Source organism: Humulus lupulus, chromosome 1 (assembly GCF_963169125.1).
Source record: "Humulus lupulus chromosome 1, drHumLupu1.1, whole genome shotgun sequence".
NCBI classification, from domain to species: domain Eukaryota; kingdom Viridiplantae; phylum Streptophyta; class Magnoliopsida; order Rosales; family Cannabaceae; genus Humulus; species Humulus lupulus.
The window spans coordinates 23,838,864-23,910,952 of NC_084793.1; the positions used below are offsets into that span (position 1 = coordinate 23,838,864).

The 72,089-nt window shown below is 39.0% G+C and overlaps 3 protein-coding genes and 1 long non-coding RNA gene across 4 annotated transcripts; 1 reads left to right on the forward strand and 3 right to left on the reverse strand.

The window, feature by feature from the left end:
* Positions 1-8,105: 8,105 nt before the first annotated feature.
* LOC133818500 (uncharacterized) lies at positions 8,106-9,153 on the forward strand. Its single transcript, XR_009885923.1, has 2 exons — positions 8,106-8,775; positions 8,896-9,153. It is a non-coding gene; the product is annotated as an uncharacterized LOC133818500 (long non-coding RNA).
* An 8,669-nt stretch (positions 9,154-17,822) lies between these two features.
* Positions 17,823-19,484, reverse strand: LOC133799739 (uncharacterized). Its single transcript, XM_062237767.1, has one exon. It carries the CDS (start codon positions 19,482-19,484, stop codon positions 17,823-17,825), a length of 1,662 nt encoding a protein of 553 aa, XP_062093751.1.
* Positions 19,485-25,154: 5,670 nt separating this feature from the next.
* Positions 25,155-27,957, reverse strand: LOC133799814 (uncharacterized). Its single transcript, XM_062237825.1, has 2 exons — positions 27,946-27,957; positions 25,155-26,555 (listed from the first exon to the last, which is right to left on the reverse strand). Exons 1-2 carry the CDS (start codon positions 27,955-27,957, stop codon positions 25,155-25,157), a joined length of 1,413 nt encoding a protein of 470 aa, XP_062093809.1.
* Positions 27,958-37,621: 9,664 nt separating this feature from the next.
* Positions 37,622-38,104, reverse strand: LOC133799881 (protein FAR-RED ELONGATED HYPOCOTYL 3-like). The gene has a single exon (XM_062237893.1). It carries the CDS (start codon positions 38,102-38,104, stop codon positions 37,622-37,624), a length of 483 nt encoding a protein of 160 aa, XP_062093877.1.
* Positions 38,105-72,089: the final 33,985 nt, after the last annotated feature.

Consider the following 72,089-nt stretch of genomic DNA (forward strand, 5'->3'; position numbering starts at 1 on the left):
AGAACCTCAAGTGTTAAATCACTCATCTGATTAGGATTGACTTGATAGTCATCCAATCAGGAGGGCAGGATTTCTTATCCTAGATTCCCCAGCATTATTTGAATTTTTTTGCATGCTTGAATAGAGCTATGTTTGCTAGGCATGCCAAATATGATTTGATATCGTGATATGAGTGTTCATGAGCATATTGAGTTTTCTTGCCGGGCTTCGGCTCACGGGTTCTATGTGGTGCAGGTAAAGGCAAAAAAAAGCTGGACCATCCTTGAGTTGGAGAGCTTAGGTGACGATGTGTACATATGCGGCTGCTCGACCGCCACGGTCGAGGGTTGAAAGAGGAACTAGGGTTAAACCCTGTTTTGCCGCTTAGATCGGCTGGTTGTAAATATTTTCTTGTAATAGACCTTTAAATTATATTTTTGGGATCCCAATGTATACAGTAAACTTTCTAATGAAACGTTATATCCTAATCAAAATTTTTAATCCCTAAACTGCTAATCATACTTAGTTACACGTTTATGGCCAAATGACTCGATTAGCGAGTTTAGCATTGTTTATAATGTGCACCGTAACGGTCCCTGGAGTTGGGGCGTTACAGATATATCGCCCATGCTGGGCGTTACAGATATATCGCCAATTCTAGGTGATATATCGCCTGGGCTTATGTTCCTGAGGCTCGTCGAAGTGGTTGTGTGAAGTTACGTGTTTTTCGTATTCCCCGAGTGGCGATATATCGCCCCCTAGAGCTGCGATATATCGGCATACGCTGAAATATTATACACGTAATTGCACTTTTTCAGTCTAAGTTGAATTAAGTAAACAACTTTGATTGAGTCCTATAACGATTTCAAAGCTGCTGGCAGACTCTGGGATTTTCAAATATTACTCTTAATAAACTATTCCTCAAAAATACTTAATTTCTTAATAAACATGCACATGACAAGTGTCATAATCTTATTGGTTATCTAAACCTTATTGTATAATAAATATCATTTTCATAATCAACTATATTAATCAAACCTTATGTTATAATTAATATTCTTAAACTATAGGTTAAACTTATTAAATCTATAAGTGTTGGTACGAGTGTCCAACTAAGTCCCGGCTTGAACCAAAATCCACAGTAATAAACATACTATAACTACTACTAGCTATTACTATTACTAATACTATCTAACTAGCTAAGTAAAGTTCTTGGACTCTACAATTCTCCCCTACTAAAAAGAATTTCTTCCTCGAAATTTACTTATCAAACAATTCCGGATACCGGTCTCGCATGTCTTCCTCCAACTCCCACGTTGCCTCCTGATGGGTCCATTCATAAGTACAAAGCACGACTTGTGGCTAAAGGGTTTCACCAACAACATGTTTTTTATTATAATGAGACGTTTAACCCTGTGGTGAAGCCAGTTACAATTCGAATTCTCTTGACAATTGCTATCTCAAAAGGTTGGTGCATTTGTCAATTAGATGTTAACAATGCATTCCTCAATGGTGACTTGAAAGAGGAAGTGTACATGGTCCAACCTCCGGGGTTTGAAGATAGCTTACATCCTACAAAAGCTTATCGCCTTCACAAAGCCCTCTATGGTCTCAAACAAGCTCCAAAGACTTGGTTTGACAAGCTGTCTATTGCGTTGTTCAGCTACGAGTTTGTCTCTACTAAACCTAATTCTTCATTATTTATGTGTGTAACTTCAACTTATTACATCTATGCTCTTGTCTATGTGGATGATATTTTGATCATAGGCAACTCTACCCCAGTCACAGAAAAAATATATTTAGGACCTTATTTTTCGTGCCCGGATGCAAAGTGCCAAGCCTATTGGGACTCCTATAAATGCTGGTTTGAAACTCTCCAATTGATCATGTCTAAGATGCCACCCTATATCGATCTATTGTCAGAGCTCTACAATATGCCACTATCACTAGACCCGAGATTGCATACTCTGTCAACAAGGTAGCCCAATTTATGCATAATCATCTTGCTTCTCAGTGGGTTGCTGTCAAGAGGATTCTTCGTTACCTTACTGGCACTTTAGACCATGGCATTCATCTTCGTCGATCAGCTGCTTTAAACCTTGAAGCTTTTAGTGACGCTGACTGGGCTTTAGATCCTGTTGATTGCAGGTCCACAACAGGTTTCTGCATATACTTTGGTGGTAATCTCATTGCTTGGCAGTCCAAAAAGCAGAACACAATTTCATGTTCTTCCACTAAGGCTGATTTTCATATTTTAGCAACTGTTGTCACTAAGATCTCATGAATTCAGTCCTTGCTTCAGGAACTTTGTCTACCTCTTGGTGTGCCTCCAATAGTGTGGTGTGACAACCTCAGCTCTATTATGCTTGTTGCAAATCCTATCCTTCATACACGCACAAAACATATCGAGATTGATCTCTATTTTGTTCATGACAAAGTGTTGCAACATCAGCTTTGTGTCAAGCATGTCCCAGCTCTCGATCAAATTGCTGACTATCTCACCAAGCCTATTTCAAGCACTAGATTTTCTGATCTCAAGGACAAACTCGATGTGGTGTCATTATCCACACTGAGTTTAAGGGGGGCTGTTAAGGAGTTAGTTAGTTAGATAATACTTAAGGTTGTTAATTTGTTTCTTTGTTGTTACTTAACAGCTTTTTGTTTCTTTGCTGTTACTTAATAGCTTTGTCTATTTTGTTAGACTCTAACTAACTTAGTGTATATAAGGTGTTGGTTCCTCTTTAATCAATAGAGATCAATATACAGATTTTCTTCATTTGATATTCTTTAATTTCTCTGAAACCTAATACCCTGCGACATAAATGATACAAGGGTTAGAGAAACTGAAGAAATGACTTATTCATTCCACTGCATATAATGCAAGTGTTCTTACCATTATCTCTGTTTAATTCAATTATAAAAACATGTTCTAAGTTTTCTTATATTGATTTGTTTAATATATGATTTACATGAAAATAAATAAGATCATGTATAAGTATTCCCAATATATAAATGTTGTAATTTTTCTATTGAATATTTTGTTTGTACTTCCTTACTGGGATTTTAGCTCACCCCTTACTTTCTCCTTTCAGGTAGGCGTTAGGTTAGTGTAACATGCATGGTGAGCTGGGAGTTTTCATGGTCATAAGTATGTATGCTGCGAGAGGCCAGTGGATGGGGACGATCCAGAAACGCCATAGAATAATGTTTAATCTATTTTTATTTCATTCTCAATCTTAGTGGATTGTATTATTTTCTACAAAATTTCATAAAGACATTCTATTTTGTTTTTAAACATTTGGGCCCATACTACATTATTTTGATAAGGCCCACTGAAATTTTGGACTTTTATTGGAATTTTCCTACATAAGCATTAAAATGGTATTTTTGCAAAGTTAGACAAGATACGACGTTTTACATGTTCGCATGTGAGGTTCCTGCCGTCACTAGAAGCCTGATTGAACCTATTGGTGCGATCCTTTCTCCAGAAAATCCATAAATGGTTTGTTTGCGAGGTTCTAAGTCTTGTACAGATAAATTCATTCTCTCAAAGGATGACTTATATAATATGTTGACTGAACTTCTTGTGTCAACCGACACTCTCTTCACCATCATGTTGGCTATCTAAACATCTACAACTTGGGGGTCTATGTGGGGGAACCAAACATGTTGTGAGTCCCACTCAGAGAAATTTATACAGTCTTCCTCTACTCGAGCTTTTTTGGAAGTCCGCTCCTTGACTGTTAGCATTTCGATATCTTGTTCACGACGTAGGGTCCTAGCGTATCTCTCTCTCACCTTAGCACTATCACCTGCCAAGTGTGGTCCTCCACAGATAGTGAGTAGGGTGCCCAAGACAGTGACATGCTTTAATGGAGGCAAGCATTGACGTCCTCACATTTACTCGTTGCCTATAGCAGCTGTTTGTTGGGCGTCAGCCCCTGCTCATATATATCTCCTCAGATGTCCCTGTCGGATTAGGAATTCGATCTCATCCTTTAACTGGTTGCATTTTTTTGTGTCATGGCCATGGTCATTGTGGAAGCAAAAAAACTTTTTGTGTGTCTCTCTTAGAGATGTCCTTCCTAATGGGGGATGGTCGCCTAAAAGGCATAGTAGTGTGATTAGCTTGATACACTTCAGCTCGACTATCGACCAGCCCTGTATAGCTGGTGAATCTTGACTCATATTTTTTCTGCTTAGAACACTTGTTATCAAATGTAGCAGTGTCATTGCTCGCCTGTTTTCCCCGTTCTTGCCATTATTTTTCCCACCATTATTGTTTGGTTTACTCGAGCCACTAACAACTTTGGTCGGTTCTTTCTTATTACCCTGTTCCATATATTTGGAGCCTTTCCTGCGTTGGCTATGGCCTCTTCTAGCTTGATATATTTATCTGCTCTGTCCAAAAATTTCTGGGTAGTTTTAACGCCATTTTTTCGCAGCTATTTCATAGTGGGGATTGTCTTTGTACTCCTGTTGTTATGACCATCATTTTTCCCTCGCCCCCACATTTTTGGCCCGAGCAACTGCTCTCATGAACCTTTGGATGTATTCCTTCAAAGGTTCACCTTCTTTTTGCCTTATATCCATCATATGATTAGCTTCCGTGGGATGTATGCGAGCAACATAGAATTGCCTGTATAATTTTTTGACGAACATCTCCCAGGAGGTAATGGTGGCAGACTGAAATTTGAAGTATCACTCCTAAGCAGAATCAGATAAACTTGTTGGGAATATCCTGCATCGTGTATCTTCATATACTTTCTGAATATCCATTTGCATCTCAATCTTATTAACATGAGATACAAGGTCTTCTTTTCCAGTATAGCAGGGCAGAACATGCATCTTGAGCTTGCTTGGGACTTTTGCTAGTGTAATCTTGCTGAAGAACGGAGTGTCATTTCTTCAGTCATACTCAATATCTAAAGTTTTACTCCTGACCTGCTGTTATACGACAAGATTCAACACATCAATTTGAGCTTAAACAACGGTTGGAATTGCGGGAGCAGGAGCAGCTGCTGGAATGTGTTCATCGTGCCTTTCTCTTTGATCGTTCAACACATTCCTCAGATCTTCTTCTATGCGTCACTGGCTGACCCCTCCTAATCGATTGAACACATTAGGCTGCCTTGGTTGCCCTCTGCATTTTGGCTCTCTAGTCGATAGTTCATAAGCGGAGGCTCTTACTGTGCGTGCTTCTGCTCGTCTGCTCGACCATCATTTCTCCTTGGATTTTGATAATATTAGAGATTTCCTTCATTATAGTCCTGCCTGTCTCTAAATTATGATTGATGGGTCCGAGACCGGCTATTCATGCCATCTCCTTCTTTACGACCAAAGTCGTTAAGGTAAACAGGGGGTGGCCTGCACTGGTCGCTAGGTCCCGAAGCATTATTATGCTGTGGGGAACCTCTAAATGCATAGCTAATGTCGGGTTGCATCATATTTCCTGAAAAGACATTTCCTAGCCCCCTTCCAGGGAACTTGTTCATTAGTTACCAGGTGTCTTGGGCTTCGAGGACATTGTTCGTATCTATTTTTCCTTGGATTTTTCTCACTTACTAGAACATAACGTTGAGGTGGACGTTGCTTGTTAGGTTTGCCATAATTATGTGGCTAACCTTCTGGTTGAGCAGCTCGAGGTTGTTCTGGGTGATGAGGGTCCTGAGGTGGTGGAGGATTTTGAGGTTGCTCAGGTTGTTAAGGCATCTGTGTAGGTTAAAACCGCTGAGTTAGCTGAATATCAACATCCAAGGCAGTAGTAGCATCCCTTTGATAATGTTCCATTTTCGCCTGTCTGGTATTTTGCTCTCGTCGTTGCTTGTCAATCTCCATCTATTGCATGATCATTGTCCCAACCACATTCTCCTAGTTAGCCTTTAGAGTGGATACCTCATCTTGAAACATCCCCATGGCTGCTCGCAAGGTTTAGCATCTATTTCCTCGCTGTCTTCCTCTAATTCCACCTGAGGCTCCTCTTCAGTAACCCCTGGGGAGGAGGTGGATTTTGAGGGCCTTCTGATGTTTGACCTGCCTGTTGACCTTGAGTCTTCTTAGGCTTAGGAGGCATGGTTGCTTAGTTAATATCTGACAGTGGATCTCCTTGAGTTTAGCTCTCAATGAATGCACCAAAATGTTGATCACTGATCTGGCCAATGACATAAAGTCAATTAAACGACGTAAAATGAGAAATGAACTTTTATAATAATAAACGACACAAGAAGTTATAGTGGTTCGGCCCCAGAATATAATAACCTACATCAATGTTAGTACGCTTATTTATGTAGAATTCTCAAAACCCGCGATCAGATGAATTGGATCAACTGAGTTTCGCGAGTTTGAGAGAGTACAATAAACTGTGTATAAAAGCACTTAGAAACGTAGATTCTCTAGAAGTTTAAGACTTACAACGTAAGAAATAATGGTTCACTAAGATATTTATTTATAGGCTTAGGAACTTACATAAATAAGTCATGGGCCTTACACAATTTTTTGTAACAAATGTTTATAAAATAATACAAGGTAACTTAACATTACGTAAATATATTGTCTTAACCAATTCTGAAGATTATTCGCGTATTATCCGACCAGCTCTGGTCGTGTGCACCGACCAGCCTAGTTAGCAATTATTCAAAGTGCCTTTAAATCCAATTAGCAATAAAAACAATATTCATTTCTGGCCGAGGGTCGACGTGGTGTTTGTGGATTAGGTTGTCGTTTGACCATCACGTGTCATAATTTTGCACCACGTCATCATGCTAATTTTAGGTAAAACAATTAGTTTATTGCTTTTAGTGTTTTATTTTATGCTATTTCTATGATGTCATATTTGTTAGTGGGCTATATAAGCTTACGAGTGGAAATGTAATAAGATACTACTCATTATTGATAATTTGAAATAGAGTCTTGAGAGAGAGTATGTTCTCCAATTTTGGAGGTTTCTCCTTTTATTTTGCAATTTATTTGGCATGAGCTATGCTCACCATTCCATCAATACCTATTCGTACTTATATTACACTTCAATAATAGTTAAAGATAATATTGTAAAAATATATATTTTTTGCATCCACCATAAAAATAATTATCCTTTAGTGATCAAATTTTGTGACTAAATGTCACTTTTAATCATAACAAAAATTACTTGGGACTAAAAAAAATTATATTTAGACACAAATAGTGTCACTAATATAGTTTTAACCACAATTATTATATATAATGATAAAATTTATTGTGATTACTGAAACCACATTCAGTCACAATTATAAATTATGACTTTTGTGACTAATCATATTTTTGAATGACAATGTAGGTGTTACAAGTTTTTCACTATAGTTACAAATTTTGTTGTGACTAGATGTGAGATATTTTATAGTGATTGTATTAAATTTAATATTTGTTGTGTTTTTTTTTTCAAAAGATTAATATTGAACTAATATAATTGCTGCAAAAAAAAATATTGAAATAATATAATCGTAATTATATAAATACATAAATTGATATTCTGTTAATGAGGATAAAATATATGTCAGCACAACATAATCTGAAATGATAAAAGTCATCAATGTACTTCCTCGAAACTAAGATTATCGAAGATTTAGTTAGGCTGTATATGTAGTACTAATCCAAGTAATAATGATTTCATCATTTCTAGATGTAACTCTATGTATATAATTATAGTAAATTTAATAATATTATATATAATATAGCATATAACCAATCATTTTTTGTTGTTGGGAACATACATAACCAATCATTAAAGGGTCTTATTTGTCTTTATCAAAAAGTGTTATTTGTCTGTGTAAGAAACAAAAAGTGTTATTTGTCCCCCAAAAAAAAAATCATTAAATGCTGTTGGATCTACTTTGAATAAATTATACCTTAAATACACATGTAAGATTAGGGGTGCACATTTAACCCGCAAAACCCGAAAACCCGTAAAACCCGCCCGACCCGAACCCGGAGAATCCGTTTTTTTTTTCTTCGAAAAACCAACAAAATCGAGTTTAACCCGACTCGAACCCGAAAAAATTGGGTCGGATTCGGGTTTGCAATATATATACTGTCGGGTTCGGGTGTAACCCGAAACCCGACTGAATTTTTTTTAAAAATAAAAATAAATATAATCAAAATCTAAACTGAAACAATTGAATTTAACCCTAAACTTTACCCGACCCCCTTTTTTTTTTGTTCTTCTCCTTCGTTTCAGTCAAGCGGCAGCCCAGCCCCAGCCTCCCTCGTCGTCCTCCTTCGGTTCAAGCTTCAGCAGAGCAGCACCATCATCAACATCAAGCACGGGCCACGACAGCCTGAGCTGAGCCTCCCTCTTGGTTCAAGCTTCATCACGGCAGCAACAGCAAGGAGGAGAGAAGAAGAGAAGTCAAGTGCCAGCCACTGCCTTGCCTGCCGCCGACCCAACCCTTCGAGACGAGCCCGAAGCCTCCCTTAGCTCTCACGCGGCGGCACCACCGGCCACCACCAGCGGCGCAACACACCTCGCCTCGCCTCGGTCTGGTAAGCACAGTACATAATACATATTTACATTTAGTATATATATATGTATATATATAATATATATATATGTTAGGATAGGCAGTTTCGGTTAAGTTAGATGTTAGAATTTTATAATTCAGAATCAGATTTTATATATATATGTATATATATATATATAAGTAGGCAGACAGGTTTCGGGTCTTTCGAAGCCTTCTTTGCTCTTTGTTTTGGTTCTTTTTGTTGTTCTTGCTTCAGAGAAATCATTGGCTGTTCAAGCTAGGTTTCTTTCCACTACTCAACAAAGTAAGTAATTTCACAAACAACCATTTTTTATTTCTCTTTTCTGAATAGATTTTACATATATATATATATACATGTATTAAAATTTAATTTTGATAAAAATTATGAACTTTTTTTTCTTAGGATATGCGAATGTTTTTGCAACTTTGGGACTTGTTTGCAAGTGTTGTTGTGATGGCCCCAAGGGAGAATGCACAAGTAGCTGGACCAACTCTTGCTCTAAAATCCAATGCCTTCCTTGGAAACAAAATTATCAATGAAAATTTTCTCTTTTTGTTTTTGTGATGTTGTACATGTATATATATATATAATATCTATACGATAATATATATAAGTACCAGTATACTTACTGGGCAATTAAAGGTTATTATTACATAGAAACTTTAAGTAACTTAATTTTTATCTTCTTTTAGCAAATATCAGAAACAATCGCACATAGTACTACTGAAACTGCCAAAAAATGATATTTTTGAAAGAAAAAAAATGGTATTTTTGAAAAAAAAATGGCAATTTTGAAAAAAAAAATGGCATTTTTGCAAATCTGGGCTTTTCGGCCCAAAATCAGAAATGGCCCATCAAACCCGAAATTACACCCGAACCCGAACCTGAACCCGACTGAACCCGAACCCGAACCCGACTGAACCCGAAAAAATCCGAAAATTTCGGATCGGTTTCGGTACCATTTTTCGTAACTCGAAACCCGCAAACCCGAACCCGATGAACCCGAAACCCAAAAATCTGACCCGTGTGCACCTCTATGTAAGATTATTACATTCCATACTTATCCACAATTTAAAAAAAAAAAACATTTTATCATATTTGCGACAAATATTTATCAAATAATGATATTATATCTTAAATATTCACATAATTCATTTAGTTAACAAATAACAACATATTATTACGACATTATATTAGAAAAGTAGTGCAGTAATTAATTAGCAGCTCATCCTAAAAAATATATATATAAATACGAAATTAATTAACATTATTAAATTATATACCTATGAACAAATAAATAATTAAAATATGAATAATGCTAGACACACTTAAATTAATTGTACATATTTTTTTATATATATAATGATATATTAAATTTTAATCATAAATAATTTTAAGTGCGGACCACATCGTTTTTAATTGTATAGTTCAAATTAATTACATACCATTGTGTGTAAATAATATATCTTCTATTTAATAAGTGTGTAGATAACGAAAATTATTGGTTTTAACGGTTTTTTATTTTTTTCTATTAATTTTAACGGAATATTCATATATTTAACAGAATATTCTTATAATTAACGATAGTTTGTAAATACTTAAACTTAAATAAAATAAAATAAATAATTAAAAAAATTAAAATATGATATTTTTGAGATATTTTACAATGATAATTATTTAAAAATAATAAATAATTAAAAAATTAAAAAAATATTTTTTTGAGATATTTTACAATGATAATTATTTAAAAATAATAAATAATTAAACAAATTAAAATAGGAAAATTTTCAGATATTTTACAATGATAATTATTTTAAAATAATAAATAATTAAACAAATTAAAATATGATATTTTTGAGATATTTTACAATGATAATTATTTAAAAATAATACAATCATATGTTTATAACTTAAAAAAATTTAATTAAACTTAAACTCACTTATTAGAATAATATTATATTAAACATATAATATAATCTACAGTGAATTAGCAACAAATTGTGTTTCTTAAAAAAACTAGCAATAAACTTAAATTTAAAATCCACGTATAATATTTAATATTACATTAAACATATAATATATAATCTATTGTTGTCACTCTCAAATTCAAAAATAATAACAAACATAAACTTAAACAAAAATAAATAAATTATTTAATTAAAATAGGATATTTATTTGAAATTTATATGACATTAATATAAATTTAATAAAAATAATTAATAAATTCTATAAATAAAACTAAGTAAACGTGCATATTACACGTTGCTTGTATCTAGTATGTAATTTAGGTGTGTCGTGATCATTACTTTATTTAATGTGTTCTATTCAAGATTAATCACGTAGCTAAAAGAACCAGAGAAGATTTAATAAAAAGTATACATTTATATTAATATAATTTTTTTAGTTCCTTCATTGTTTGTATTAGGGATAATCGTTAGTACTTCTCAAATAACAAAATAATATATGACGATCATTAATAGTGTTGAAGATTCTAGTAATAAGTAATTAGTTATTCATAGACGAGTTTAAACCATATATATAAGGCAGTAATCTTTTAAATTTATGAATAATATGAATTGTTAATGCCATACATGTTGCTCTATTTGCGACAATTATTATCTTAAATAATTACGCACAATATAACTGATAGCCACCGGTATCTATTATTATTTATTTATTTTCAGTAATTAATATTTCATTAAAAATAATAATAAGAGTGTAATACATCAAGAGAACAAAAGAAAAGAACAATCATTTAGGTATACAAGTTTTTCATTCACACTAACAGTATGAACAGCTAATAGATATGTAAAACAAATATAGATTAAGGATACCTAGAAAAATTGAAGAACAAACTTATAACATTTTTTACTGAAGAACCTAATAACTCAGTTAAATACAAAAAACTCTTAGAGAATGTAGGAATTAAATAAACCTGTCATATTCGACATGAATTGAAGTTAATTTAAAGTCAAACTTAAAAACCATCTTGCTTGGATAACCAAAAAACAACCCACAAAAACAACAAAATAAATTTTTTGTGAGTAATAAACTTTTAAGAAGGAAATAACAATAATATAAACATGTTGTTTTATATAAAAAAAAAAACATACTAGTTTGAAAAAATGAAGACCTCATGCTAAAATAATAATAAAAATTAAAAATTTATTTGTGAAATTCAATCCTCCAACCGATCTTCTATTATTTCCAAATTTCTAATAACTCACATAAACAGTAACATAACACAACATAACAAAAACATTGAAAAACTGATTTTGGAGTTTCTCTCAGAGAATTCTCTCTCTGGAGCCATGGCAAGGAGAACTAAAGCTCAGCGACAAATCAAGAAATCGGGCAACAAGAAGAAGACCGGTCCGACTTCGTCGGATCCTGTGAAGAAGGTTAAAACGATTGATGAAATATTAGGGGTTCAGGCCGTTGTTTTTTCAGATGATGATGAGGAAATCGATAGCGGTGAGAAGGCGGCTCCTGGTTCACCTTCTACTCCGAACACGGCTAGGGCGACAAATCGCATGGCAGAGGTGACTGCAGATATTTCAGCTTATGAACGCCAAACGCAAATCTGTGAGCAAAACATAAAATCAGGTAAAGAAGTGATCTCTCCTCCCATACTCAATTCTTCTACTGTTAGAAATCTGAATGAAAAATTTGGGGAAGTATCTAATGGAAGAGCAGGGGGGGATCCTATCAAGATAGAGTTGGAAGATATTGAAGAAGAGATAGCATTTTGGAACTCTGCTATGGTTTGTTACGTATTGGGTGCCAATCCTCCACTAGGGGTCTTTGAGGGCTTTGTAAAGAGAATGTGGAAGGAACAGGTCGATAGGGTGGGGCTGATCAATCATGGCATTTTCATTGTTCGTTTTCACACAGTGGAGCAACGAGATGAGGTAATTTCAGGAGGATTCATGTTCTTTGATAAGAAGCCTATAATCATGAAACCGTGGGTTGCATCAGTAGATTTTAAAAAAGAGAATGTAGAGAAGGCACCAATTTGGATACAGCTGAAAGGTTTGGATCTAAAGTATTGGGGGGAGAAAGCTCTGTTCAAGATAATTAGCCAAATTGGAAATCCAGTGATGGTGGACCAGATTACCTTGAGGAAAGAACGCTTGAATTATCCGAGAATCTTGGTGGAGGTACACTTGAAACAGGATTTTCCTGAGCTCATTTACTTCATAAATGAAAGAGATGAGGAGATATCTGTATTTGTTGAATATGAATGGAAACCGACTCTATGTAGGAATTGCCAAGGTTTGGGGCATGAGACAGGCATATGCAGGAAACAGCCAACTCAGAAGCAAGCTTGGGTTGTTAAACAGAACCCAGAGAAAGATCCAAAGGAGAATCCAAAGAAGGTACAGGACGAAGAAGGATTTCAAGCAGTTCAAAAAGGGTGCAGAGTTCGGATTCAAGAGGAAAACCCTATTATTATTGGGAACAACTTCCAGCTCTTGGGAAAACAGGGGAATGCGGATGGAATTACAGATAAGAATGCGGATAGAAATAAAGATAAGAGTGGAGGTGGGGGAGAGCCACCTCTCTTTAATGGATAGAATTATGGCATGGAATGTCCGAGGGCTCAACAATCCAAACAAGAAAAATGAGATTAGATATCTAATCTCAACAAAGAAGATAGGATTGGTTGGGCTCTTGGAAACAAGGGTGAAAACCCAGAAGCTTGGCGAAGTTTATACAAGAATGTTTGCAGGATGGTGTTTTTCTTCGAATAATGCGTGGCACAAGGGTGGTCGAATAATAATTAGCTGGAATCCAGCTATGTTTCAGGTGGATATTAGACAGTGTTCAAGTCAGATGATGCATTTGGAGGTTAAGACCGGGAACAGAAACGAAGGTTTTTTGATTACATTTGTTTATGCCTTCAATGATGCAAATGGGAGGATGTTACTGTGGAGGGATCTCAAAGACCTTTCAAACAGTATAAGAAAACCATGGGTGGTTCTAGGAGATTTTAATGATATACTTAACTCAGAGGAAAGAGTAGGGAACAGATCACAGGGAGCTGGGACTGCAGATTTCAAGGAGTGCATTGAAGATTGTAAGCTTGAAGATGTCAAATACTTGGGATGTTTTTTCACATGGAACAATAAGCAAGATAAAAACAGCAGAGTATATTCTAAGCTAGACCGAGTAATGGCCAATCAAGAGTGGTTCACCAAATATGAATTGGCAGAAGTCATATTCTTACCTGAAGGAAATCTGGATCACTCCCCAGCTGTCCTGACAGTTTACCCAGAAGTTAGAGGAGGGAAACGACCATTCAAGTATTTCCGAATGTGGCAACAAGCTCCAGAGTTCAAACAAAAAGTACAGGAGAGTTGGAGTCAGCCCTGTCATGGAACGGCTATGTTCAGATTGGTACAGAAACTAAAAAGACTTAAATTGGTTCTCAGGGGTATAAATAAGAAGGACTTTGGGGATATTTCAGTTGCGGATTCATTAGCCTCCCAAGATTTACTCAGGAAGCAACAGAGTTTACAGGAGGATCCTTTTAATGTTCAACTGATAAGACAAGAAGAAGAGGCAAGGCAGATGTATTCACAAATTCATCACAACTATATCTCTTTTCTGCACCAGAAATCAAGAATGGAATGGATTAACAAAGGAGATGAAAACACACAGCTGTTTCATGCAAGCATAAGAGCAAGGAGAGTCAGAAATAGAGTGTATACAATACAAAACATGGCTGGGAATTGGGTAGATAACCCTGAGGAGGTAACATCAGTTTTTTTACAATATTTTCAGCAACTATTGGGATCTTGCATGGCAGACAGACGGAAAGTGAGATCTAATATAATTGAAGCTGGGAGTGTGATAACAGAGGAAGATAGGAAATTTCTGGAGTCTGAATATACAAATGAAGCAGTCAAAAAAGCCATATTTGATATACCAAGTATAAAAGCTCCTGGACCCGACGGTTACCCAAGCTGTTTCTTTCAAGATAATTGGGAGATAGTAGGGGAGGATGTGAGTGCAGCTGTACTGAACTTCCTTCATTCTGGGCAGTTGCTAAAAGAGGTGAACACTACTAGCTTAACCTTGATCCCGAAAACAAAGTGTCCCACTGGAGTTGCAGATTTTAGACCTATTGCATGTTGCAATGTGGTCTATAAAGTTGCTGCAAAATTGATTTGTTCAAGGCTACGAACTATTCTACCTGGTTTGATAGCTGAGAATCATGGAGGATTTATCAAAGGGAGATTCATAGCTTACAATATTATGATTTGTCAGGATTTAGTTAAGCATTATGGGAGAAAAAACTCAAGGCCTAGTTGCATGATAAAACTAGATCTTAGGAAGGCATATGATACGGTGGAGTGGGATTTTATAGAAGAGATGTTAAATGCACTAAGTTTCCCGGAACGTTGGGTTAAGCTTATCATGACTTGTATCCGCTCACCTAGATTTTCCATATTGTTAAATGGATCTCTACAGGGATATTTTCCAGCAAGCAGAGGTCTAAGACAGGGAGACCCCTTGTCTCCTCTGCTTTTTGTTTTAGGCATGGAGTATCTCACACGTGTCTTGAGGAAAGTGGGTAACAAAGCAGCGTTTCAGTTTCATGAAAGATGCTCTCAGCTCGGGCTAAATCACTTATGTTTCGCTGACGATGTACTGTTATTCTGCCATGGCAATTTCAAATCAGTATACATGTTACTACAAGGCCTCAAATTGTTCTCTCAGACATCCGGGTTACAACCAAATGGAACTAAATCGGCTTTCTACTGCTGCGGAATGAGCTCAACGGAAATACAAAGAATAAGGGATATATCTGGTTTTGAGGTAAGTAAGCTACCTTTTAGATATCTTGGCATTCCAATCAATTCAAAGAAACTATCAGCTGAAGAGTGTGAAGTGTTAGTAGAGAAAATGACTATTCAAATTCGAACTTGGAGCACTAGGAACCTCTCTTATGCAGGAAGAGTAACTTTGATTAATGCTGTATTACTTTCAATCCATACATACTGGTCCCAAATTATGATTCTGCCCAAAAGAGTTTTACAGAAGATCAATAGCATCTGCCGTGCATTTTTATGGAAAGCATCTTCTCAGTACTTGGGGCCGGGTTTGGTGGGTTGGGAAGCCCTCTGCAAATCCAAAAAAGAAGGTGGTTTAGGACTGAGAAATATCATAGAATGGAATAAGGCAGCCTTAGGAAAATACATTTGGGCAGTGGCAACAAAACAAGATAACCTCTGGATCAAGTGGGTTCACCATGTATATTTGGGCTCAGAGGATTGGTGGAGCTATAAGGCCCCATCAACCAGCAGCTGGTACTGGAAGCAAATTGTCATGATTAAGAATAACTTCAAGCAGATTGTGGATACCCAGAAATTTGAGGCTGAAACTTATATGATAAAACAGGGATATCGCCTACTAATGCCAGTTCAGCAGGAAGTTGCTTGGCATTATCTGGTGTGGGAGAGATTAGTCATTCCAAAACACAGGTTTATATTTTGGCTAATCATGCTGGGAAGACTACCAATTAGAGAAAGGTTACAGAAATTCCAAATATGTCAAGAGGTGGAGTGTGTAGTTTGTCTTGCTGATGTAGAGAGCATGAATCACTTATTTTTTGAGTGTATATTCAGCAGCAGAGTTGTACAGGCAATGAAGATTTGGCTTAATTGGAGGACACCAGCTTTGTTGATACATGGGCTGATGAGTAACTTACGGCATAGCAGACACAGTAGATTCAAAAAAAGTGTATTCATAGTCACATTGGCTGCAATGAGTTATCATATATGGCTAAATAGGAATGAAGTATTATGGCAACATAGCTGCAAACAGGTGAACAAAATTGTACAAAACATCAAATATGAGGTTAAATACAGGATCAAAGGAACTATATACAAAAGTCTAACATCTAGAAGAGACAAGATTTGGTTTGATCAACTGTAATTAGAATATTATATCAGACCTCTTGGGGTGCTGTAGGATGTAAATATGTTTGGTTTAATACACAATTATCTGATTTACCAAAAAAAAAAAAAAACATTGAAAAACACAAAAGATGAATTTCACTATCAATAATATAAAATAACTAGATAAAAAAAAAGGTGGGATAAAATTATGGAATTGGAAACATATACTTTTAAAACATACAAATAAATCAAAACCAAATCATATATATTTGAGATGAAAAAGGCCACAACAAAGCACTGTAAGATTAAAAACAAAACACTGTATTGATATCTATTATTAACAATACATTATGAAACCGTTAATATTATACATAATCATACAACTAAATCTATTATTAGCTCTTATATACTTGTTTTTTACAAAAGATATATACTATTGATATCTTCAAATTTCATGAGAAATTCTTCACTATATGATACATTTTTGTTATCCAAACAAAAGAAAAAGAAGAATGATCAATGAATATATATACAAACTCAAAAAAAAAAAAAAAGTGTACACAGATATAAATATATGATATACCTTATGAGACCCTAACCCTAGATATTATAGTGCTATAGCCGCCAGCCATATTTTAATGATGCTTCAGATAACTCCTTAAGATCAATATCCGCTCCAAAAGAAAAACCAGAAGAAAAGCTAGATCTGATAAAAAAGATATTAAAACATTATATTAGATATATATCCATTGCAGTGTTTTTTGAAGATAAATTATTAATTGATGAAATCTCTTGTAGATCTAAAAGAATTTTAAACCATAGCAGATGATGAAACTATATATACATCCAGTGCAATATCCACCAACCCCTCTTTTCTTGAATCATACAGGCCATGGAGATTATATGATCTGGGTGAGATGAATATAAAAATATATATATGACTTTTTAAAATAAATGGTGAGATCTAGAACATACCCCAGAATTCTTCATCATAAAACTCTATTTTTATAAGATCTATGTTGTTTGGAAATGAAAACCCAGAAACAGTAGATCTGATAAAGATATTGTAAACATTTGATGATGAACTAATTGTATAGATAATCTAATAAAAAAAAACAAAATTCTCATATATTGATTCATGATTACGAAACACATGATGACACGACTAATAATACCCCAAACCACTACTTTATTCTTATAACTATAAACCCGGCCCCAATCTCTTCTTAAAAATTACTAATAAGAACAACAAAACACAGACCATAACAATGGATAAATGACACTACTAAACAATACAAAACAACATGAAATAACGATCACACTAGATCTATAGCTAGATCACGATGAGCTAGGCAGGTTCTGTGTGGGTGGTTGGCACTTGAAGACTTTTGATCAACACATCTCAAGAGAGATGATTATCAATCAGAAAAAGCCATGGCCATATCCAACATTGTTGGACACATGATGAGTTCCCTGCGAATTAGGCTGCTGCAAAAGCAATTGGGAAGATGGTGGCAGAGACTGAGGTAGCATAGGCAACTGCATAGTAGGTCGCTGATGATTGACATGGTTGACAGTAACACCAGCAGAGGTATTGTTATTAGCCAATTGCATAGGAGACATATTGATATGGTTGACAATGCCAGAAGCAGAAGTAGTGTTTGGCTGCTGCATATGATGAGGCATAGGAGACATATTGAAATGGTTGTTGACACTGCCAGGCGCAGGAGAAGTGTTTGGCTGCTGCATATGATGAGGCATAGGAGACATATTGAAATGGTTGTTGACACTGCTAGGCACAGGAGAAGTGTTTGGTGGCTGCATCATTTGAGGCATAGCAGACATATTGATGTAGTTGGTATTAGCAGGTGCACTACTCTGCATATTTGGCACAGAAGAGAAACTCATATGAGGCTGCAGATTAACATGGTTGACATGGTTGAGAGTACCATTAGAAGCACTAACTTGCATATAAGGAGGCAAATTGACATGGTTGACAGAACCACCAGAAGCTAAAGCTTGCATTTGAGACTGCAAATTGACATGATTATTATTGACGATACCACCAGAATTCATAGCCTGCATTTGAGGCATATGAGGCATATTGACATGGTTGGCATTGCCACCGCCAGATGTTATAGACTGCAGATGAGGTGTATCAGTACTAGTACTACCAGTACTAGCAGCAGCAGAAGAAGAAGAAGAATTAGCCACACCACCATCAAAACCAACATCATTATCATTATAGTTATTTTCATTGTTGTTATTATAATAATGATAGTTACTATTAGGCTGCAACCCTCCTTGGTTGGGAAAAGAAGAAGCAGAACTAGGCAGCTGAGGCAGTCCTCCTCCTGACCCATTACCACCAGCACCACCTACAGTAGTCATAACACCATAAAAAGATGGTGCATTTATATTCATATTATTAAAGTTAGGTGGTAGGAGAGAGTCTGTGTTAGTAGTAGTCTGAATCAAGATCTGATCAGCCGTTTGAGAGGTATCCCTTCTCAACATCTCCATCGCTGACTTGAGATGCTCCAAATGCGCCAGATCATTCAAAGTCTCAACTGGAGCCTCCCACCAGTGGAGGGACACTCTAGCCTTACGAGCCTTATTTAGCTCATTGCTACGCTTCCTCTCCACGTCCAACTGATCCACAACATGGGTCAGTTGTTGGTTTAGCTCCCGAACATTCGCGCTTCGATGAGCCTCGATCAGCTGCAACGTCCCAGAGTTCACTTGGGGCGGTGTGATACGGTAATTCTGAGGGTTCAAATACCGGTCTATAATATACTGAACGCTCGAATGTCCGAACGAGAAAACCTTCTTTCCCGGTGAGAAAACTATTATGGCCAACTCTACACCACAGAGGGTGCAAAGCTCACTAGCTTTCTTGAAAAGCCCAGCGCGCCGCTTGGAGAAGGTGACTTGGAGATTGCTCTCGTTTGCCATCTTCATCATCGCCACCTTCTGCCTTCCCCTGCTGACCCTCCTATTTGGATTATTGTTGCTGTTGTCGTCGTCGTCGTTGTTGTTCTCGTTGTTGGTGATGTTGAGGTTGTTCATCATCTCCATGGCCATGGCTAAAACCAGCGGACAATAATGACAAAGAGGAATAATATATATATATATATATATAATTATAAGATATATTTTAGAGAGGCTTGTAGTTGTGGATATATGGGTGTGGTATAAGGTGGTCTTTATATATAGGAAGGGTTCGGCATTTTGTTTAACTATTTTGATTTATTTATTAATTATGTTTATTATTTTGATAAATATGAATTTATTTTGTGTTGTTATTACCAACTAGGTTTGGAATTTACAGATTTTCTTTAGTTTTCTTTCCTTTTTGTAATGGATTTTAATTTCAATTTTTAACATATATACGAAAGAATTTTTTTAGCCAAAATTAATTACTCCTGTCTGTATTTTAAGGTACAGCATTTTTCCAGTTCATTGTAGGACAGTATCTGTACAAGTGTATTTATTGTATTAGAAAATTCTCTTCTGCAACTTGCATATATATATATATATATATATGAAATATATCAGATAAAATAGTTTTTTTTGTTGAAATGATTATTACATTTTTAGGTCTGTAATGATTGAAATAAATTTTGCGTTATAATACATCATATAATTATATGTATGTATAATCACTTATTTAGAAGTTAAAAATCTACATTCTCTAGTCATTTATTTATAACATAAAAATATATATATATATATATAGATATAACAACACAAATTCTGACAATATTTATAATTTCATTCTAATTAATTAAATTAATGTAACAACACATTCATATAGAGTACTTTGTTTTTATTTGATAATAAGTCATGTTCTCGATGGGAAGTAAAAAAATAAACTAATATAACTTTATTTTCTCTAAATTAAAACTACAGTATATCGTATATCATTTACTGAAACAAACGTATATTTGTAAAAATGTCTCACCGGCCAGGGAACAAATTAAATTAAGTTAATTTGGTTTTTAAAGAATGTGCACAAATATTACTCTCACATAATATTTACTAGTGTTTTCGTAAATACCATACTAAATTACAACTGGTTTTTCTACAATTTATATTATTAAATTTGTTTCAGTTCCAATAATATTAAGTATTTCTTTTTGTAAACATATATATTGTAATGCTAATAGGAAACATATCATCATAGTACTACATCACCATTGATAAACTAATAAAGTGTACATCTTATTAAAAAAAAACAATCTTGAAAGGATATACATCTTATTAAATTGGTATACTATAAATATACATTTATATATATGTGCTATATATGATATGACTTTTTGTAAGGGAAAAATAATTTATCGGGCAACTAAAAAAATGTACGTTTATTTACAATGTTACATGTTCAAATTTATATGTGACTTAACATTTAAGTTCCTAGTGGTGTTATCGTTTTCTTATCAGATCTTTTTATTAGTTCGATAATGATTAGTTGATATATATATATGTGGTAAGAACTAACTATGAAAAGTTGAAGAAATTCAGAAGAAGAAATCGGTAGACACTACCCCCCAAAAAAAAATCTTTTAATCAAAATATAACTAATTAAGAATATTGTTGTGACTAAAATTATCATTATATATAAGATATGATTAAAATGTGTATGGGTAAAAAAAAAATTGTCATTGTGAATACAATTTGATGTAATTAATAAATAGATTAGATTTTTTTTTGGTTAAAATTTGATTAGAATATTGCTGTGTGACACAACATAAAACTATCCAAAACAGAAAAAACATAATAAAATTAATCCTTGAAATAGGTTTTTTTTTTTTTTTTGAGATAATCTTGAAATAGATTTTAAGTATCCGTTTCATAAAAAGGAAAAAAAAATATTCCAATTATGATTCATGGAATATTTTTTAAATATGGTAAACCATATATAATTTGAATACATAATTATTTAAAGAATATATTTATAAATAATGAATTTAAAAGTTATATATTATATACATGTGTTACATATCCCAAAATATATAATATTAGAGATGACATATTATATATAGACTCTTTCTAGTAGAATTTTTTTTCCCAGGGAATATATGACTCGATCCCTTGGTGTTAGTCTCAAAACACACATTTAAATGCATTTTTAATTGTAACAATATATCATAGTTTAAAAGACCAACTATAAGCATTTTTCAGCGATATATTAAATGATTTACTATATATATGTACATGTGTCACACACGTACATATATATATATATGTATATATATATATGTACTTAAAAAATAGATATACTGTATATATATGTGCTATATATGATATGACTTTTTTTTTTTTAAGGGAATTTGTTTTTACCAGGCAACTAATATTATATATGCACGTATACATTGTACATGTAGTCCAAATCAAGTTATATATATGACGAATAAAAAAGTTTTACATTTTAAGTTCCTATAGATGTTATCATCCTTTTAGTTTGATAATGATTAATGCTAAGAAAAATTGTTTGAAACTTTACGTATTAATTACTACGAACTAATTAACTACGTAGAATAATTGGAGAAATTCATCAAAAGAAGAAAATAGGTACACACTACCAAATTTTTTTTCTTGAATCACTATATAATTTGACACTAATTAAGAAGATTGTTTTTGTGACTAAAACTATATCAGAACCATATTGTAAATAATATTTGATTTGACTAATAGATTTTTTTTGTTGAAATGTAATAATATTGAACTTTGTGAGAATTATCCCGTGTTTGACTAACACAAAATAAAAATACGTATTAAAATGAATTTTAGGGTTTATATATTTTTGGACCCTGTGTTTTTTCTCATTATCTGTTTGGACTTTGTGTTTTGACAAATAATTTTTTGGACCCTATATTTTGTAAAATAGTTAAAATAGAACTCTAAACTCAATTTTGATAAAGAAAAAATGGAATATAACAACACAGCTTTTAAGCATAATGATTTTATTTTTGTTCTGAATTGTTAGTTTGGTAAATTATTTGTGATTTTAGTTGAGAAAACATTGACCAAAATCGGATTTAGGGTTCTATTTTAACCATTTTACAAAACATAGGGTCTAAAAAGTGTCAAAATACAGAGTTCAAACATATAATGAGAAAAAACACAATATTCAAAAATGTATAAACCTATTTTTAAAAGAGTTTAAAGTATGTACTTTTTATAATATATATATATATATATATAACTACGATTTAACACTAAAAATAAATTATGATACAATGAAGAAACTAGCAGATTGGGGTCGCCATGACTCCCTAATTTTTTTTCTATATCTCTGTACTATATACTTTCGAAAAAAAAAATTATAAATATATGTAAATGTATATTCGCCCACCCCCCACCCCCATAAAATTCAAGAAAAAGATTATACATATATATATATATATTTTGTATATATAAATATTTTGAAGGTGTGTTAAAAAGCAAATCTTCTTATTTATTAATATATGATAAGGATGTTTGGGTCAATTTAGTAAAATAATATTATATTTGGTAATAATCAAGAGAAAAGAGAATGGTGTGTTAGTAATTACACCCTATAATATATAACATATAACCAATGATGCTATTTGTCCCAAAAAGAAATTATTAAATATTGGTGTTGGATCTACTTCTTTCATCAACAAAAAAAATGGAGTTTTTTTCAAGGGAGAAAACATGGTGTTGGATCTACTTTTAAATAAATTATGCCTTATTTACACGTGTGATTACTACATTTTTATACTTATCCGCAATACAAATTAAAAAAAAAACATATTATCATATTTGTGACAAGTATTTATCAAATAATGGTATTATATCTAAAATATTCACATAATTCAATTTTATTGTAAAATATTATTACGATATTATGTTAGAAAAGTAATGTAGTAATGAATAGCTCGTCCAAAAAGTTATATAAATACGAAATTAATAATTATAATCAAAGTTTATATAACAATAAATATATAGTTAATGTATAATGTTGTCGAGATTAATCACGTAGCTAAGAGGACTAGCTAGTGGCGGTTCAATAAATGTATACCCCCAATATTAGTATACTTTTTATAACACTAATGGCCCTAGCTCTTACCTAAAATTTTTAGTTGTTTGTATTTATATTTAGAATAATCGCTAGTATTTCTCAAATAACAAAATAATCTGCAACGATTACTAATAGCGTCTCAAATATTAGCATATATATATGGAGCTACTTAGGTAATAAGGACATTATTTTTTGCTAGGAGAGTTTTTTATTTTCGGTACTTTGAGACATTATAACCTAATTTTTCTTGCAATGTACATTATAGTTATAATAGGCCTTATGGCCATTTTCAAAACTTTTTGTATAATTTATAGTGTCGAAATCAAAGTTCAAATAGTCTGTTTTCTACTCGTATAAAAAAATCAAGCACAAGTGTAACTGACTGTTTAAATTCTTATTTAGACACTGTAAATTATTCAGAATTTTCAAGAAATTGGCGGGAAGTCTGATATAACTATAATGTATATCATCATACAAAAAAAATTAAGTTATAATTTCTCTAAATACCAAAAATAGAAAACATCTCCAAAGTAAGAGAAAAAATGACGCCCGTTCCTAAAAAAAAATTCATATGTATTAAAAGTTATATTATGGTTAATAAAATTCATATGTATTAAAAGTTATATTATATATGGTTAATAAAGAATTAATTTTATACATGTTGCCCTATTTACGAAGACCGCTATTATTACACACAATAACTATTATTACTTCTAAAATAACGATACATGCAATAACTGTTAATATTATGTCAAATCACGCAACTGAAAATAGATCTTATATATTATTATTCATATCTTTAAATTTCATAAGAATTCTTGGCTACAGTATGCATTTTTTGTTATTAAAAAAATTGAATATCAAATCAATTTTTTTTTTTAAAAAAAAAAGGTGTGTATATATATGTGTGATATACTATATGAAACCCTAAGCCTAGCATATATACTAATACCACATCCGCCAGCCATATTCTAATTGATGCTTCAGATAACTCCTTAAGATCAATCAACTTCGAAATGAAAAACCAAAAGAAACGCTAGATCTGATAAAAGCTTCAAACATTATATTAGATATGATGAAGTATATCCATTGCAATGTTATCAAAAATAAATTAAGTAATTGATGAAATCTCTTGTATATTTAAAAAAAAAAATTACACATTAGATGATGATGAAACTATATATCGATCTATTGCAATATCCACCAACCCCACTTTTCTTGAATAATCATATATAAAGGCCATGGAGATTAATTATGATCAGTGGGGTGAGATCAATATAAAAATATATATATTGATGCATCGTTAAACTCTTTATCAAGATCTATTATATATTGTTCGGAAATGAAAACCCAGAAACACTAGATCTTATAAAAATTGCAAACATTTGATGACGAATTATTTGTGTAGATCTAATAAAAAATATTTATATATATATATGATTCTCATATATATCGATTCATTGTTACAAACCAGACACCAAGCCACTTTTCCTATAACTATAAACCTCCAATCTCTTCTGACAATAACTAATTAATAAGATTAAGAACAAAAAAACACAAACCAAACAATGGAGAAATGACACAACTGAACAATACAAAACAACATGAAATAACGACTACTCTAGATCTATGGTGAAATCATGATGAGGTAGAGGTTTCTGTGTGAGTGGCTGGTAACAATCTCCAGAGATGAATATCATCAATCAGAAAAAGCCATGGCCACATCCAACATTGTTGTTGAGCGCATGATGAGTCCCCTGAGGATTAGACTGCTGCGAAAGCAATTGGGAAGATGGTGGCAGAGACTGAGGTAGCATAGGCAATTGCATAGGAGGAAGTTGATTGACATGGTTGACAGTGCCAGGAGCAGGAGCACAAGTGTTTGGTTGCTGCATATGAGGCATAGGAGGCATATTGAAATGGTTGATGACAACACTGCTAGCAGCAGCAGGAGAAGACTTTGCCTGCATATGAGGCATAGCAGACATATTGATATGGTTGGTATTACCAGCGGGTGCACTATCCTGCTGCATAGGATGAGGCATAGGAGAGAAATTGATATGGTTGACACCACCACCACCACCAGAAGAATTATTAACCTGCATATGAGGAGGTAGATTGACATGGTTGACAGTACTACCACCACCAAAAGCTACCTGCATATGAGGCTGCAAATTGACATGATTATTGACAATACCACCAGAATTCATAGCCTGCATTTGAGGAATATGAGGCATATTGACATGGTTCACACTGCCAACACCAGAAGTTATAGCAGCTTGCAAATGAGGTATATCAGTACTAGTACCAGCAGAAGAAGAATTAGCCTCACCAACATTATTATCATTATTATTATTATTATTGTTATTGTTCTTATTATAATAACGATAGTTGTTATTAGGTTGCTGGAGCATTTTGACTACCCCTCCTTGGTTGGGAAAAGAAGCAGCCGAACTAGGGAGTCCTCTTTCTGATCCATTACCACCACCACCTACAGTAGTCACAGCACCATAAAAAGATGGTGTATTAACATTTATATTATTAAAGTTAGGTGGTAGAAGAGAGTTTGCATTAGCAGTAGTCTGAATCAAGATCTGATCAGCCTGTCGACTGGTAGCCTTTTTTAACGTCTCCATTGCTGACTTGAGATACTGCAAATGGGCCAAATCATTCAAAGCTTCAACTGGAGCCTCCCACCAGTACAAGGACACTCTAGCCTTACGAGCCTTCTTCAGCTCACTACTACGCTTCCTCTCCACGTCCAACTGCTCCATAACATGGCTCAGTTTCTGGTTAAGTTCTCGGACATTGGCGTTCCGATGAGCCTCCACCAGCTGCAACGTCGCAGAGTTCACTTGGGATGTCATACGGTAATTCTCAGGGTTCAAATATCGATCTATAACCAAGTTTACGCTCGAATGTCCAAACGAGAAAACCCTCCGTCCAGGCGAGAAAACTACTATGGCCAAGTCTACACCACAAAGGGTGCAAAGCTCACTAGCTTTCTTGAAAAGACCAGAGCGCCGCTTGGAGAAGGTGACTTGGAGATTGCTCTCATTCGCCATCTTCATCATTGCCACCACCTGCCTTCCCCTGCTAACCCTCTTATTTGGATTGTTGTTGTTGTTATCGTTCTCATTCTCATTCTCATTGTTGATGATGAGGTTGTCCATGGCCATGGCTAAAACCAGCTGAGAACAATAATGACAAAAATGAATGATATATATTACTATAGAAGCTTGCAGTTGTGGATATATATGAGTGTGGTATAGGGTGGTATTTATATAGGAAGGGTTTGGCGTTTTTCTCAAGTGTTTTTATTTATATATTTATTATTTTGATAAATATGAATTTATTTTGTGTAGTTATTACCTACTAGATTTGAAATTTACAGATTATATTTGGTTTCTTTTCCTTTCTTTAATGGATTTTCATTTTAGTTTTTAACATATATGAATGAATCATTTTTAGCCAAAATTAATTATTGACAGCTACAGAATTTTTCCAGTTCATTGTATACAAATATCTGAATATGTATTTATTGTATTAGAAAATTAAATTTTTTCCATTTACGTATATATTAAGTATATATTTTTGATAAAATGTTTTTTTTTGATGAAATGATTATTGCAATTTTAGACCTATAATGATTGAAATAGAATTTGTGTGATATTATATCATATAATTATATGTGTGTAACTTAAGACATTAGTCACTTATTAGGAGTTAAAAATCTGTATATCTCCAATCATTTATTTATAACAAAAAAAAAACATATATTTAACAAGATAAATTCGGATAATTTATAGTTTCGTTCTCTAATTAATTAAATTAATGTATGATTTAGATAATATATTCATAAGGTATTTTATTTTTATTTGATAATAAATCATGTTCACAACTGTTTTGATAACGTATATAAGTAGAAGTCTTCTAAATAAGAAGTAAAAAAATTAATATAACTGTATTTTTCTCTAAATTAAAACATAGTATATTGTATATTTAACACTGAATATATATATGTACAAATGTCATTATCGGGGAACAAATTTAAATTAAGTTAATTTGGTTTTAGAAGAATGTGCACAAATACGAAACAATACTGTCACATTTACTAGTGTTTTCGTAATAAATGTCATACTAAATTACAACTGGTTTTTCAACAATTTATTATTATAATTGTTTTTGTTTAAAAAATATTAAGTATTCTTATTGTAACAAATATTGTAATGCTAATAGGAAACATATCACTATGCGAGTACAACATCAACATTGATAAAACCAATAAAGTGTACATCTTAAATTGTTATTCTACAAATATAACAAAAAATTCTTATTGGTTTTACTTTAAGTTTTATCGGTGAGGTTCTTCAGTGTACTTGATTCGTGAATAATTATTCAAGGGTTTTACTTTAATGTTTTAACTTGATATAGCCGGTACAATATTAATTTTTAATGAAAAGTTGCTAGATAAAATTGCCAAAAGAAATACACCTCAGATGACATCAAAGGCCAGCGTGGAGCGTGATCGGTTCAGTATTTTTTTTTTTCTTTTAAAAAAAAGGGGACATCAGTCGTCGCCTATAAATGGAAGTGAACGTGTATATTTTTTTTTAGAGAATTTTTCTGCGTGATTTTTACTTTTAAGTTTTATTGGTGGGTTTTTACGATTCTCACCCTATGAACAAACATATTATAATATGATTTTTTTGTCACATTATATATTAGAGTTATTTAGAGTATTTTGTAAATTTTTAAAAAATTCTAAATATTGTACCGGCTATATCAAGTTTGTACAACCGGCTATAAATATAAAAGTATTATTTGATTGGATATTGTAAGAATTTCAAGCGTTTAATGAAGGTCACGTTGGTAATTACACCCACATTGTAGCAGGAAGACAAGTTAACTACTGGCGGGGCCCAATTAATGTAAGCAATAAGTTCAATTATTGGAGAAAATGACAGATTTTGGAACTAGCCTTTTAGTTTATGGATTAGTTGAACATCTGGTTTTGACTAAATTACATATATTACAGGTCTTGTTGAAAACACATGATATGGTACCAATGTTAATGTCCTACTAGGACGTACCCAGATTTTGTGCATGTCCATGCATTACGACTTGTTATTAATTTATTTATTTTATTTTTATGAAATAGCATATACGACACTTATTATTATTACATTCAGTTTGATGCTAGGAAAAATAAAATTTGTCACAGTCAATGGTACACAGATTATTGATATGAAAATAATACATGAATTTTTCAATGTGTTAAGTGTTTGTTAATCTAAAAATCAGTAAACATTAAATCTTGAACTAATTAGATGATAGACGCAACTTTAAAAAAATATGGGTTTTCCAAAACTTAAATTAGATTAGCAGATTCAATGTACACTAATATTAGTTGCATATATACATAGTGTAGAAAGTATTTAATGTACACAAATATTAGGTGCATTAATGTTCAACCGTAAAATAGGTGTTTAAGAAATATCGTGCCACCTACGTAGAGAGGAAAACAATTGTAGTCTAAGATATTAGTCTTGCATAACCATTAAAAAAAACTTAGATTATAGAGTACTACATAAAAGGGTCAAAGGAGTGCAAAGATTCATGTGTTGAATTATGAACAAAACTACCTGTGTTATCTCATGATTGAAGGATTGACTAGGAATGGACTGACTAGGACCAAAGAAGGAAGCAATTTGGCAAGATGATGCACCTTGTCAAATTGTGTTCAGTTTTGGTTTGTGAGGGCATTTACGATAATCATGTTCAACACTAGAACATATACGAAATTTCCAAAAAAAAAATTACGTGAAACGTTAAAGGAATTGGGATTCAATCCCTCACTTGGAGCTCCATGATGATTTTAATTTATTTTTCAAAACATTCTCTTGAGTTACCATCAATAACCAAAGTACATCTTCTGAGCTTCCGAGTGGCGCAACTTACTACAAGCCAAAACCACACAGTGGATGAATTCTCTAAGCGTATAACTAGCCAAGATTTTTTTTTTAAAAGATGCATTCATACACTCATTCCTTTGCGTTGTTCTCATTCCAGTGCCAAAATAACCCCTTAAAAAGGCTTCTCCCCATTGGAGTTTGGAATTGTAAGCTTTGGCATACCATTCTACCTTATGTATGGATCGAACTTATTGATTATGTCTTTCCATCTTCTCTCAAACTCTTCTGGGGACATGTACTTATACAATAGGTGAGTGAAGGCCTTTGTGAAGAAATGATTCTTTAAAAAAAATTGTGACGTTGTTGCTTAGATGCCATGCACATGTGCGATGAGTTGTGTTTGGCACACTACTACAAAAAAGGTTTTTAAGGACTAGCATTGCGAGTGCTAAAAAAGTTTTTAGGACTCGCGCCCCGCGAGTCTTCTATTTGAGAGCCTTAAAAACTAAGGTTTTTAGGACTCACGTTGCGAGTCCTAAAAGAATGTCCGCGAGTCCTAAAAGATCTTGCTGGGTGCCTTTAAGTAAGGTTTTTAGGACTCGCATTGCGAGTCCTAAAAAATGTCCGCAAGTCCTAAAAGATCTTGTTGAGTGCCTTTAAGTAAGGTTTTTAGGACTCGCAAAATGATGCTTTTAGGACTCGCACTGCGAGTCCTAAAAGATCTTGTTGAGTGCCTTTAAGTAAGGTTTTTAGGACTCGCACTGCGAGTCCTAAAAAAATGTCCGCGAGTCCTAAAAGATCTTGTTGAGTGCCTTTAAGTAAGATTTTTAGGACTCTCTTTGGGTGACCTTAAAAGTTATATTTTTAATTTTTAAAAAATTTATTTATTGTTATTTTAAATTAAAAATTATGATTTAAATGAAACATTTATATACAAATTAATCTAAAAATTTATAGATTAAAATAACAAAACTTATTAAAATTATAATCGTCTTGACCTTAAAAAATATATAACTAGATTTACAAAGTAAATAATTAACTATTCAAACAAAAATCATTTACTCTAATAAAAATTACAAATATAATAAAACACTAAATTCATTGTCAAACAACATATATTTCTTCTTCTTGTCCTTGTACTCACCCTCGTCACTGCCTTTCCAAAGTAAGGATTGGCTGCTATGAATTTCTTTCTAAAACCATCCCTGAAACATGAAAAATCACATTATAATACACCGAACATGAAAAATTATAACTAGATTTTTATTGTAGTATACATAAATAAGTTTATTCACAATTGCTACAATTTTCATTTTGATTTAAAAAATATATCCCTTTGAGTGTCCAAAATGTATTAAAATAAATTTGAAAAGAAAATACTAAAAAAACACCCAAAAAAAATTTGGACCCTATACTGCCATATTAAATACATAATAAAAAAAATAATATAGGTAAATAACATACATATATATATTTATATAAGATAAAGTATTTATTTATCAAAGAAATGAAAAAACATAGTGTAATTAAGTGATATTTTTATTTCACCCTTTTGAATCCCAAGAATAATACTTCATACCAAAATTATAATAGAAAGAAAGAAATGGTGGAGCACTATATATATGAAGAAAAATCTATGGTTTCCATTCCCAATTATTCTAATAATAGTTGTTTCTTAATATCTAAGTAAACAAAAGAATGCATAACAAGCAAAATACTCAAGATAATCATAATTCCTTTCTCATTACAGCTTATTATGTGGTCTTCATCTAACACATTTATGGGGCAGCACTAAGCAAGAAAAGCACAAAAAATCTAAAAGTGCATCAGATAGTGCAGCACAACAAATTTTAATAAAGAAGCCAACATGATACATCAAATTGATATTCATGAGAGTAATGCAAATTGATGCAAGAACAAATAACAATAAAAGAAATAAGAGTCACTCAATACCTAAAAGATTACTGTATTTTGTCTTAAGTTCAAGATTAAATAAAAGTGTTGGGCTTGACATGGCAAACCTCTACCGTCATTCACAAATTTAGATAAAGGATAGACTGAGATATCCAACAATATTTTCACAATGAAATGGAACCATGACAAATTTACTAGCTTATTAGTTATTCAACAACACTCTCTTGTGTAAATTTATCTTCAAAAGTAAAAAAAAGACAAATAAAATAGAGATTCAATTTCTATTAGTAAAGATGTCATTCTTTATTGCACAAAGTTTACATGTGCCTCATTGGCAACGCAAACATTGGAAACTTTGAATACATTTTCAGATTTGTTAAGAAGCTTGAAAATGAGCATATAAGGTTGTATATACTAAACAGAAGCTCAATAAAATCAAACCAAAAACAATAAATTGTGATAAAAAAAAAAAGAAGTTAAAAGAAGCTATTCAGTCATATAAGTAGAAGACATTATTTATGACATTACCCTTTTGTTATGATACATTTCAGGCATGACAGTTAAAGCAATCAGGATGTTGTTTTTGAAACCAAACAATTAGATCCAATAGTACAAAACAAAACTAAAGAAACGAGTTTCTTTTGATACTACATAATAAATTATTTCATGATAAAGTTTTCCCAATCATAATAAAAAAATATTGCATAAGCAATTAAATAATTGAAAGCCCATACATATTGAAGATCACCAAATCATGTAGATTGGAGAAAAGATAATTTACTTGCATGAATAAAAAACTTGCTTCTAGTTCTATATTGTAATTAGCACGAAACACAAATTGAAGAAGACCTGATACATTGAGGTCAATTATATATTTATATATAATATTTTCTACAAAAGAATTAATTTTTAAATTAATATATATATGTACGTATAAAGCTCATTAGTGCACAAGAGAAAAGCAAAGAAAAGATAGAAAAAGTTAGTTCTCATTAGTGCACAAGAGACTATATAAAGCTCAAGAAACCAAAACGGAAATAACAACCCATCACATGGCTGTTGTAACAAAGTTAGTTAAGCAACCACGAGAGGCTAACTAAAACTCATAGACTCTCTTGAACACATTCTAGATGATACTCATGATCATAAATTTGCTAAAAACAATTTAAATGAAAAATTGGTGTTTACAAAAGAGGCAAAGAAAGGCCTTGGGCTTGCATGAGGAAACAATGGATAAAAAAGAAGAGCTTAAGGCTTTGTATAAGTGGAAGACTAGAAGTAGATACTGTTAGGCGCAAAAATATCCGGCTTGGTCCAAATATGCTCAAAGGTGTCTCAAACCTTTAGATTTTGGAGCCTAATATTAAGATTATAGGATAAAACTTGGGACTTTCATCAAACATGTGCTATGCAAGAAAATTGTAGAATATCATAAATTGCTATAATGATATAATCAAACAACATAATCTAAGCAAAGCACAACATCAATTAACAGAAATATACTATATGAAAATTTAACAAAAAAATAGGTTACAAAAAAAGCATATTACATGAAAATTAAAACATAGTAAAATACACATCTTGCACTGAAAATAGAAGAAAATGAGAAAAGCCAACATGTCACCATCTATAGAAAATCGGACAACATATCCCCTAATTTACTAGCCTAGCCATCTGTCACATTCAACACCAACATGTCAATCAAATCAAACAACACACAGGTTTTCATCCATATATCACCGTAGCACACAAAATTCTCAGAACCTACTTCACTAAGACATGCAAGTTCTCAATCTTCTGTTATCACCGCAGCACACAGAATTCTCAGAACCTACTTCACTACGGATGAATATCTAACATATTCAAACTCCACTAAAGTAATACAATTATCATTCAAGATTGTAAAATATTGAAAATTAAAAAAAATTAAATACAACATACCTCTTGCAATTAGCTACCGATCCAATGCTTCAAGACCAGTCAAAATATTAACCTAAACATTATTATCAACATTATAAAAAATAAAAAAGTTAGATGTATGTTCCATATCATGTTATTACCCTAAGTCATGTTATTTAAAATTCTATAATCAACTTAATTGTTAATTAGACGGTCAAATGTTAAGATTATAGGAAATAACAAAGGAAAAAATGTGATGCAGCAGTCCATGAAAATCCACATGCTAGAAAACTTGCTAAATAGGCCACTAAATCATATTATAAAAATCATATCTACCCATGAAATTGTATAAGACAATTAATGGGAATATGACAAGAGAGTATGAGTTAATATATCAAGCATAACATGTAGACTTTAATGGGAATATGTTAAATATCAAGCATTTGAATCAATATAATAATAAAAATTTCAATGGAGGCATAAACCTTTACTTAAGATGCATGCTATCATGTGAAAAGCAAGTACTATTTGAATATTATTATAATCCAAGTACTCTTTGGATTCCAACCCAGTTGCTGGGCACGACAGAACTTCAAGAAAGTGTTGGCAAAATAAGAATTAAAACCCATCAAGACATGCCACAGAGCATGACCCTGGTAGTACTATCCTTCTACAATATATATATATACACTCCTACAATATATACACTCGCAACCCATCAAGACATGCCACAGAGCATGACCCTGGCAGTATTATCCTTCTACAATATATATATATATAACCACTATTAACTAAAACATCTTTTTAAGTTATTTTCTTGCATGGCAACTCATACCAGCAGAAATGAGTTGATCAAAAGGTTTAAAAAAGAATGAAAGCCTTTTTTATAAAAAGTTTTGGTAGTGATTGATCATAACAAAATCAAGTTTTAGATGCTTTAATGTGGTAGAACTATAATATTCAATTCAAGAACTAACAATATTACACCCAAAATTGGGAGACTAAAGTTAGACTGTATACTCTTTTATACAAAAACATAGTGTACAAACCAAGGTATTTTGTCTATTCAAATACAATCCAGGAATAGATTTAATATATATTTATATCAAATGAAGAAATATCAATCTTGGGAACACAATAAGTGTTGAAATAAAGATCAAATATAACCTAAACAAAAACCAGAAAGAAGAAAAGTGATGAAGTGAATGTCCAAAAATCAAATTCACAGATCATGACATGGAAAATTCTTGGAGTGAATTGAATTCAAAGGCATAACTAAGCTAATAATTAAGACTGGGAGAGTTTATTAAATAACCAATAAATGTCTCAACTTAACTAGATTCCAAAGAACTCAACTCATCGGTCCGATCTGCTTGTTCTTTCTTGAACTTTTCAATCTTTCATAACCACTACATTCATAGTATATATAACCACTATATATATATTAGTATGCAAGTTCTCTCTTATTATTATTTTTATACAATCAGATATAGATGTAGTATATGCAACAGCAGCGGTAGCACAGCAGCAGGGCTGAGTTATTTCAAAGGTGTTTGAATTGAGAGAGAAAGAGAAGACTATGTATATATAATAGAAATAAGAAGTAGAGTTTATAGTTGACACCATGGAAAAGCCTCCTTCTCATCTCTCTCTGTATAAATATATGTACATATGTATACGAAAAGCTAACAATATAATTACAAAATCTCTTTCGGCTATACATATTTGGGAATAATTAATACATTTACATATTATGTACTAAATGGCTATAGTGCAATAGTGCAATGCTATAGAAAATGTGATCTTCTACTGTGTATAAGCATAATTATTCTTAATACAAGTATTAAGAACTTTACTGAACCATGTTTATCATGGAAAACATATAGCTGTCTTTACTGACTAAATCAACCATGGAAAAGATACATCAGAACCTCAAAATACTATATCAAATACTTCAAAGACAACCATTGTCGGTGAAATTTGATTAAGAGAACTCTCAAACTAGTAGTAGAGAGAAGAAGGAACCTGTTGTTATATCTTCAATCTCTCCTTCCCAATTTATTATTGATACTTTAACAATTTAGCATTGAGAACCAAAGACACAATAACTAACATAAAACACTACCAAATTAAGTATTTAAAAAAAAATACCCATTTTGAGACTTAATTCACCTCTAAACCAAAAACTGTGAAACTAGAAAACTAATACCATTCACATATTATTGAAGATTAGAACACTATTAATAATTGCAGAGTAGATATTCAATATATTTATATTAAATGCATTAACATATACTTCATTGAGAATTGTAAAGAACCTCAAACAAACTCAAAAGACTATAAAAGATGAAACTCCTATCGTTATATTGGCTACCTAAAAGACTATTATAAATAGACATCCTTGCATGGGTCTACTCAATCATCATTCAATCAATGGCCAGCAAAATACTTTCAATCATCATTCAATCAATGACCACTCCTTCCATTTGTCCCTTCTACTCAATTCTAAGGCCCTCACATGAAAATTGTTCAAAGCATAACCAACAATGATTTTGCTATTACAAAAAAAAAAAAATGAACCTAACATCTTATACCATGTTTTCCTAAATCTCATTAGAGCATTATTACAAACATATGGTGGGCAGAGGCCAAAACTCTCTCAACTATAACGTGAATCATTTAACTTTACAACAAGCCAAGAAAAATTAATCAAAGATTAATGTACATAAGCTGCCAAATCATTAGAACAAGAGCAAAACTTATACTAAAAATACAAAAAAAAAAAAAAAAAAAGACTCTAAAAGAAATGAGATAATTGACTATTAAGCTAAACTAAGCTATATTGAAATTGAGAGTAATGAAATTCTCATGGAAAATAAATCAACCAATAGAAGCTGGAAAATCATTCATAGAAGAAATTCAAAGATTCTTTCTCAGATTTGAATCTTTTTTCTAGGGCACAAAAAGAGAGAGATAAGAGAAAGATATGGATAAACCTTGATTGAGTGAAATGCTCAAGAGAATGGAGATGTTGAGGCTGAGACTAGTCTAGAACCATTGGAGCCAAAGCACTTCGTAGGGAAGAACTCCATTGTTGCTCTCTCCTTTGCTCTTTGTTTGTTTTCTGAGAATTTTGAAAACACACTTAAGTTGTTTTCTGAATTTTCTATTTTTTATAACTTAGTTTTTAAAAGTTGTTCATAGAAAACAAAGCCAAACACTACTACTTGTTCTCTGAAAACATTTTTTTATTTTTTAGAACAGAAAACTATTTTTAAGTTATGAAGCCAAAGAGGCTCTATGAAACTATCAACTTTCATAACCCCAATGCAAAATATATTTTCCATCATCTAAGTTCTTATCTCTGCTTGATCAGTCCCAAATGAACAAACAAACAAACAATTCCATAAAGGGGGGAGACAGAGAACTGACATAGAAGAAACCTAGTTCAGAATAACTTAAAGTCAAAATTCATCAACTTAAAGTCTAAAACTCACTGAAAACTGCCATAATTTGACAAATGAACAAATTAATAAGAAAATAAAACTGCCAAAATTTTCATCACCATCAATCAAAACCGAAAAAAAGATACCTAAAAATACAGAGAGAGAGAAAAAAAAACCATTTAAACTATCAATCAAAATACGAAGAAACGAATCCAAAACAGAACAATAGCTTGAACAATCTCAGGTATCCATAAACAAATGAACAGAAATTCAACATAATATTAAAAAAAAAACTGTTCCCGAGACCATATGCAACAGTGCCATCGCCGAGACCCTCTGCTACAGTTGTCGGAGCCGAGAGAACCTAGGAGTCGTGTGTGCCTTCTTCTCCGCCTTCGTACGCCTGCAGCAGGAACCCACGTCGACGACAACACACCAGTCGACTTCACCGTCTGCAGCAGGATCCTTCGTGGTACGCGCGCCTGCCGTGGAGATCGTCGACGCCATCGCTGCCCTGCTGCCGTCGCCCCTGGTTTCAAACCCAGCAGCCGAGACCCTATTCTCTTCTTTGTGTGCTGAAAAATTTCTATGTGGATCCCTAAGTAAAAATTCCCAATTTCAAAAATATTTTAGTGTATTTATCAAATTTTAGTTAATAGTTAAAAGTTTTTAGGGCTCACTTTGGGAGTCCTTAATATTTTTTTAGGACACTCAAAGTGAGTCCTTAAAAGTTATCACTCTTAAATATTTTATTCAGGTTTTTTAGGATTCCCACATGTTTTTAAGACTCTTATTGCGAGTCCTAAAATGTGATTTTTAAGAACTCTCAATGAGAGTCCTGAAAACTCCAGAGACATTTTTTAGGACTTACATTTAGGTGCGTGTCCTAAAAAAGTGTCCCGTAAAGTATATTTTGTAGTAGTGGCATGACACTTGTAATTTCCAAATGCATGCCCAGATCGACATGTGTTACTACAACCGAATGAGCTTTATTGCTCATACATTGGAGGGACTTCTGCAACATCCAATGAAATTTGTCTCCCTTCTCATGAAGGAGTAGACCGAACCCAAAAACGCAATGTCGAAGTGATTGTTGACCCTAAGTAGGATAATCAAAGGTTTGTTGTATTTGTTAGTTCTGTAGGTCATATCAAAACCAGGTACGTCACCAAAGGCAGCATGGTCTCTCCTATTTTCCTCATCCACTTGAAAATCCACAAATAGGAACGGATCTGATCTTGTGGCAGCATCAAAATAACCAAGAGCACCTTCCGCATCAGTTTCTGAACCATATGTTCTTCTTTGTTCAAAAACCTTGTTGTAAACATATTTCAATTGAAAATGGACATTTTCATATCCTCCGGATTGTAATGCGATATGAGACATTATATTGGAAGTCTTGATCCCAACCTTGTTCATAGATAAGACTCGAGCAACTACACCTTTTAGTGCAACTCGGTTGGATCTTAGAAAATTCATTTTCACAATGGAAATTGTCTCCTGATTGTGTTTTGACACGAATTATTTTGCAATGTAAGAGGTTCCATCTCTTGTATGGACTGCTCTAAATGCTACTTGACAACCATTTCTTGTTATAGGCTTTGTTGTCTTTTGCCTATCTGGCATATCAATTAACGTTTGTCTGTGATAATCCTCCTTAGAGCAAACCCATCTTCTCATTCTAATGATGTCATCCTTGCTTTTCACATCATTTTTTCGGACACTAAAACCCATGTACTTTGCGTAAGTCAGAAAGAATATTTCTCATTCCCTAATGATTCCATTTTTCCCCATAACATCTTTGGTGCCAATCTTATCAATAGTTGTATGGATCTCTAAAGCTTCAATAATGAATGGCCACTTTGGTAATGAAAGGAACTGCATCCGTTATTTTGACACCTATAATAAATTATATTAGGCATATATTCCCATCGTAAGACATGTGATATGGCTAGGCCTATCTAGGAGCACGGCATACGCTTGACCGACCCTATGGTCTCTTGGAAAATAAAGTGTCAGGTACGCTTGGCCAGCCCTAAGGCTAGTTATACAGAGAATAGGGCAACGGGCCCCAGGGTGACTCTACAGTCACTTATCTGGGGCAACGGGCCCTGGTGTGACTCTATAGTCACTTATTTGGATTGAATGCATGCATCAGTAGGGTTATTACTGCTAGGCGTACTATTTATGATTTTGTAATATGTTATTAACTGCTTATGAGCATGTTTAAGTTTTCTTGCTAAATCTTGGCTCACGGGTGCTATGTGGTGCAGGTAAGGGAAAAGGGAAGCTGAACTAGCCATGAGTTGGAGAGCTTTGGTGGCGGCGTGTACATATCCAGCTTTCTCAACCACCACAGCCGGGGATTCACAAAGGAACTTGGGTAAAACCCTAATTTTGCCGCTTAGGTTGGCCTGTTGTATTCTTTTGAATTGTAAATGACATTTTAAGGTTTATTTTGGGATCACATGTACGAACTTAAACTTTTTAAGGAAATGATTACTTCTTTTAACCAAAAATTTTAACCATAACCTGTTAATTACCCTTAGTTACACGTTTACGGCCAAATGACTCAATTAGCGAGTCTAGCACGATTTAGAGTACACAGTGTAACAGTCTTGGCTATCCAGGGCATTACAACCATGCTCTGAAATAACCCTCCATTTCACCTCTCCACTAATGAGGAAGGAGAAGGAGACAGTAGCAATGCAATTCATAACTTTGTTGACCCAATTCAAGTCGTAGCCAAGTTTCAGCATCATAGCCTCCACAAGGCCCCATTCCACTCTATCATAGGTCTTGGGCATGTCCAACTTGAGAGCGATCTTTTTCCCATTACCGAATCTGTCTTTTCTCATACTATGGAGGCCTTCAAAACCAATAATTGCATTTTCATGTATCAGTCTACCACTGATGAATGCGCTTTGAGACTCAGAAATTGCCAAATCCATTTTCAACTTAATTTGTTCCACTAGGCACTTAGATATAATTTTGTACACAACGTTGCAAAGGTTGATCAGTCGAAATTCCTCCACCTTAGTATGTTGGTTAACTTTAGGGATCAGGGCAATAAGCATCTCATTAACTTGGTGGAGAAGCATATCCTCATTGAGCACCTTTAGGCAAATTCTAGTAACATCACCTTTAACCGTACCCCAAAGTTTTTGGTAGAAAAGGCCAGGGAGGTCATCCATTCCTGGGGCCTTTATAGGGTTCATATTTCTAACTGCTGCCTCAACATCCTTAGCAGTAAAACTATCAAGAAAAATTTCATTCATTTAAGCAAAAATACGATCAAGTTGATCCTTCGAAGGGCTCGCTATTTTGAACAAATTGCCAAAGTAATTGGTAATAATTGCCACAACAACCTTGAATATGCTTTGAGGAAGTAATTCTTTTTCTTCCTCAGGGAGGCCTTATGATGGAAGTATCTAGTATTTTTATCTCTGCATTTCAACCACATAGCTCTACTTATTTGCCTCCAATATATTCAAATTTTTCTCCTCCAATTTTAGAAAATTAATGTTGAGGGGATCCATTGCATTAGATAAATCGGTCATTTTCTGTTTACTGACTGTTGACCCTCGTTTTGGTCAATTGTCACGGAGTCAAAATGCTTGATGTGATAGAAAGTATTGAAATAAATCTAATGGAAAGAATAGTAAATGACACAACAAATTATAGTGGTTTGGCCCTACGAATTGGTAATGACCTACGTCCACTTAAGCTATTATTGATCTTGATTCTCAGAGGAGTGATCAAAGAACTAGGGTTCTTCAAGTTTCACCAGCCTTAGAGGGATGAGTAATACAATCGAAAGATAATAACTCTAATTCTCTTGTAAACATCAACTCAAATTAGCCAAAAGTCCCTCCCTTGAGCTATTTCTTCTCTATATAGGCTCAAGGAGGATTACATGAATTAGTTACAGATATTCTTTCCTAAATAATCGGATCATCAGGTATCATGGGAGATAATCTCGGATATGATCACAATTGTACAAGATTATCTCAAAATATACGGAGTACACGACCAAGCTGGTCATATATAAAACCCAAATGCTGCAACAGGGGAATCTTCCTGGTCGATGGTCGAACAGAACCTCTGCCAGGTGTCAGCCACGTGTTAAAAATGTTTGCCACGTCATCCATACCTGTTTTTTGGATAACATTTGCCCCCCAAGTTTATTTATTACGACCAACAATAAATAAACTTTTAGAAAAATGACTCTTCGATTACCCCACCAAATCTGTCAGAGTAGCTCGTGCCTCCTCGAAAAAAGTGACCTACCCACGTCCAATCATACCTTTTTGGTTCCCAAGCAAACCTATGATGGCTATCACTCTTCCCCATTCTTCAAAAAAGGGGAACTTATGATTACCTCTTTTTTCCATATCTCAGGCAATATATATAGTGTTTACCGAGATTTTCGGTAACTATCTTAATGAAGGGTATTTACTGATAATAATAATGAAAATGGAAGATCGACGCAAGGGTTTTACGTGGTTGGGGCGTTAACTAGCCTTAGTCCACGAGTCCATGTATAAATCTGTATTAGAGCTAGGATAAGCTTTTACAATGGAGTTTTCTACTTATATTTGAACAGGGATTCTGCCTTCTCTCCCTCTTTTACGTTGTATTACAACTTGTACTTATAGGACGAGGGGGACATCTGGTTTGGGCCGGATCCGACCCGGACCCATCCGAGGAATGTACACAAGGGACCTCCCTAGTGGAGGCCCCAGCTAAAAAGATATACAGCACACCAAGCCCAAACCAGCTCAGGCCCAATTAGTTGCCCTGAGACGCAAGCATTCCCCCGACAAAACGGCGCTTTGGCTCTGACCACTTCGAGTCACGAGGCCGATTTGGGAGACAAGACCGGTCAGAGTACTTGGCTGCGCAGTCCTGACACGCCAGCAGATAATCCCAAGGTGACCCTTTCTGCAGGTGAAAAGTGGGGGGACAAGGCTCACTCGAAATGAGGCGGTTTCAGTGTCCTGGACGCCTGGGGAAGAAGCGGTCCAGGTTCGTTTACCTCTGGCCCGCTACGTTTACTCCGAGCCCGGACCACTCCAGGGCCGGGACGGGGATGCGATGGCCGCGACAGTCCGGGCACTCCGGACATTGCCGGGACCGTTCAAACTGGAGACGAACCCGGAGGAACGTCCTGGACCCATATATGCAGGCCCAGCCCGGAGTCCTCGGGTAAGGCCCAAATACCGAGTTGGTCCCCTGACCGTGGGCCGGGACGAAGGCCCAAAACCCTGACAGGAAATGGGGATAACATTTACCCCCCAAGCCTTCACCCGGGCTAGCCGGGGGGAGAGTTGCACCACCCTCGCGGTTCTTGCCAAGTTGCCTCCCCAATTTCTGTCAAGGCCAGGAGGCTTGGCGGGAAGGCCGTGGTTGTGGCAGGTTACCCAGCCTGGAACATTTGATGTACTCCGAGGTCGTTTACCCTTGGGCTGCTTCAAGAATAGTGACACACGTGTCGCCACGTAACTGTAGCAAGGGCCTCGAAGAGTCGCCTAGGCCTCCCAAAGTCTGCTAGGCCTAGGTTAGGGTGTCAGCGCACGCCACGAGGCGTCCCATCCGCACGGGGAGAGTCATCATTAATTTCCTTGGAATGGGGTGGACCGTAGGATGGGGCGTTCTTTGGCATCCGCCACTCCCGGACCGTCGGATTGGAGGTGCTGAGGATCCAGGCCAAATAGGGCTCATAAGTGTCTTCTGCGCGATCCTTGGTCGTCGGATGAAGAGGCACCTGACCGTTGGATCGGGGGCCAGGATTTGGGGGCTGATATAAAGACTCAGACTACGAACATTCGGAACTTTTCCACTTCCGAACCAGCTTAAGAAAAAGAAAAACCAGAACGCTCGCTAGAGCTTTGCATGTCCGACCTCGCCGAAGAAATACTTCGCCGTTTGCTAGTCCTGCGCCACCGCCTGTTTCCTAGGGCCTCAACCTTCGTTCTGCAACCTGACGGCGCTTCTCAGACTTGCCCCGCCGACGAACTGCTGCACCGGCTGTGCCACTTCAAGAACGAGGTCCTGCCGTTCTTACGATCGGACAACCGCCAGCCTCAACCGTCGACACCACACAGTAAGTATCTTTTAATTCTATTGCCAACTTTGTGAATTTAGGCTTTCTAGATGCATGTACCTAGGCTCCGAGCCTTAGAATCTGCTAGGAAGGCTGCCCGGCTTGGGTTGCACCATTCCGGATGCTCCCTGGACAAGGGACGGACCTTAGTAGCCTTTCCTCCCGATCAGGGTCCCGGGGCTTTCCGGAGTCCCGGACCTGATCCGTCGGGACTCCAAGCAGTCCTTAGGAGACTCCCTGTACCTCGACCAACTCTCTTGGGTTTAGGTACTGAATGCTTGGCCTTTCTTTCTTTGTTCCCAGATCATCAACCATGGCCACGGGCGTCACACTTCACTCCGAAGAGGAGGTTAATAGGGCTCCTGTAGTCATTCCCGGCTCCAAGACGCCCAAAGGCAACAGGTGGGAGATGGACGTAACGCCCAACCTGTTCCGGAACTACCGGATGATGCAGCTCTTGGAGACGGGGCTGGGCATCGAATCAACTCCGGGCCTATTCCACAATCGTATGGCCAGGTTAGAGGAGCGGGTGCATACGTCCGTGGATGGATTCGGGGCCTGGAGTGCCGGCCACATCAGCGCGGGAGCTACGCTCCCGCTTCATGACTACTTCGTGCGATTCCTGACGTATGTGGGGATCGCACCATTCCAAATGTTGCTACAAGCATATCGCCTGCTTGCTGGGTGGAAGGTGTTCTGTGTCGCGAAAGAGATCGCGGAGCCTACCCCGGCGGAAGTCTTGTACTTCTACAAGTTGGCGCCGCAGGTCAGCGTCAAAGACAAGAGCCTGGACGGCTTTTACAGGCTGCAGCCGCGGAGTGGCTGTCCTGCTCCTACCAGCACCTAGAAGCACCCCCCGGATGTCAGGCATTACTGGTTTATGACATCCGGGTTCCTTATTGACAAGAATCCCACGCTGCTGCTAGACTTCCAGCGAGTGGGTAAGTATTCCCTCGGACCCTCTATTTTACTCATCTTTCGCTTTCCATCTCTCATCGTATCTTCCGGGTCACAGGTCCCTTCACCCAAACCCCCCTCACCGACTTTCTCCTGGAAATGAGGAGGCTCTACGCCAAGCTGACCGCGGAGGAGCTGGACGTTGGGGGCTATGTCACTGATAGAAACCTCCGGGTAGTAGGGTTACTCGCGGCCACCCAGACCATCGTTGTCCCTAGCCTCCGGGGCATCCCATTTGAGAAGAACGTCGAGGCCCGGGAGCGGCTAGCCCTTGACCACATTGCTGAGGTGGTGAGAGCGGCGCGGGCCACCGCAGCCCAGCGTAAGAAGAATCAACTTCCGGTGGAAGAGGCCACCTCGGAAGAGCTGGAGGAGCTGTTTGAAGATGCCCTACCAAACGTTGGGACTCCTGGGGCTAGCGTATCGGGGCGAGGTAACTCCCCTTTAGTCTTAACTTATGCTCCTCAAGTCGGGGACTTAGCTAGGGATAGGCGAGAGCCGCCGGGCCCCGCGTTTGGGGCTAATGGGGGGATGAGGCCTTCATCTCCCATCCCTGTAGGATCAGAGACCCTAATGTTCCTATCCGGGTTCCTCCAGTACGGGGGGTTTCTAACCCCGGACGACGTAGGAGACCGGATACACTCATTTGCTTTAAGGGAATTGAGTCTCGCCCGGGGCTTAGATGAGGGTTTGTCCCGGGCTATACTTTCTTGTTTCTGTTGTGCTTTCCCGCTTGGCTTCTCACACTAACTTCGTTTTCTTGTATTTTTGCAGAGGATTCCAACATGTCTGACCCGGCCAGCGAGATGAGGAGGCTCATCAAGGAAAGGTCGACCTTGAAGGCGGCCAGAAGGCCAAAGGTCGTGGCCGGCACGGAGCACCTTCCCGCCAGCGAAAAACCCGGGGCAGCGCCCGGCCCAGGCGAGACATTGGTCATGGTTCCTCTCTGGGCCGTGGAGCCGGCCGCAGACGGCCCCTCGGACCAGCCCCCGGTAATTGATTTAGAAGCGGGCGAGGCCGCAAGCTGGAGCTCAGGAAAGAGAGGCCCGGTAGATGATGCCCGAGAGGGCAACCTCGGGAAGAGGCCTCGGACGACGCTGCTAGAGACAGCCGAGGAATCACACGGGGAGAGTAGGCTAACCGCGAAGGAGATCCCTGCTCCGCCTGTTCTTCCCCTCCGCCCAACCCTCCTCGAGGAGGGGGAGTCCGCTCAGTGGGACGAGCAGTCCCGGCTGGTCAACCGGACCTGGGAGAGCGGCCGATGCTGGAGAGACGATGCTTACAAGGCCCTGACGATCCGTCGTCAGGTCGAGTTTTCGGATCGTCCTGCCGAGTTCAGCGCTCCTCAACCGATCGTGGATCGGCTAGCTGCCGAGATGGGCTTCTGCCCCAAGCTGGGCCAGGACATTGCCCCCATGGCTGCTGATCTGCTCGATCAGGTCGGGAGCACTATGTCCAACCTCCAGCTGAAGAGGTACGCCACGATAGCCAATCCGGACGGGCTGTTCATCTCTCAGGCTCTCCGCCACCAGGCTACCGCGGTAACTTTCAACTCATGTTCCTTAGTCATTTGTTGGTGGTGATTTCTTTTTCTGACTTTCGTATGCTCTAGGTTGCCTTGCTATCTCAAAGGAGTGCCGATTTGATGGCTGAGCTTGCCCTTAAGATGGAGACGGCCAAGCTGGAAATAGAGGCGGCCGTGAACCAGAGGGAGGTCGTCAAGGAGAATCTCAGCAAGGAGACAGCCCACCTCCAAGAAGAGTTGGCCCGCGCGAAGGCGGAGCGCGAGGAAATTAGCCGTGCCAAGACCGGGTTGGAAGAGGAGTTGTCCCGGACGAAAAAAATAGCTGACGAAAGGGCGACTCTCTTGGAGACGGCTGCGGCACAGTCCGTCCAGGACAAGGAGGAGATCCGGATCCTGAAAGCCCGAGTCCTTGAGCTGGGCGACTCCCTTCTTCAAGAGAAGGCGGCACACGAAACCACCCGTCAGGAGAAGGAGGAGGCCGAAAACTTAGTGGATGTCACCTTTGACGAGGCCATTTTTATGGCCTGGTGCAAGGACAAGAACATGAACCTCCTTGTCTTCCCTGATCCCGACTCGAAGCGTGCCGAGTATGAGGCCAAAGAGAGGGAGGATGCGGACCTCCGGGCGGACGCGCTGTAGGCCCTTGTCTCGGCCTCGTTCTTTTGTTAATGTGTTTAGCTTGTAATTAAATTTTAAACACTGATTCTTCCTTTGGTTTTTAAGAGATTTTTCCTTTCACCGTTCAGTAAGAAGTTGTTGTCACGACTAACTGATTGCAAAGGGTTTTGTCCTGGTTCCAACGGCCGGGACTGGACCCTTCGACTAGCCTCGGCACTGCTCGGGGCCCTTGGTTCTTTGTTTACCACGGAATGCCTAGGGTCGATCGGGTGCTTTTGCACTCCGAAGACTAATTTGTTCGGGTTGGACGTTGTTCGCCCGGGGCGGGACAGGCCCTGGTCTGGTCCTTTTAATTTTATACCCCCGGACGTCGTTCGTCCGGGGCGAGACCGGCCTTTGGCTCGGTCCTCTTATTTTTACTCCCGGACATCGTTCGTCCGGGGTGGGACCGGCCTTTGGCTCGGTCCTCTTTTATACATACCCCCGGACGTCGTTCGTCCGGAGTGAGACCGGCCTTGGCCTCGGTCCTCTTATTTTTACTCCCGGACATCGTTCGTCCGGGGTGGGACCGGCCTTTGGCTCGGTCCTCTTTTATATATACCCCCGGACGTCGTTCGTCCGGGGTGGGACCGGCCTTGGGCTCGGTCCTCTTTTATATATACCCCCGGACGTCGTTCGTCCAGGGTGGGACCGGCCTCGGGCTCGGTCCTCTTTTATATATACCCCCGGACGTCGTTCGTCCGGGGTGGGACCGGCCTTGGGCTCGGTCCTCTTTTATATATGCCCCCGGACGTCGTTCGTCCGGAGTGGGACCGGCCTTTGGCTCGGTCCTCTTTTATACATACCCCTGGACGTCGTTCGTCCGGGGTGGGACCGGCCTCGTGCTCGGTCCTCTTATTTTTACTCCTGGACATCGTTCGTCCGGGGTGGGACCGGCCTTTGGCTCGGTCCTCTTTTATATATACCCCCGAACGTCGTTCGTCCGGGGTGGGACCGGCCTTGGGCTCGGTCCTCTTTTATATGTACCCCCGGACGTCGTTCGTTCGGGGTGGGACCGGCCTCGGGCTCGGTCCTCTTTTATATATACCCCCGGACGTCGTTCGTCCGGGGTGAGACCGGCCTTGGGCTCGGTCCTCTTTTATATGTACCCCCGGACGTCGTTCGTCCGGGGTGGGACCGGCCTCGGGCTCGGTCCTCTTTTATATATACCCCCGGACGTCGTTCGTCCGGGGTGGGACCGGCCTTGGGCTCGGTCCTCTTTTATATATGCCCCCGGACGTCGTTCGTCCGGAGTGGGACCGGCCTTTGGCTCGGTCCTCTTATTTTTACTCCCGGACATCGTTCGTCCGGGGTGGGACTGGCCTTTGGCTCGGTCCTCTTTTATATATACCCCCGGACGTCGTTCGTCCGGGGTGGGACCGGCCTTGGGCTCGGTCCTCTTTTATATATGCCCCCGGACGTCGTTCGTCCGGAGTGGGACCGGCCTTTGGCTCGGTCCTCTTATTTTTACTCCCGGACATCGTTCGTCCGGGGTAGGACCGGCCTTTGGCTCGGTCCTCTTTTATATATACCCCCGGACGTCGTTCGTCCGGGGTGGGACCGGCCTTGGGCTCGGTCCTCTTTTATATATGCCCCCGGACGTCGTTCGTCCAGAGTGGGACCGGCCTTTGGCTCGGTCCTCTTATTTTTACTCCCGGACATCGTTCGTCCGGGGTGGGACCGGCCTTTGGCTCGGTCCTCTTTTATATATGCCCCCGGACGTCGTTCGTCCGGGGTGGGACCGGCCTTGGGCTCGGTCCTCTTTTATATATACCCCCGGACGTCGTTCGTCCGGGGTAGGACCGGCCTTGGGCTCGGTCCTCTTTTATATATGCCCCCGGACGTCGTTCGTTCGGAGTGGGACCGGCCTTTGGCTCGGTCCTCTTATTTTTACTCCCGGACATCGTTCGTCCGGGGTGGGACCGGCCTTTGGCTCAGTTCCCTTTGTTATTTTTGCGCCTGGGATGACACCCCCGCAAGTGAGCGGAGATTGGTCTGGGGTCACTTGAGAAAGGAATTCAAAAAATATTTTGCCCTGAGGCCCACATTTTCATGGAAATAATAGCCCTTTATGACGTTTTGCACACGTCATTTTCATTGTTCAACAAAGGGAATTAGCCCTGAGGCGTACATGCTACAGTGTAAACATTAAACTGGGACGAGCCCTTGGGCTACTGGTAGTATTTACGGAGGTGTTCCGCGTTCCAGGCTCGCGGAACCTCGGAGCCATCGAGTCGCTTCAAGCGGTAGGTTCCGGGGCAGATCTCTTGCTGAATCTCATACGGCCCTTCCCAATTCGGGCCCAGAACCCCTACTCCGGGATCCTGAGTGGCAGGGAAGACCCTCCGCAGGACCAGATCGCCGGTTTCAAACTTACGGCTCTTGACTCTGGAGTTGAAATGCCGAGCGATCTTGCCCTGGTACATCTTCAACTGTACTTGCGACTCTTCCAGGATCTCCTCAATGAGGTCCAGAGATTCCTGGAGTAAGGCGTGGTTTTGGGCGGGATCATATGTGTCGCGACGATGGGACGGGATGGTCGTTTCAATTGGGATGACGGCTTCGCATCCGTACGTCATTGAGTATGGGGTATGCCCGGCCGACGTCCGTTCGGTTGTCCGGTAGGCCCACAACACGCGGGGAAGCTCTTCGGGCCACTTGCTCTTACAGGCCTGAAGCTTTTTCTTCAGTGTTCCTTTTAGGATTTTGTTCACGGCTTCTGCCTGTCCGTTCGCCTGGGGCCTGGCCACGGCGGAGAAACTCTTTACTATACCGTGCCTCTCGCAGAAATCTGTGAAATGGAGGCTATCAAATTGCTTCCCGTTGTCGGATACGATTTTGTAGGGGAGGCCATACCGACACACTATGTTGTTAACGACGAAATCTAAGGCCTTCTTGGACGTGATCGCGTTCATAGGCTCCGCCTCAACCCATTTTGTGAAATAGTCTACCGCCACAATGGCATACTTCACCCCTCCTTTCCCGGTCGGGAGGGATCCCACAAGATCGATCCCCCATACAGCAAAGGGCCAGGGGCTGTTCATCAGAGTTATCTCTGTGGGGGGGCCCGAGGGATCTTCGTGTACCTCTGGCACTGTTCGCACTTGCGGACGTAGTCTATGCAGTCTCTTTTCATGGTGGGCCAAAAGTATCCTTGGCGCAGAATCTTCTTGGACAAACTGGGCCCGGCTGTGTGATCTCCGCAAAAGCCTTCGTGGATCTCATGCATAATGGCGCCCAACTCAGTTCCAGACACGCACCTGAGGTAGGGCATAGACAGTCCCCGGCGATAGAGTTTCCCGTCCATCATGACGTATCGGGGGGCCTGGTACAGGAGCTTCCTGGCCGCAGCCCACTCGTTCGGAACCTCCCCGGTGGACAGGTAGCGGAGCAGCGGCCCCATCCAGGAATTGGAGTGGTCGACGGCGTGGACGGGGGAAGCCCCAACGCTTGGGATGGGAAGATGGTTGATGGGGACCAGCCCGGCCAACTCGGCCTCTGCGTCTGTTGCCAGCTTCGCTAACGTGTCCACGAACACGTTCTTCTCCCGGGGAATCTGGCGGATGGAATGTGCCGCGAACGTCTGGAGCATCTCCCTCGCTTGAGTCATGTAAGCCGCCATTCACTTTCCCTTGGTCTGATATTCCCCCGAAATCTGTCTGACTACCAGCTGAGAATCGCTGTATATTTCGAGGTTTGTTGCCCCTACTTCTCGGGCCAGACGCAGGCCGGCTATGACAGCCTCATGCTCCGCCTCGTTGTTCGATGCTTTGAACTGGAAACGGAGGGCGTTTTGTAGCTGATGCCCCTGGGGGGACACCAGGATGATCCCGGCGCCAGCCCCGTTCTCGTTCGAGGCTCCGTCCACGAAGACTTTCCAAACGGGAGCGGTGGAAACCGCGGGGACACTCTCTTCTGGGGTGATCCCGGAACATTCGACGATGAAATCGGCCAGGGCCTGTCCCTTAATGGACACCCGAGGTACGTAAGATATATCAAATTGGCTTAGCTCCATTGCCCATTTCAGGAGTCTCCCCGATGACTCAGGTTTCTGCAACACTTGCCGCAGGGGGTGGTTGGTTAAGACCCTTATTGTGTGGGCCTGGAAGTAAGGTCGGAGCTTCCGGGATGCCGTCAGCAGGCAGAAAGTCAGCTTTTCGATCAGCGGGTACCTGGACTCGGCGTCTAGCAACCGTTTGCTCACGTAGTACACCGGGAGTTGGGTTCTTTCCTCTTCGCCCACCAACGCAGCGCTGATGGCGTGCTCGGTCACGGCCAGGTATAAGTACAAAGGCTCTCCTTCGACTGACTTCGCCAGGATGAGGGCCTTGGCCAAGTGCTCTTTCAGTTTCTGGAAAGCTTCTTCGCACTCGGGTGACCATTCGAACCGCTGGCTTCCCCGGAGGATGAGGGGACGCACTTGTCCGTGGCCTTGGAGACAAAACGGCTGAGGGCGGCCACTCGCCCCGTCAGGCTTTGAACGTCTTTGTGCTTCCGGGGAGAGGCCATGTTGACCAGGGCCTTGATCTTCTCCGGGTTGGCTTCGATTCCTCGGGAACTCACTATGAACCCCAGGAACTTCCCGGATGCGACGCCGAAGGTGCACTTCTAAGGGTTTAGCTTCATCCCGTACTTTCGGATAACCGCGAAAGCCTCCGCCAAATCGTTTGAATGTTCCCGCGACGTCTTGGACTTGACCAGCATATCGTCGATATATACTTCCATGTTTCACCCCAGCTGGGCCCTAAACATTCGATTGACGAGCCTCTGGTAAGTTGCTCCGGCATTCTTGAGTCCGAAAGGCATGACGACATAGCAGTAGATGCCCTTGTCAGTTTGGAAACTGGTGTGCTCCTGATCTGCCACGTGCATGGAGATCTGGTTGTAGCCCGAGTAGGCGTTCATGAAACTCAAGATCTCGTAACCGGACGTAGCATCCACCATTTGGTCTATCCGGGGGAGTGGGAAACAGTCCTTCGAGCATGCTTTGTTGAGGTCCGTGAAGTCGATGCAGGTCCTCCAGGTCCCGTTAGGTTTCGGCACCAAGACCGGGTTGGCCAGCCATACGGGGTATACGGCTTCGCGGATGAAGTTAATAGAAGACAGCTTCTCTACCTCCAGTTTGAGGGCCTCGGCCCTTTCCGGCCCCAAAGGTCTGCGCTTCTGGCGGACCGGAGTCGCGTTTGGGTCAATAATTAACGCGTGACATATGATATTGCGGTCGATCCCGGTCATATCGGAGTGTGACCATGCCAGGAGATCCTGGTTTTCCTTGACTTGGGCGATAATGGCGGCCCGAATGTCTCCCGGCAGGCTCTTTCCCACTTGGATGACCCTGGCGGGGTCGGAGTCGCTGATGCATACCTCTTCTACTTCGTCCATTGGCTCAAGGGCGCGCTCATCTCCCAATCGTGGGTCCAGATCGTCCTCGTCCTGGACAGCTTGCTCGGCCGGGCGGAGTTCTGGGCCGACGGGCTCATCCCAGACCATACAAACGGGATGAGCAGAGATATGGTAACACTTCCGCGCGCTTTTCTGGTCTCCACGGACCGTTCCTATCCCCCCGTTGCTGCACGGGAACTTCATACATAGATGGCGGATGGAGGTGATGGCCCCGAACTCGACCAGGGCGGGCCGGCCAAAGATGACGTTGTAAGCGGTCGGACAATCCACCACCACAAAGGTGCAGAACTTGAACGAGTGCTGCAACTCGTCCCCCAGAGTTACGGGCAGCTGGACCTTTCCCATGGGGAGGATCGCATCCCCATTGAAGCCGTAGATTTGGGTCGGGCAGGACGCCAGATCAGCCTCCGTCAGGCCAATGGCGGCAAAGGCGGGTTTGAACAATAAGTTGACGGAGCTTCCGTCATCCACCAATACTCGGGACACCATCTTGTTGGCAATTTGAGCATCTATGACCAGTGGGTCGTGGTGCGGGAAATGGACGTTGCGGGCGTCGTCTTCCGTGAACGTGATGGGGAGGTTCATCAATTTGGGGCGCTGAGCAGGGGCCTGGACGAGGGCGCAAACTTCTTGGTCATGGTCCAGCTCGCTCAGATAGTGCTTTTGATCATTCTTCGAAGGTCCTCCTAGGTGGGGTCCGCCTGATATGGTTGACACGTGCTCGTCCACTCGAGGGGGCGCTGCCCCGGAAGGGTAGAGCATTCCAGGACCGGGGGCTTGCGTGGCGACGGCCCCCTGAGGGGCCTGTGCCGGGGGCCCCGGCGCATACCCTCCCTGGGGCGGGTATGCACGAGTCGTTGCCGGCGACGTAGACTGCCCGGGGTTTGCTGACATTCCCGGGATGCCTACGGGCATTCTTACCCACTGATGGAGGTGTCCCAGCTTGATGAGGTTTTCAATTTCATCTTTGAGCTGCCGACACTCGTCGGTGGTGTGGCCCACATCTTTGTGATAGGCGCACCGTTTGCTGGTGTCTCTGGGGTTCCTCCCCCCCCCCCCTAAACATGGGGCTAGGTTTTCGGTAGTGGACCGCTCTTTCTGTTGCCAGGTAGATGTTTTCCCGAGTGTCCACCAAGTTAGTGTATTCTGAATATTGGGGCTCATAGCCCCTTTTCCCTTTTTTGGCCAACTCTGGCCGGTTCTGGCCTTTGCCGGCCCGCTTACCCCAGGAGGGATTCACGCTTGCCTCGGTTACTCCGGTCTGCGATTACTGGGCCACGACGGGGGCCATACTGTGCCCTGCTGGCGCGATACCATACCCGGAGAATTGCGTTGATTGAGCCGGGGCGTATCCGGAAGCGACAGGACCGTACACCGTAGGCGTGTAATTAACGCCGGGCGCGACAACTGCCCCCGGGACGATGGGGGGCGTTGCGTAGGACTGCGCAGGGAAATGCCCCGCACCTCCTGGAATCGTCTGAGGGACTGGATGAGGAGCCGAGGGCCATCCAAAGGCCTGGATCTGAGCCTCCTCCCAGTTGATGAATCCTTGGGCCCTCCTGATAAATTCTTCTAGGGTGGCGGCTTTATTGCGCTGCATGTCGTCCCAGAGCGGGGACCCGACCCGGATTCCAAACTGTAGTGCCACCAGGCGCTGCCCGTCATCAACCTTCGTCTTGGAGGCTTCCTCAGTGAAGCGTTGGATGTAGGCCCTCAACGTTTCCGCGGGCATTTGCTTAATATTGGCGAGGGCGCTGATCTGCATGTCCATCCTCATGGCGGCCTCGAACTGCTTTCGGAAAGCCGACTGTAGCCCGGACCATGTTTGGATGGACCCCGGTTTAAGCCTTTTCCACCACTCTTCGGCGGGACCGCCCAACGTGATGGAAAAGCAGAGGAATTTGCCGTCGTCGCTGACGTGAGCCACGGTCATGAGTCGGTTGTACCGGGACAGATGATCCCTAGGATCCGTGCTTCCAGTGTAGGCGGCGAGGCTTGGCATCTTGAACCCCTTGGGCAATACGGCGTCCAGGATATGTCTCGCGCACGGCTCTTTGTCCTCTTCGTCAGAGTCAGTGTCCGCGCCTTCCTGCTTGCGGACCAAGCGGTCGGTGACCTTCTGTAATGCTGCCATTTGCTCCATGAGCTGCTTGGCCGCGCTATCCCCCAGGGGGATTCTCTCGTTCCGCCTGTCGTTTATGTCGTTCCTGAGGTCACCGTTTCGAGGAAGGATTTTTTGCTTGCGGGCCCACTCTTTCCGGGCATTCAGTCCGTCACGTAAATCTACCCGGGAAGTGTCGTCCCCGGAGCTGAGAGCGTTACGATCCTCACGGCGGGATCGTTCCCGATGATTCTTGTTGACCGAGGCACTCGGGTGCAAAGACTTTTCCCTCCCGTTCGCCCTTGGGGCAGGCCGGGGCTGACCGTCCCACGGTCGTACTCCCTGCGGATCGATTGGGTGGCCTCGTCCTGGGACAGGGCGCACCTTCTCTTTCCTAGGTAACGGCCGCGAACATGCCCCGGCTTTATTGACGGGGGTAGTCTTTTTCCGAGTCGTCCGTCGCTCCTTGTCCGGGACTTTCGGAGCCGTATCGGGGAGATACTCTGGGGGACGGATCGGGCTGGCATCCCTGGGGCCCCCGGCTTGCGCTTGGGGAGCGGGTTGTTGCGATTCTGGCGGCGGGCCAGCTGTGGGGTTGGCTGCCGGGCCCTGCGCGGCCATCAGTGCTTGCAGGGCTCGCAGAGACTCCTGCACCCGGCGGTGCGCCTCTGCCTGTTCAGCCATCCTGGCTTCCTGATCCAGGATCTGCTGCCTCAGCCTAGTCACCTCCGAGTCTTGATGATCGTCGCGAGGGACCCCGGGGTCCCCGGATTCATCGTGATACTCCCCCTCGTTCTCCTCCTCGTAGTACTCTTCTTCGTTTTCTACTTCGTACTCTGCCTCACCTTCATAATCTTGCGACTCGCCTTGGTGGGAGGTCTAAGGAGGCACGTCTTCAGGAAGGTCTTGAGGGATGTGCTGAGAAGGCAGCGGGTCTCCGTTGCCCTGTTCTGGGTTGGTAGGGTCGAAGGTGGTGTGACGCGTGTTCACCATCGTAGTAAAGGCCTGTCGTCGGCGCTAGCTTTCCTTCAGCTCTCAATGAAAGCACCAAACTGTTTACCGAGATTTTCGGCAACTATCTTAATGAAGGGTATTTACTGATAATAATAATGAAAATGGAAGATCGACGCAAGGGTTTTACGTGGTTGGGGCGTTAACTAGCCTTAGTCCACGAGTCCATGTATAAATCTGTATTAGAGCTAGGATAAGCTTTTACAATGGAGTTTTCTACTTATATTTGAATAGGGGTTCTGCCTTCTCTCCCTCTTTTACGTTGTATTACAACTTGTACTTATAGGACGAGGGGGACATCTGGTTTGGGCCGGACCCATCCGAGGAATGTACACAAGGGACCTCCCTAGTGGAGGCCCCAGCTAAAAAGATATACAGCACACCAAACCCAAACCAGCTCAGGCCCAATTAGTTGCCCTGAGACGCAAGCATTCCCCCAACAAAACGGCGCTTTGGCTCTGACCACTTCGAGTCACGAGGCCGATTTGGGAGACAAGACCGGTCAGAGTACTTGGCTGCGCCGTCCTGACACGCCAGCAGATAATCCCAAGGTGACCCTTTCTGCAGGTGAAAAGTGGGGGGACAAGGCTCACACGAAATGAGGCGGTTTCAGTGTCCTGGACGCCTGGGAAAGAAGCGGTCCAGGTTCGTTTACCCCTGGCCCGCTACGTTTACTCCGAGCCCGGACCATTCCAGGGCCGGGACGGGGATGCGATGGCCGCGACAGTCCGGGCACTCCGGACATTGCCGGGATCGTTCAAACTGGAGACAAACCCGGAGGAACGTCCTGGACCCATATATGCAGGCCCAGCCCAGAGTCCTCGGGCAAGGCCCAAATACCGAGTTGGTCCCCTGACCGTGGGCCGGGGCGAAGGCCCAAAACCCTGACAGGAAATAGGGATAACATATAGCTTCCAGAATTTCCTTTTCACCTTTTACAAGCTATTTTTTCGTCAAGAACTCTTCCAGGAACCCCCAAGTCAGAACCCAGAATCTCTTTGAAGACCATCCTTCGTCGTTCCAGGAGTCTGCTGTTCGCACACCTACACTTGAAATTTCTCCAGGACTCCACAATCTTCGTATAGGTAAGCTTCAGAACTTTTGCACCCTTTACTTTGCTGTGCATGCCGATTTAAGCTAATTTTTTAGGTTTTGATACTGCTCTGTGTTCTTGGGTAGAGATGCATGAAAATAGGGCATTTTCCGAGTGATGCTAGATATGGTAGTGTATATTTTCCTTTTAGGGGTTATGAATCAGTTTGGTAGTCAAGATCATAAATTTAGGACGTAAAATCGAAGTAAAAATTTGATTTTTAGGCTAGTTGAAAAACTGGGTTTTTCCCGCCCTAACTGAAGTTGAAAAAGGTTTTTTAGAAAAACTTTTTGCTTTCACTTTTTGATCTGTTTTTCAAACTGTTCGTATGAAAAATTTAGTTTTCGTTAGAATGTTGCTATATAAAAGTTATACTTTTATACACGAGCATCGTTATTTTAACCAACTTTTTAGGCTCTCCATCCTCACCTCCCCCTTTTTCTGTTCACAGCTTTTTAATGCCAGATTTGTGGGGAGGTGAGAGGCCAATAGACGATGATCTACTTGCGCAACTGCTCGAGGGTGAAGAACAGCCAGCTCAGTGCATCCACGAGATTCCTTTCTCCAGAATTTCTCCTCCCAGACCTCAACCAACTCCAATTAGAATGGGTCATGTTAAGTCCACCGCCCAAAAGAAGAAAAATCCAGAAAACCCTTCCAATCCTCCAGCCCGGCCTGACTCGCAGGCTGGGGTTCCCTTGACCAGTGGTCGAGAAAACATTATTCCTGACCCTCATATCCAAGTTATTAGGGCCCGTCCTCGGCATTCAGTCCTTCCCGACGTCAAGTGGTACCTTTCCCCACTCAGCCAAGTAACCCCTAGGATGCTAGCCAACTACTTCAGAAAGTACGACCTTTCTGTGGTAACCCTCAAAATCCCTACTGCGGATCAGAGGGAGAATTTGCCTGGAGGCGTTTATAGCACCTGGTCGAGGTATCACATAGAGGCTGGGGCTACCCTTCCTCTCTCTCCATTCTTTCAGGGGGTGGTGAATTATTTTGGAGTCGCCCCCTTCCAAATTACACCAAATGGATATAGAATGCTTGCTGCACTCTATATCCTTTATAACCACAAAAAATGGCCAGAGCCTACCCCCCATGAGGTCAATTACCTTTTTGACCTTAAGTCCAACCCCCAACAATCTGGTACGAGGTTTTTCCACTTTTGTCACCAGGAGACCAATGAAAACTAATTGAAAAACAGGGCAAGAAACTAGAGATTTCATGATTGAACCTTACCTCAAACTCAAGATTGAACCCCCTTCAATGGCTGAACACAATCCTAAACTCTTAAGCTTTAACTCCCAAGCTTAAATCCTCAAAAGAAGCTTCAAAATTTCAAAGGAAGAAGAAGAAGAAGAAAAAATATGATCGGGAGGAAGAAGAAAGAAGCTCTGTTTTTGGTTTAGTTTTCTACAGCCTTCTATAGTTGAATATATCCTTTGGTCAAAAGACCAAAATGCCCCTAGGTTAAATAATTTCCTTTAAAGCTAGCAAGGGCGAAATCGTCCTTTACCGTCTATCTCGTTAATTATAATTAACGTCCTCCAATTTCTATTATTCCCAATATTCTCAAATACTAATAAATCATATCTCATTACCCTATAATTCCCGGTAATGTACTAATCATCAAATTACCCCAAGACTTACCCCGAGCCCAGAAATTAACCCCGTTATGACCAAATCGCTAACTTGCATTCAAAGATCGTCTTATGCCGAATAGCTTGAAAAAATCCACATTATAATGTGGCCTCATTCATAATTCACCAACATGCATGAAAATATACAAATATGCCATCAACGGGCCAAATTACCAAAATGCCCTTATAATGAAAAGTGGACCCATATGCATGCATTTATCATCATATAATAATATAACTCACATAATCATACATATAATAATTTAATGGCATAATAAATCAATTATGGCCCTCCCAACCTCCTAATCAAGGTCCTAAGCCTTATTAGGAAATTTTGGGTCATTACACAAACACTTGAGCTGCATAACACAATTCATGAATAATCAATCTATTAAACCACCAATCAAAGCCACGAAATGTTAAAGCATTAAAATTAATAATGGTATACTCAAAAAATAATGAATCAAAACTATGTAAAACCACGAATTTAATTTCTCAATATTAACTAGCACACTATATTCAAAGAGAATAAGGCATGTATATATTGCTCATTTGCTTGGACGAAGAGAAAGAGTTATGAAGCAGTGTGTATAGCTTGGATGAATTTATTGTGATTGTTATATTATTTTATAATATGATGTAATATTATATTATATTATAATATAATGTTTTAGATTAAATAAATGTGACAAAGAGTGTCACATATTGTAACATATAATAGAGAGTTATAATATTTAGATATATGAGAAATATCCAAATATGTAACATATTTGGTGTTACAAATTCAGCTACAAATTTGTAACTTCCAAATGTTACCATTTATTGTGTAAATTTGGTGTTACACAATATTGAGATGAATTTCATAAAGCCATATGTGAAATGGTTGTTAGAGATATGATTTTTACCCCAATAATGTGTTTTAAGAGTTACAAAATCATTTGGGAGGGTTTGGAACCGTTTGGAAAAACAACACATTTTCAAGTGCTGAAATTGGTCAGTGGTCGCGGCCTGTGGGACAGAGAGCAGTGGCCACGACCACTGATGTCCCTGGTCACGGCCACAGGTGTATTTCTGACCAATTTTTCATTTTTTTCAATCTTTGTTGAACGGCTCAAAAAACCCAAATAAATCCCTAATCTCATTTTTAATTCCATAATAATCCAATTAATCATTGGTAACAGCCATGGGGGTTGGTGGAATTTGAAATTCAAAGGGTGTCTCTAAACTCTATAAATAGGAGCTTATAGCTCACTTGAAAGACACAACTTTTCTATCCATTAGAGCACTTGGCTAGAAACACCTTAAGGCTTGATAATTCCATAAAGCATTTCCTATAATCTGTGAGAGATCCATTAGTGCTTGAGTTAAGGGGAAATAAGCTTTTGGACAAAGGTTTCAAACTTTGTTCAAGTTGGTGATCCCTAACACTCTTCACTTTGGTAGTGTGAGTGAGAGTTGTTTATCTTTTGTTTCTTGTTCCTTTCTTTCATTCTATTGCTTTTCATCTTTATATTCTTCTTCTCTATTTACTTGTATTTCTTGTTTAAGAGATGTAATCTTTTCTTTTCTTTTGTTTCAAACACTTTACTTTATTTGTAATCTTTTAATTAGAGTTGTAATTCACTATTCTCTTCTTCTTCTTCTTCTTCTTCTTCTTCTTCTTCTTTTGTTCATTTGTATTTTTAGTTATAGAGTAGTAACACTTTATTTAATCAATCCTTGTTTATTGTAATATTTTTGCATAGAGTTGTAATTTTCTTACCATTTCCATTGAGACAAATACATATTTTCCTAATATTCAAAAGCTTACCCTTGTTTGTTTCAATGGAAGGTGAAACCATCAAGATAATGAATCAAGACCTAGTGAGGTTGGATAGGTTTGATGGGTCCAATTTCACTAGGTGAAAAGACATGGTGAGATTCCTTTTGACCACTCTCAAAATCGCCTACATTCTAGAATCCACTCTAGAACCTCTCCCAACGCCATCCGACAAGGACACTCCCGAGGAGGTGGAGAAAAGAAGGAAGAGGGAGGAGGACAATCTCCTTTATAGGGGTCATATCCTCAACACCCTTTTTGATAGGCTCTATGACCTGTACACCGAGACCAAATTGGCAAAGGAGATATGGGATGCACTTAAGACAAAATTCAAGGCGGAAGAGGAAGGTTCCAAAAAGTTTTTGATATCTCAGTACTTTGATTTCAAATTTTTTGGTGATAAACCTATTCTTCCTCAAATACATGAATTGAAAATAATTGTTAACAAATTGAAAGTGTTAAAGATTGAGCTTCCCGAGGCCTTTCAAGTTGGTGCTATAGTGGCTAAATTACCACCAACTTGGAAGATCTATAGGAAAAGAATCCTTCATAAAAATGAGGATTATTCTTGGGAGGAAATCCAAAAGCATATTCGAATCGAAGAAGAATTGATATGTAGAGATAAACTTGTGGAGGGGTCTAATGGAGAGACTTCCAAAGCAAATGCGGTGTCACAACCAAAACATCCCAAAAACAAAGGGAAAAAGGGTAACAAGAAATCCTTGGGTCCAAAAACCAACCCAGACAAGTTTAAGGGCGAGAAAGGACCTTGCCTTGTGTGTGGGAAAAATGGTCACTATGATAGAGAGTGTAGGCATAGAAAATACCAACAAGGACCTAAGGTGAATGCAACTCAAGAGGAAAGCATGGTTGCTACCCTTAGTGCGGTGAATGTGGTCCAAGGCAAGGTGAAAGGATGGTGGTATGATACATGTGCCACCGTCTATGTCACCTATGAGAAATCATTGTTCAAGACCTTTGAGGAGTCAAAGGGAAACCATGAGATTCAAATGGGCAATGAGGGAAAATCCAAGGTACTTGGAAAATGTACCATTGAAGTGAATGTACTTTATGTTCCCGAAATGAGTAGAAACTTGGTAAGTAGTGATTTGCTTGGCAAGCCCGGCATTTAAGTCGTTTTTGAGTCTGGTAAACTTATACTTACCAAATCAAATGTATTTTTGGGAAAAGGGTTCTCTTGTGAGGGTATGGTTAAATTGTGCACCAATGATGTAACTTTCAATGTTATCAATAAAAATGTTGATTCTGCTTATATTGTTGAGTATGATTCTTTATTTTTGTGGCATCTTAGACTATCGCATATAGGTTTTTCAGCCATGAAAAGAGTAGTAAAATGTGGTATGATTGCATGCAATATTAAAAACTTTGGTAAATGTGAAACATGTGTTAAAACAAAAATGATTAAGAAACCATTTCCTAGTGTAGAAAGATCATCTAATTTACTAGATTTAATCTATAGTGATCTTTGTGAATTAAATGGTGTTTTAACTAGAGGTGGTAAAAGGTATTTTCTTACTTTTATAGATGATTTTATTAGATATACCTATGTATTTCTTTTAAAGCATAAAGATGAAACTTTTGATGCTTTTAAATTATATAAATTAGAAGTTGAAAATCAACTAAATAAAAAGATTAAGGTGCTAAGAAGTGATAGAGGAGGAGAGTACTTCTCTAATGAATTCAATACATTTTGTGAAGAAAATGGTATAATTCATGAGTGCACCACACCTTATACACCACAACACAATGGTGTTGTCGAAAGGAAAAATAGGACTTATCTAGAGATGATAAATTCTATGTTGGTGTTTTCTAAGTTGAATTTCAACTTATGGGGTGAAGCGTTATTAACAGCTTGTCACATTCTTAATTGAATATCGATGAAGAAAAATGAGATATCTCCATATGAGTTATGGAAAAGAAGAAAACCCAACATAGGGTACTTCAAAGTGTGGGGGTGTCTTGCATATTGCAATAAAAATGAACCTAATAGAACAAAGTTAGGTTCAAGAGCGATAAAATGTGCTTTTGTTGGTTATGCCAACAATAGTAAAGCTTATAGGCTATTAGACTTAGAGTCTAATATTGTGATTTAATCTAGAGAAGTTGAATTCTTTGAGAACATGTTATGTGACAACAATTCTCAAGCTTCTACATCCAAAGTTGATTCTCAAGAGGAGAATTCTCAAAAGAATGTAAAGCAGCCCTTTGAACTTAGAAAAAGTCAAAGGCTTAAAAGTCTAGTAGTGGATGAGATAGATTCTCAACGAATTTCATTCTACATGGTAGAAGGAAATAGAGAGGAAGTCATTAGGAAAATTCCTATTGTACTTCTCTTTGAGGATGATCCTAAGACTTATAGAGAAGCTATGCAATCAAGAGGTAGTACATTTTGGAAAAAATCCATCAATGATGAGATGGATTCCATTATTTCCAACAACACTTGGGAATTGCTAGATCTCCCACTGGGGTCTAAGCCAATTGGGTGTAAGTGGGTACTTAGGAGAAAATACCACACTGATGGCACTATCCAAACCTTTAAAGCTAGATTAGTAGCTAACGGGTTTAGGCAAAAAAAGAGTATTGATTATTTCGATACCTATGCGCCTGTTGCAAGAACAACTTCTATAAGAATTTTGTTTGCTTTAGCTTCTATACACAACTTGTATGTTCATCAAATGGATGTCAACACGACATTCCTTAATGGTGACCTCAATGAGGAGGTCTATATGGAACAACCCGAAGGGTTTGTCCTACCAAAATATAAACATAAAGTATGTAGACTTGTAAATTCCTTATATGGATTGAAACAAGCACCTAAGCAATGGCATGAGAAATTTGATCAAGCCATCATGTCTAATGGGTTTAGACATAACAATGGAGACAAGTGTTTGTATTCCAAAACTTGTAAGGGATATGTGATCATTGTTTGCTTTTATGTGGATGACATGCTTATTCTAAGTGACAGAAGAAACGAAGAGGTTTCTATCATCAACCTTCAAGATGAAAGATCTTGGAGAAGTTGACACCATACTTGGTATCAAAGTAAAGAAACATAGTGGGGGGTTTTGTGTTGGGTCATGTAAGGACCCAACTACTCTAGACTTTGGACCATTAATGACTACTATACATAGACACTAATCTTTAATAAAGCTCACAAGCGAAATAATCATAACTTCATTAAAACTTGTAAGACAAATGTTAAACTACATAAAATTTAAAGTAGGATATGGGATCTCATTGTTTTTAAAATAAAAACATAACATAACTTTAAATAAATGGATTACAAAATAAAGTGCGGAAAATACATATAAAGCATAATTTTTAAAAGACTAAGAAGCGACTTCATCCTCGAATCGAACGCTCAATCCACCGATTCCATCCTGCCTCAATACACAACCCCCAAGCTGCCAAGAACCTTTTCGCCGCCATATCTAATTTACTGCACATATAAACATACAGGAATGAGCCTAATGCCCAGCAAGGAAAATCTAACACATAAATCATATACATAAAATTCATATCGCAACATATACTAAAACATATCATAAACATATGTCACATATACTATAATGGTCATTATTACTTGGGGCTCGTAAACTAAACAAGTCATATGCCCATTAGATTTGTGGGGCTTGCTAGCTAAGCAAGTCATATGCCCATAAATTTATTGGGGCTTGTTAGTTATACAAGTCATATGCCCAAGTCTACAAACATACATAATATAACATATAACATAACACATAAATCATAAGATAACATATAACATAACATATAAAATCCTATCCTATTTTCCTTACCAAATATACCGGGATATGAGAACAGGATTGGGACTTTGGAACACTCCTATAAACCATCAAAAAAAGGTGAGTATACTAAAGAAAAAGGGATGAAAAGAATGAACGAATTATACCATCGAGAATATACTTACAAAAAATCTTACGTTCAAGATCTTAGATTTCCTAACCAAGAATAAAGAATAGAGTTGGGATTTTGAGTAGAAAACTATAAGAATAACACAGAAATGAACTAAAATAATGAATACCTCGAATGCTTCTATCACCGAACTACACCTCGAACCAAAAAATACTATGAACCTTACTTCCCGAATGTTTATTAAGCTTGTACGCTCTGATTTTCCAACGGGCTATTAGCGAGCTGGGATATGGCCTAATTATATCAGCCACGTGGATACCCCATGACCGGAGCTGCTGTCGTCAGGTCCTACCTCTTTAGCTTGAGGTATCCAAAGGTTCGCCAATATTACTCAAGGGTCGAGGCATCCAGCTCGGGATATGAGCTGGAGTTGGAAGCTATGACCTTTTATAAAGTCAACCATGCAATGTAAACGTGGATATATCAGACATCACGTGTCTGATATATCCCTGAATTCTCGGACACGCAGCATGAACGTGCGTATTCAGGCACCAACGACTGGGTTGGGCCGTGCAGCCCATTATCCCCCTTACCTGTTGATTAGACCACACTTCATTTGTCAGGTTTTAGGAATTAATCATGAATGTCACAGAAGTGACATGATGGGTAAGAAGGTCACGAGATGACCCCCTTTACCAACTCCCAGGTGCCCTCTCCTATAAATATGGAGACCCTGGGAGTTGCAAGGGGTTGGATTCTATTCTGTAACGAAGTATCCTGTAAAAAATACCAGAAATATAGCAATAATATTGGTTGGTGGAGTAGAAGGATTTTAACCTTTGAACCACCTAAAAACATAATTGTGTCATCAGTCCATTTAAAGATCATTCATCTGTTTCGGTTCATTATTAAGCACTAATCTCTTTCTCTTATTTTCTTAATTACCTGTTGGCGAAGAACCGCGTCAACAAAGCTTATAAAGTTAAAGCTTATATTCCCAACCCAAGTGTTTAAGCACTCAAAAATAACATAGCAGCTTGCAGACTCTGAACTTTGCTTGATGAATGAATAAATGGTTGGGTACTAGGTCCTATTTATAGATTTCAAGAATGAAAAGATCTTCATTTAACTTGAATAAAATAATGGCTTTTTAAGTGAAAAATATTTGAATTATCATTCAGCAGAGGCTGAAGACTCGGTCAGAAAGATGCTGGACTTATCAAGAGGTTAAAGATTAAAATGAGCTCGGTTTTAAAAACATTCAAAAATCCTTCAAATGAGCCGATATATCGCTCCTAGTAGGCGATATATCACCTGGGCTAAAATGCCCGTCAAGGTGGTCGTGCGAAGCTACGTGTTTTTCGTATCCCCGTATGGCAATATATTGCCCCCTATAGCTGCGATATATCGGCATATGCTGAAATATTAAACACGAAATTATACTTTTTCAGCCTAATTTGAATTGAGTAAATAGCCTTGACTAAGTCCTCTAACGATTTCAAAGTTGCTGACATACCCTAGGATATTCAAATATTACTCTTAATAAGTTTATTCCTCAAAAATACTTAATTATCATTAAACATACACAAGACAAGTGTTACTATCTTATTGGATCTATCTAAACCTTATAATATAATAAATATCACCATCAATATCAGTCATATTAATCAAACCTTAGGTTAAAATTAATATTCTTAAACTATAGGTTAAACTTAGAAAATCTACAAGTGATACTACGAGTGTCCATCTAAATCTCGGTCTGAACCAAAATCCACAGTCATAAAAATACTACAACTATTACTATTACTACTACTATCTAACTAGCTAAGTAAAGTTCTTGGACTCTACAGGTCAAGCCCACTATGTTGAGAAAGTATTGAACAAATTTAACCATCTCAAGGTTAAAGATGCCAATACTCCATTCGGTCATAGTGTAAAACTAGAGAAGAATGAAGAAAGAGCGGTGGCTCAATTGGAGTATGCTAATGCTATAGGGAGTCTAATGTACGCTACCCAATGTACTAGACCTGACATAGCATTTGCGTTAAGTAAACTTAGTAGGTTTACAAGTAATCCAAGTGTGGATCACTGGAAGGCGATTGGAAGAGTCCTAGGTTATCTCAAGAAAACCAAAGGACTTCACTACTCCAAATTTCCTTCAATCTTAGAAGGATATACAGATGCAAGTTGGATATCCAATCTTGGGGACAGCTTGTCCACAACTGGTTGGGTATTTACACTTGGTGGAGGTGCAATTTCTTGGGGTTCCAAGAAACAAACTTGTATATCTCATTCCACTATGGAAGTAGAGTTTATAGCTCTAGCTGCTACCGGCAAAGAGGCCGAATGTTTAAGGGATCTGTTGATAGAGATACCCCTAATCAAAGAGAATGTATCCACTATATCGATACATTGTGATAGCCAAGCGGCATTGGCTAGAGCATACAGCGGAGTGTATAATGGGAAGTCTAAGACACAGATATGTAAGAGAATTGATTCAAAGAGGAATCATCTCAATATCCTATATGAGAACAAGTGAAAATCTGGCGGATCCTTTCACTAAGCCTCTAACGAGAGACTTAGTGGCTGTATCATCTCGAGGGATGGGACTTAAATTTCCTAAAGAGATTCACGATTGATGGTAACATATCTTAACACTAGTTATTTAACTAGTGTTAGGTTCAATAGGTAACAACAAGTCAATCAAATGAATATTAGTTGTACTAAAAACAAGTCCCATCTTAGATATTGAGTACTTGTGAGTTACCAAGTTGAGGGTTAAAACCAAAAGGTTTTTTAATAGAATTCAGTCTTGTGAAGACAAGTATTTTTGGTAACAAAATACTGTAAGAATTCTACCTATATAGACCTAGGGGTGGTGCCTCTCATGAGAATTGGGAGTATTCTCAAGAACGTTCATGAATGGAAAGTGCACATGGCCATTAACGGTGCAAAGTGAGACATAGAGGTCTCAAGTGAACATCACAAAGGTGTGTGTGTTATCACCGATTCGTAATCATAAAAAGATGGTTCAATGCCTAGTGCAACCAAATTTTTGACAAATTTTGTGATAATTACATTATAGTAAAGTTCAAGTTGAAAAACACTTTACTTTATGCACTAATGCAATGACTCCTATAAGAGAGAGATCTTATTTAATCAAGTGGGGGATTTGTTATGAGACTTAGGTCATTAAACCAACTATCTATGAGACTTAGGTCATTAAACCTACTAGACCTAACTACAACTTTACAGAAAATATACATAAGAAAATTCATAACTTTATTGAAACTTTGAAGAAAATAATATTTGTAATACATAAATGAGCTCATTGTTTTAAAATAAAACATAAGTTTAAATAAAATTGTTTGCAAAGCTAAATGCGAAAAAATACATAAAAACTTAATTTAAAGAGACTAAAACAAAAACGCTGTCCTCGAATCAACACGCAGCCCATCCACTCCATTCACCTCCATACACACACCAAGCTTCCAAGAATCCTTCCGCATTTGCATCTATTTTCCTGCATCACACTAAAAGAAAAGGAGTGAGTCTAATGCCCAACAAGGAAAAACTACTAACAACATAAATCATATACAGAAAATTATAACATAACATATACTATAAACATATCATACATATACTATAAACATATGACTATAAAAACCTACACCATATAAGACTATACTAATAATGGCCATTATGACATGTGATAAACCATCTACGTCCCCTGTCTAATATTTGAGGTAGGTTAGATCACATGTAGTGTATGATAACCCATCTAGGTCCCCTGTCTAATATTTGAGGTAGGTTGAATCATAACATAACATATTAAAACATAAACTTATCATAACATAACATATAAGCATAACATATCATACAACATACAAACATACAAGATCTATCCTATTTTCCTTACCAAAATCGGGATATGATAACAAATGCAGGACTTGGAACAATCCTAAAACCAGCAATAGAATAGTGAGTATTTCTAAAGGAAAGAGATAACAAGAATAGAACTAACCCACCAAGAGAAAACTTACCGAAAAGATACCTTAAGTTCAAAGAACTTAAAAACCTAACCACAAAACCATAACAAAAGTTAGAACCTGAATGAAAACTAAAGAAACTACGGAATTAAACAGAATTGAACTTAAGAATAAGGGTACCTTTGTCGACCTTATGGATTGGCCTAACTCCAATACCGAAATACTTTAATCCTCACTTCCCAAGTGTTTGATAAAGCTTAAGAATGGTACAGCTCTTTCTTTCCCAACCCAAGTGTGTCACTCTTATGGTCTCACTAGCACCTTGGAGTCTGATCACAGCTGAAGATCTTCTAGAGTAATGAGTGAAACTAACCCCATTTTGATTTGAATAAAAATAATGAATTTAATTGAAGATAATTGAATATTCGTCAATCAGAGGCTGAAGACTCGGTGAAAACTAACAAAGATAGGTCTAAGGAGTCAAAAGTGGTTTTTTTTTTAAATTAAAACAAAAATAAAAAAATAATAAATAAGGCGATATATCCCCCCTATGTGGTGATATATCGCCTGGGCCCTAATCACAAGCCTTCGTTTCGTACGATCGTGCAACGTCAACGTGTTTTCTGTATTCAACGTCAGGCAATATATCGGCTCTAATGCTGCGATATATTGACATACGTGATTATTTTAAACACGTAATTGCATTTTTTCAACATAATTAAGGTGGGATAACTACTTTGACTGGGTCAAACTATGACCCTAACAGTTTCTAGTGAAGACTAAGTCTTATATTCCCTTATTTTATCATTAAAATAATAATTCCTTAATAATCATGCTTATGACAAGTGTCATAATCCTATTGGCTCTATCTAAACCTTAGGTTATAATAAATATCATATTTATAACCATCAATATTAATCAAACCTTATGTTATAATTAACATTCTTAAACTATAGGTTAAACTTATAAAATCCATAACTATTGCTAGGAGTTTCCACTAAGTCCCGGTTTGAACCAAAATCCACGAAATCTAAAATACTACAACTACTACTAGCTAGCTAACTAAGTAAACATTCTGGGACTCTACAATTCTCCCCTACTACAAAGAATTTCGTCCCCAAAATTTACTTACCAAACAATTCCGGATACCGAGCTTGCATGTCCTCCTCCAACTCCCACGTTGCCTCGCGTTCAGAACTATTTCTCCATAGGACCTTGACTATCGGAATACTCTTAGACCGTAATTCTTTCATCCCTCTATCTAGGATGCTAACCGGCTGTTCCTCGTAACTCAAGTCTTTCTGGAGTGCTATCGTATCATACTTGAGGAAGTGACATGGGTCTGACACATATCTATGCAGCATCGAGATGTGGAACACATTGTGACTATCTGCTAGAGCTGGCGGTAGGGCTAATTTATATGCAACTGCTCCCACTTTGTCCAATATCTCAAAAGGACCTATAAACCTGGGACTAAGCTTGTCTTTCTTCCCGAACCGCTTCACACCTTTCATAGGAGATATCCTTAAGAAAACTTGATCTCCGACTTTGAATTCCACATCACGCCGCTTGGCATCCGCATAACTTTTCTGACGACTCTGAGCAGCAAGCATACGCTGTCTAATCAACGCTACTGCCTCCTGAGCTTCTCTAACAGCTTCAGGTCCAAGTAGTTACCTTTCTCCTACCTCATCCCAATGTCGCGGCGATCGACACCTCCTTCCATAAAGTTACTCGTAAGGTGCCATCCCGATTGTTGACTGGTAGCTATTGTTATAGAAAAACTCTATCAGTGGCAAATACTTACTCCATGATCCTCTGAAATCAAGTACACAAGCGCGCAACATGTCTTCTAAAATCTGTATGGTACGCTCGGACTGACCGTCTTTCTAAGGATGAAAAGCCGTACTAAGACTTAACTTGGTACCCATAGCTTGGTGCAAGCTTCTCCAAAATCTCGATGTAAACACCGATCCTCTATTTGACATTATTGTCTTGGGGATTCCATGCAGTCTTAATATCTCCTGAACATAAATATCTGCGTATTGCTTAGCTGTATATGAAGTCTTGATAGGTAGAAAATGAGATGACTTGGTTAATTGATCTATTAGTACCCAAGCTAAGTCGTGCTGCTTATTCGTTCGAGGCAAACCCGTCACGAAATCCATTGCTATGTCGTCCCCATTTCCATTCTGGAATGCTGAGTGGTTGCAATAAGCCTGCAGGCCGCTGATGTTCTGCTTTCACTTGCTGGCATACTAGACATTTAGACACATACTCTACTATATCTTTCTTCATTCCTGGCCGCCAATACATTGCCTTGATGTCATGATTCATCTTGGTCGACCCTAGGTGAACTGAGTATGGGGTATTGTGCGCTTCTTCTAAAATCTTCACCTTAATCCCTTGATCGTTTGGCACGCATACCCGATCCTTATATCTTAATAACCCCTGACTTGATATTGAGAAATATGTGGCCGTCCCTTCTCTAACTGCATCCATATGTGTTACTAACGTGTCATCATGCACTTTCCCATTCCATATATCTTCTAACAGACTTGACTGAATGGACAAGTTAGCCAGTTTACCAATGACTACTTCTATTCCAGCATTGATCAGCTCCTGCTGTAGCGGCTTTTCTATTCCTGTTAACACTACTAGACTTCCATAATTCTTCCTACTTAGCGCATCAGCAACTACATCTGCCTTTCTTGGGTGGTATAAAATTTTGCAGTCATAATCTTTTACTAGTTCTAACCACCTGCACTGCCTCATGTTGAGCTCCTTCTGAGTGAAGAAATATTTTAGGCTTTTATGGTCTGTATAAATCTCACACCGTTCTCCATAAAGATAGTGGCGCTAGATTTTGAACGCAAAGAACACCGCTGCCAACTCCATATTGTGTGTTGGATAGCGTTGCTCGTACTCCTTCAATTGTCTTGAGGCATAGGCTATCACCTTGTCATTCTGCATCAGCACACAACCCAACCCTTGCTTCGACGCATCACAGTAGACTACAAACTTATCGTTGGGTGTCAGTACACAAAGTAATGGTGCTGAGCATAGCTTATACTTAAGCAACTGGAAACTTTCTTCACACTTATCATTCCAGTAGAACCTCTACTGCTTCCGAGTCAGGTTGGTAAGCGGAGTGGCTATCTTAGAAAAACCTTCTACGAACCTCCGATAATAACCTGCTAATCCTAGAAAACTTCTTACTTCAAACGCATTATTTGGTCTTGCCCAATCCTTCACAGCCTCTACTTTAGATGGGTCTACAGCAATTCCGTCCTTGGATACTATGTGGCCAAGAAATGCTACCTGTGAAAGCCAAAATTCACACTTCTTGAACTTGGCGTAAAGCTGATGCTCCTTTAGTCACAGCAAGATTAACCTTAAATGTTTCTCGTGCTCGACTTCGTCCTTTGAGTACACCAAGATATCGTTGATGAATACTACAACGAATTTATCCAAGTAGTCCTTAAAGACCTTATTCATTAAATCCATAAATGCGACTGGAGCATTGGTAAGACCGAAAGACATGACTAGAAACTCATAATGCCCATAACAAGTTTGAAAAGCTATCTTAGGAATGTCTTCTTCCCGTGCCTTGAGCTGATGATACCCAGGTCGTAAGTCAATCTTTGAGAACACGGTCGCTCCTTGGAATTGATCAAAAAAATCGTCAATCCGCGGTAGTGGGTACTTGTTCTTAATCGTCACCTTATTCAGCTCGCGGTAATCTATGCACATCTGCATACTGTCGTCCTTCTTCTTCACAAACAAAACTGGTGCTCCCCATGGCGAATGGCTTGGTCTAATGAAACCCAAGTCTAATAGTTCTTGCAGTTGCGTCTTTAGCTCCTTGAGTTTGGTAGGTTCCATCCGGTATTGGGCCTTGGAGATAGAATCGGTGCCCAGTACTAGCTTGATTATGAAGTCAATTCCCGAGTCGGCGGAAATCCTGGCAAGTCGTTAGGAAATACCTCTGGAAATTCCCTTACAATATGCACATCTCCGACCTTTAGTGGTGTTTCCTTTACCACATCTGTAACGCTAGCTAAGAATGCTTGACATCCTTTTTCTATCATATTCTGAGCTTTAAGTGACAAAATAAGCGGTGTGCGTAGACCTGAAACCTTTCCCATAAAACATAGCCTTTAGCCGTCAGGAGTCTCGAACATCACTTGCTTACGTTTGTAGTCGATGGTTGCACCATGCCTTGCTAGCCAGTCTATTCCCAGTATCACGTCGAAGTCTTTAATCTCTAGTTCTATCAGGTCTCCTTCTAGTTCTACATTCTCTGTCTTGATCGGTACGCCTCGTGCTATCCGTGATGATAGGACTACTTCACCCGAAGGTAATTCTGTTACAAACCTAGTTCTAAATTTTTCACAAGGTTTGTCTAATTTCTTTATCATTCCTAACGAGATATACGAATGAGTGGCTCCCAAATCAAATAATACATAACATATATTATGGAGAATAGAAACCTGACCTGTAACTACTTTATTGCTAGCTTCATCTTCTCCTTGGGTGAGAGCAAGAACCCTGGCAGGAACCATCTTATCATCCTTTTTCCCCTCTGACTTGAGCTGGGGACAGTCTTTCTTCCGGTGTCCTTCTTGACCACAGTTGTAGCATCCCTTGGTGTTTGCGCGGCACTCACCAGGATGTTTCTTTTGGCACTTAGCATATTGCGGGTACTCTACATAACCTGGCCTATTTCCTCCATTGTTCGTCCGTGCCCTTTATCGTTGTCGGACTGCTTGTTGTCAAGATGCCTTCTTTTCTAACTGTTATTGTTGTTGGACTGCTGGTTATTGTTGTTGTTCCGACCATTCAGGGTTGATTTAACTGCTTAGGCTCATGCTTACTAGCCTCCTCTTTACTAACGTTTGCCTGGAGCCTTTCCACTTCTATTGTCGTTTCTATAACATCGGCATAAGTAGTATTCCCCAGGTTTGCTAACTTAACCCCTAGCTTAATCTTTGGTCAAAGTCCTCTAACGAACTTGGTGACCCTCAGAAAATCAGTTGGAACCATCTCAAATGCAAACTTAGCTAATTGGTCGAACTGCCGAGCATACTCTGCTACCGTCAAGTTGCCTTGCTTTAGACTAGCGAATTCCTCGACCCTTGAAAAAATGACAGCTGAATTGTAGTACTTTTTGTGGAACAGCTCCACAAATCTGGTCCAAGTCATGGTGGCGACATCGTGAGTCTGATGTACTAGGTCCCACCATATTCTTGCATCCTTCTAGAGCAGA

Bases quoted from the DNA above. Each gene is read 5' to 3' on its own strand.
- LOC133799739 (XM_062237767.1), bottom strand. From the start codon at position 19,484: ATGGCCATGGAGATGATGAACAACCTCAACATCACCAACAACGAGAAC.
- LOC133799881 (XM_062237893.1), bottom strand. From the start codon at position 38,104: ATGAATTTTCTAAGATCCAACCGAGTTGCACTAAAAGGTGTAGTTGCT.